At 43.2% G+C, this 56,311-nt stretch overlaps 4 protein-coding genes and 1 long non-coding RNA gene across 7 annotated transcripts; 3 read left to right on the top strand and 2 right to left on the bottom strand.

The window, feature by feature from the left end:
* Positions 1-32,956: 32,956 nt before the first annotated feature.
* Positions 32,957-36,629, top strand: LOC106603353 (NF-kappa-B inhibitor alpha). Its single transcript, XM_014196922.2, has 6 exons — positions 32,957-33,850; positions 33,940-34,057; positions 34,297-34,498; positions 34,640-34,728; positions 34,930-35,160; positions 35,351-36,629. The coding sequence occupies exons 1-6, from the start codon at positions 33,357-33,359 to the stop codon at positions 35,390-35,392; spliced, it is 1,176 nt and encodes a 391-aa protein (XP_014052397.2). The 5' UTR covers positions 32,957-33,356; the 3' UTR covers positions 35,393-36,629.
* Positions 36,630-37,531: 902 nt separating this feature from the next.
* On the bottom strand, positions 37,532-39,031 carry LOC106603356 (uncharacterized). Its single transcript, XR_001328400.2, has 2 exons — positions 38,742-39,031; positions 37,532-38,632 (listed from the first exon to the last, which is right to left on the bottom strand). It is a non-coding gene; the product is annotated as an uncharacterized lncRNA (long non-coding RNA).
* Positions 39,032-39,529: 498 nt separating this feature from the next.
* LOC106603354 (zinc finger and SCAN domain-containing protein 21) lies at positions 39,530-42,229 on the top strand. Of its 2 annotated transcripts, XM_014196923.2 has the most exons (4): positions 39,530-39,641; positions 39,858-39,899; positions 40,117-40,796; positions 40,975-42,229. In XM_014196923.2, the coding sequence occupies exons 3-4, from the start codon at positions 40,132-40,134 to the stop codon at positions 41,849-41,851; spliced, it is 1,542 nt and encodes a 513-aa protein (XP_014052398.1). In that variant the 5' UTR covers positions 39,530-39,641; positions 39,858-39,899; positions 40,117-40,131; the 3' UTR covers positions 41,852-42,229. The 2 variants fall into 2 exon arrangements, with proteins under 2 accessions (XP_014052398.1, XP_045573003.1); XM_045717047.1 differs by having other exon boundaries at positions 39,624-39,899; positions 41,074-42,229.
* A 3,624-nt stretch (positions 42,230-45,853) lies between these two features.
* LOC106603357 (tripartite motif-containing protein 16) lies at positions 45,854-49,091 on the bottom strand. Its single transcript, XM_014196925.2, has 7 exons — positions 48,413-49,091; positions 48,180-48,275; positions 47,650-47,883; positions 47,290-47,446; positions 47,142-47,198; positions 46,978-47,031; positions 45,854-46,891 (listed from the first exon to the last, which is right to left on the bottom strand). The coding sequence occupies exons 1-7, from the start codon at positions 48,971-48,973 to the stop codon at positions 46,341-46,343; spliced, it is 1,710 nt and encodes a 569-aa protein (XP_014052400.1). The 5' UTR covers positions 48,974-49,091; the 3' UTR covers positions 45,854-46,340.
* Positions 49,092-51,540: 2,449 nt separating this feature from the next.
* Positions 51,541-56,104, top strand: LOC106603358 (tubulin polymerization-promoting protein family member 3). 2 transcript variants are annotated; one of them, XM_014196931.2, is made up of 4 exons: positions 51,541-51,721; positions 53,891-54,087; positions 54,224-54,377; positions 54,560-56,104. In XM_014196931.2, exons 2-4 carry the CDS (start codon positions 53,897-53,899, stop codon positions 54,749-54,751), a joined length of 537 nt encoding a protein of 178 aa, XP_014052406.1. In that variant the 5' UTR covers positions 51,541-51,721; positions 53,891-53,896; the 3' UTR covers positions 54,752-56,104. The 2 variants fall into 2 exon arrangements, with proteins under 2 accessions (XP_014052406.1, XP_014052407.1); XM_014196932.2 differs by having other exon boundaries at positions 51,579-51,721; positions 53,896-54,087.
* Positions 56,105-56,311: the final 207 nt, after the last annotated feature.

The raw sequence follows: 56,311 nt of genomic DNA on the forward strand, positions 1-56,311 counted from the left end.
TCATGCATGTTAACATTAGAAGCCTCCTCCCTAAGTTTTTATTCACTGCATTAGCACACTCTGCCAACCCGGATGTCCTAGCCGTGTCTGAATCCTGGCCTAGGAAGTCCACCAAAAACTCTGAAATCTTCATCCCTAACTACAACATTTTCAGACAAGATAGAACGGCCAAAGGGGGTGGTGTTGCAATCTACTGCAGAGATAGCCTGCAGAGTTCTGTCCTACTATCCAGGTCTGTACCCAAACAATTTGAACTTATACTTTTAAAAATCCATCTCTCTAAAAACAAGTCTCTCACCGTTGCCGCCTGCTATAGACCACCCTCTGCCCCCAGCTGTGCTCTGGACAACATATGTGCACTGATTGCCCCCCATCTATCTTCAGAGCTTGTGCTGCTAGGTGACCTAAACTGGGACATGCTTAACACCCCAGCCATCCTACAATCTAAGCTTGATGCCCTCAATCTCACACAAATTATCGATGAACCTACCAGGTACAACCCCAAAGCCGTAAACACGGGCACCCTCATAGATATCATCCTAACCAACTTGCCCTCTAAATACACCTCTGCTGTTTTCAACCAAGATCTCAGCGATCACTGCCTCATTGCCTGCATCCGTAATGGGTCAGCGGTCAAACGACCTCCACTCATCACTGTCAAATGCTCCCTGAAACATTTCAGTGAGCAAGACATTCTAATCGACCTGGCCCGGGTGTCCTGGAAGGATATTGACCTCATCCCGTCAGTAGAGGATGCCTGGTTATTTTTTTTTAAAGTCTTCCTCACCATCTTAAATAAGCATGCCCCATTCAAGAAATTTAGAACTAGGAACAGATATAGCCGTTGGTTCTCCCCAGACCTGACTGCCCTTAACCAACACAAAAACATCCTGTGCCGTTCTGCATTAGCATCGAACAGCCCCCGTGATATGCAACTTTTCAGGGAAGTTAGAAACCAATATACACAGGCAGTTAGAAAAGCCAAGGCTAGCTTTTACAAGCAGAAATTTGCTTCCTGCAACACAAACTCAAAAAGGTTCTGGGACACTGTAAAGTCCATGGAGAATAAGAACACCTCCTCCCAGCTGCCCACTGCACTGAGGATAGGAAACTCTGTCACCTCTGATAAATCCACTATAATTGAGAATTTCAATAATCATTTTTCTATGGCTGGCCATGCTTTCCACCTGGCTACCCCTACCGCGGTCAATAGCACTGCACCCCCCACAGCTACTCGCCCAAGCTGATGTTCTGAAAGAGCTGCAAAATCTGGACCCCTACAAATCAGCCGGGCTAGACAATCTGGACCCTTTCTTTCTAAAATGATCTGCCGAAATTGTTGCAACCCCTATTACTAGCCTGTTCAACCTCTCTTTCGTGTCGTCTGAGATTCCAAAAGATTGGAAAGCAGCTGCTATCATCCCCCTCTTCAAAGAAGGGGACACTCTTGACCTAAAGTGCTACAGACCTATATCTATCCTACCCTGCCTTTCTAAGGTCTTTGAAAGCCAAGTCAACAAACAGATTACCGACCATTTTGAATCCCACCGCACCTTCTCCGCTATGTAATCTGGTTTCAGAGCTGGTCATGGGTGCACCTCAGCCACGCTCAAGGTCCCAAACGATATCGTAACCGCCATCGATAAGAAACAATACTGTGCTGCCGTATTCATTGACCTGGCCAAGGCTTTCGACTCTGTCAATCACCACATCCTCATTGGCAGACTCAATAGCCTTGGTTTCTCAAATGATTGCCTCGTCTGGTTCACCAACTACTTCTCTGATAGAGTTCAATGTGTCAAATCGGATGGCCTGTTGTCCGGGCCTCTTGCAGTCTCTATGGGGGTGCCACAGGGTTCAATTCTTGGGCCAACTCTTTTCTCTATATACATCAATGATGTCGCTCTTGCTGCTGGTGATTCTCTGATCCACCTCTAAGCAGACAACACCATTCTGTATACTTCTGGCCCTTCTTTGGACACTGTGTTAACAACCCTCCAGACGAGCTTCAATGCCATACAACTCTCCTTCCATGGCCTACAACTGCTCTTAAATACAAGTAAAACTAAATGCATGCTCTTCAACCGATCGCTGCCTGCACCTGCCCGCCCGTCCAGCATCACTACTCTGGATGGTTCTGACTTAGAATATGTGGACAACTACAAATACCTAGCCTTCCCTGTAGCTCAGTTGGTAGAGCATGGTGTGTGCAACGCCAGGGTTGTGGGTTCGATTCCCACGGGGGGCCAGCACAAAAAAAAAAGAAATGTATGCATTCACTACTGTAAGTCGCTCTGGATAAGAGCGTCTGCTAAATGACTAAAATGTAAATGTTCACCAAAGCCCCATATACTACCCACCACTGCGACCTGTACGCTCTCGTTGGCTGGCCCTCGCTTCATACTCGTCGCCAAACCCACTGGCTCCAGGTCACCTACAAGACCCTGCTAGGTAAAGTCCCCCCTTATCTCCGCTCACGGGTCACCATAGCAGCACCCACCCGTAGCATGCGCTCCAGCAGGTATATCTCTCTGGTCACCCCCAAAGCCAATTCCTCCTTTGGCCGTCTCTCCTTCCAGTTCTCTGCTGCCAATGACTGGAACGAACTACAAATATCTCTGAAACTGGAAACACTTATCTCCCTCACTAGCTTTAAGCACCAGCTGTCAGAGCAGGTCATAGATCACTGCACCTGTACATAGCCCATCTATAATTTAGCCCATACAACTACCTCTTCCCCTACTGTATTTATTTATTTATTTAGTTCCTTTGCACCCCATTATTTCTATTTCTACTTTGCACTTTCTTCCACTGCAAATCTTCCATTCCAGTGTTTTACTGGCCACCTTGGCCTTTTTTGCCTTTGCCTCCCTTATCTCACCTCATTTGCTCACATTGTATATAGACTTATTTTTCTACTGTATTATTGACTGTATGTTTGTTTTACTCCATGTGTAACTCTGTGTTGTTGTATGTGTCGAACTGCTTTGCTTTATCTTGGCCAGGTCGCAATTGTAAATGAGAACTTGTTCTCAACTTGCCTACCTGGTTAAATAAAGGTGAAATAAATAAAAATGTAGCCTACTTTTGGCCAGCTAGTAGCCTAACTACCAATCAAGTCACATTATGGCCAAACGTTCAAATCCTGTTGCTGCAGGATTATTTTGCTGTGACAATAAAGTCAATTTAAGATCCTATATCTGTAATAGAAGACGTAGTATGCATAGTCAGTATTTACAAACATAACGTTTGCAGTGTCTTGGTCACGCAGTAGAATGAATAATATATAACAGAGCAGCATTGACTGCGTGTGTGTGTGTCTGTATGGGTGTGTGTTTGTACTTGTTTGTGTGTAAGTTTGTGTGTAAGAGTTGGATGTGTGGATAGTCAGTACAAATAATCTCCAAGGTGCAGAAAGTCTCTAAGGTGCAGAAAGTCTCTAAAGTGTTGATAATCTCTAAAGTGCAGAAAGTCTCTAAAGTGTTGAAAGTCTCTTAGGTGTTGATAATCTCCAAGGTGTTGATCATCTCTAAAGTGTTGATAATCTCTAAAGTGTTGATAATCTCTAAAGTGTTGATAGTCTCTAAAGTGTTGATAATCTCTAAGGTGCAGATAGTCTCTAAGGTGCAGATAGTCTCTAAGGTGCAGATAGTCTCTAAGGTGCAGATAGTCCCTAAGGTGTTGATAGTCTATAAGGTGCAGATAGTCTCTAATGTAGTCTCTAAGGTGTTGATAGTCTCTAAGGTGGTCTCTAAGGTAGTCTCTAAGGTGTTGATAGTCTCTAAGGTGTTGATAGTTTCTCAGGTCGTCTCTAAGGTGTTGATCGTCTCTAAGGTGTTGATATTTCGAAGGTGTTGATATTCTCTAAGGTGCAGATAGTCTCTAAGGTGCAGATAGTCTCTAAGGTGTTGATAGTCTCTCAGGTCGTCTCTAAGGTGTTGATCGTCTCTAAGGTGTTGATATTTCGAAGGTGTTGATATTCTCTAATGTGCAGATAGTCTCTAAGGTGCAGATAGTCTCTAAGGTGCAGATAGTCTCTAAGGTGTTGATAGTCTCTAAGGTGTTGATAGTCTCTAAGGTGCAGATAGTCTCTAAGGTGCAGATAGTCTCTAAGGTGTTGATAGTCTATAAGGTGCAGATAGTCTCTAAGGTAGTCTCTAAGGTGTTGATAGTTTCTAAGGTACAGATAGTCTCTAAGGTGCAGATAGTCTCTAAGGTGCAGATAGTCTCTAAAATGTTGATAGTCTCTAAGGTGTTGATAGTCTCTAAGGTGCAGATAGTCTCTAAAGTGTTGATAGTCTCTAAGGTGCAGATAGTCTCTAAGGTGCAGATAGTCTCTAAAGTGTTGATAGTCTCTAAGGTGTTGATAGTCTCTAAGGTGCAGATAGTCTCTAAGGTGTTGATAGTCTCTAAGGTGCAGATAGTCTCTAAGGTGTTGATAGTCTCTAAGGTGGTCTCTAAGGTGTTGATAGTCTCTAAGGTGTTGATAGTCTCTAAGGTGTTGATAGTCTCTAAGGTGCAGATAGTCTCTAAGGTGCAGATAGTCCCTAAGGTGTTGATAGTCTATAAGGTGCAGATAGTCTCTAATGTAGTCTCTAAGGTGTTGATAGTCTCTAAGGTAGTCTCTAAGGTGTTGATAGTCTCTAAGGTGCAGATAGTCCCTAAGGTGTTGATAGTCTATAAGGTGCAGATAGTCTCTAATGTAGTCTCTAAGGTGTTGATAGTCTCTAAGGTAGTCTCTAAGGTGTTGATCGTCTCTAAGGTGTTGATATTTCGAAGGTGTTGATATTTTCTAAGGTGCAGATAGTCTCTAAGGTGTTGATAGTCTCTAAGGTGCAGATAGTCTCTAAGGTGTTGATAGTCTCTAAGGTGTTGATATTTCTACAGTGTTGATATTCTCTAAGGTGCAGATAGTCTCTAAGGTGCAGATAGTCTCTAAAGTGTTGATAGTCTCTAAGGTGTTGATAGTCTCTAAGGTGCAGATAGTCTCTAAGGTGTTGATAGTCTCTAAGGTGCAGATAGTCTCTAAGGTGTTGATAGTCTCTAAGGTGGTCTCTAAGGTGTTGATAGTCTCTAAGGTGTTGATAGTCTCTAAGGTGTTGATAGTCTCTAAGGTGCAGATAGTCTCTAAGGTGCAGATAGTCCCTAAGGTGTTGATAGTCTATAAGGTGCAGATAGTCTCTAATGTAGTCTCTAAGGTGTTGATAGTCTCTAAGGTAGTCTCTAAGGTGTTGATAGTCTCTAAGGTGCAGATAGTCCCTAAGGTGTTGATAGTCTATAAGGTGCAGATAGTCTCTAATGTAGTCTCTAAGGTGTTGATAGTCTCTAAGGTAGTCTCTAAGGTGTTGATCGTCTCTAAGGTGTTGATATTTCGAAGGTGTTGATATTTTCTAAGGTGCAGATAGTCTCTAAGGTGCAGATAGTCTCTAAGGTGTTGATAGTCTCTAAGGTGCAGATAGTCTCTAAGGTGTTGATAGTCTCTAAGGTGTTGATATTTCTACAGTGTTGATATTCTCTAAGGTGCAGATCGTCTCTAAGGTGTTGATAGTCTCTAAGGTAGTCTCTAAGGTGTTGATAGTCTCTAAGGTGTTGATAGTCTCTAAGGTGCAGATAGTCTCTAAGGTGTTGATAGTCTCTAAGGTGTTGATAGTCTCTAAGGTGTTGATAGTCTCTAAGGTGTTGATAGTCTCGCAGGTGTTGATAGTCTCTAAGGTGTTGATAGTCTCTAAGGTGTTGATAGTCTCTCAGGTAGTCTCTAAGGTGTTGATAGTCTCTAAGGTGTTGATATTCTCTAAGGTGTTGATAGTCTCTAAGGTGTTGATAGTCTCTCAGGTCGTCTCTAAGGTGTTGATAGTCTCTAAGGTGTTGATATTCTCTAAGGTGTTGATATTCTCTAAGGTGTTGATAGTCTCTAAGGTGTTGATAGTCTCTCAGGTCGTCTCTAAGGTGTTGATATTCTCTAAGGTGTTGATATTCTCTAAGGTGTTGATATGTCTCTAAGGTGTTGATAGTCTCTAAGGTGTTGATAGTCTCTCAGGTAGTCTCTAAGGTGTTGATAGTCTCTAAGGTGTTGATATTCTCTAAGGTGTTGATATTCTCTAAGGTGTTGATAGTCTCTAAGGTGCAGGTTATTGGAGGGAGACAGCTTGGGTTATCTGTCCAGCAGTCTGATGACCTTGTGAACATTGGTCATCACTGTTCCAGCATGTATGAACTGACTTTAACGCTACACTCTACTCTAGCACTGACTGGCAACAGTATCTCTCTGTAGCAGAGGCACCAACCTTTTCTTAGTCAAGATACCAACATGACAGTAACAATGACAAATAAATCAAATCAAAGTTTATTTGTCACTTGCGCCGAATAAAACAGGTGTAGACCTTACAGTGAAATGCTTACTTACAGGCTCTAACCAATAGTGCAAAAAAGGTATTAGGTGAAGAATAGGTAAGTAAAGAAATAAAACAACAGTAAAAAGACAGGCTATATACAGTAGCGAGGCTATAAATGTAGCGAGGCTACATACAGACACCGGTTAGTCAGGTTGATTGAGGTAGTATGTACATGTAGATATGGTTAAAGTGACTATGCATATATGATGAACAGAGAGTAGCAGTAGCATAAAAGAGGGGTTGGCGGGTGGTGGGTGGCGGGTGGCGGGTGGCGGGACACAATGCAGATAGCCCGGTTAGCCAATGTGCATGAGCACTGGTTGGTCGGCCCAATTGAGGTAGTATGTACATGAATGTATAGTTAAAGTGACTATGCATATATGATAAACAGAGAGTAGCAGCAGCGTAAAATGGGGGGTTGGGTGGGGGGGCACACAATGCAAATAGTCCGGGTAGCCATGATAAAGGAATTTATGTTTAAAGTAATGACTAAAGAATTCCACCCTGAAACGTATTTAACAGTGTGAAATGTATTAGAATTATAAGACTATAATCCAGTAATGTGTGTGTGAGACAAGTTAAGAGTGAGAAAGGTATAGTTGAGAAAACAAAGGACAATTGAACTACACATGACCTGGTTGTCTGAAAACTGACAACAGGAAAGAGGGCCCTTCCAAGGCCCCTCTAATCTAGGGAGGAGAGGAACGGATAGAAACTGCCAGGCTGGTAGGAAAGTGATAAACTAGGAATGTGAACTGTGGAAAAAGAAAAGAAAAGTGGAGTTTCTATTGATAAAAATTCAGTTGTGTGTGTGGTTGTTATAAAGACTGTGTTCTCAGTTTTGACTTCAGAGCTCTCTGAATAAAGAACAACGAACCTTTTGCAGTATCTGAGACTTTGTCTAATTCTTATTTTGAACCCGTGACTTACAACCTCGGGGAATTGGTCAAAGCTTAAATGATTGTTTAGTTATCATCATTGGGATTGAAAATTCTCGTGACAAGCCATTTGATTACCTTTTTGTCCTAGACTTGGCACTACTGTATCGCTTGCCATGCGGTAGTAGAGAGAACAGTCTATGACTGGGGTGGCTGGGGTCTTTGACAATTTTTAGGGCCTTCCTCTGACACCACCTGGTGTAGAGGTCCTGGATGGAAGGCAGCTTAGCCCCAGTGATGTACTGGGCCGTACGCACTAGCCTCTGTAGTGCCTTGCGGTCAGAGGCTGAGCTATTGCTGTACCAGGCAGTGATGCAACCAGTCAGGATGCTCTCGATGTTGCAGCTGTAGAACCTTTTGAGGATCTCAGGACCCATGCCAAATCTTTTTAGTTTCCTGAGGTGGAATAGGCTTTGTCGTGCCCTCTTCACGACTGTCTTGATGTGTTTGGACCATTCTAGTTTGTTGTTGATGTGGACACCAAGGAATTTGAAGCTCTCAACCTGCTCCACTACAGCCCCGTGGATGAGAATGGGGGCGTGCTCGGTCCTCCTTTTCCTGTAGTCCACAATCATCTCCTTAGTCTTGGTTACGTTGAGGGATAGGTTGTTATTCTGGCACCACCCGGCCAGGTCTCTGACAAATTGTAGTATATAAATACAAATAAAAAAGATAATTGAATTATTACACTATTACCCTATTGCTAACAAAAAACACACAAATAAAACAAAATTGCACAAATCCTATATCACACAAATACACAAATAGAATAACACACTTATAAAGAAGAGACCCTGATTATTACGCTATTGCACTTCAAACAAGAAACACACAAACTAAATTGCACAACTAATTGCATTAGTACTGTACAAAGTTAGTGGGCTATTTAATAGATTCCCCCGCTCCTCCTAACTGGGCTTCCAGTGGGGAGACCTGAGGTCAACCTACCCCCGCCCCCCTCCCCATCTCGTACTTCTGAGTGGGAGACCTTCCCAGGTAGTAGCCTGCCTAGCTCACAAACTAGAATCAGGGCGTCCACTCTGACAAGGTTAATTGACCCACAGTCCCACACGGTGACATGATATCATTGATGTGACGTGCAAATGAGCGATAGAAAACCGATCACGCAAATGTCACCATTCGGGAAATATATATATTTTTTGTGTGGGCGCCCCACATGGCAAGATGTTGCCCCGGCAAGATGCCGCCCTGGGTGGCTGCCAATGTCGCCTATGCCTAAATCCGCCACTGATCACTGCATATGCTTGGCCTGCCAATATTATTTTCAGACCATATTATATTTCAAAACTCGAGCTCTGAGCCTTTGATAACAAAGTAGATCAGTTGTTGTATTACATTTTTATAATTACCTTTTTATTTTACTGGACTGATGGTAGGCCTACCTGCAGCAGATGGTCCGCCTCTCATCGTCCCTACTCTCTCCTTTCCTCTGGTGAGACATTTCGTATTATTCTGTAAGTAAATTTGAGACACTCCATCTAGTATATGCCACGTTTCGTATGGTATGTATTCATTTGTGGATGTCCATGATCCATTTCGTATGATATGTTACGAATTACAATTCGTATGATATGTTATGGATTTCCAAAACATACAATAAGTTATGAATTTGCAAAATGTACAATATGTTACAAATTTGAAAAACGTATGATATGTTACGAATTCCAATTTGTTGTGGCTAACGTTAGCTAGGCTAGGGGTTAGGGTTAGAGGTTAGGATTAAGGTTAGGGTTAGGGGAAGGGTTAGCGTACATGCTAAGGAGTTGCAAAGTAGCTAAAAAGTAGTAAGAAGTTGAAAAGTTGCTAAAGTGAAGATGAGGTTTGAGCACGCAACCTTTGGGTTGCTAGACATTCACATTATATGCCCACCCATTCACCCTGATCAACCACCCTCCTTTCATGTTTGCCTTAAGTAACCTTCTGTCTTATGTAACCATACCAAACGTAACATATCATACTCATTTGCGTGTCCCGGATATACATTTACTATGTTACGTCTAGTCTAGGAGACCAGGCTGGTGAGACTGACCAGAGAGAGGGGACACAGTCTTCCACCTGATGGCAAAACTCAAGTCACACCACATTGCACAAATTCATGTTATTCCTATGACCAGATAAAGTGAAATATTCCTTGATATTAAAATAAACACGAGGAGCTGCTAATAATCAAAACGCAGGCCTATCGATGCACGGCTAACCCATACCTCTACTTCTAACTGATTGGTTTATGTAAGCGGAGTAGAAGTAGAAGCAAGTGGAAGTAGGGAGAAGCGCATTCATGTTTTGTAAAAGTGTTGACAAAAACAGTGTTGACAGTGCTGAATAAAAATGTAAACATGAACTCACTCATAAAAACAGCAGCTCTTTACTGTATTCTTTGACAGTCTCTCTTTGGTCATGGTTTTAAAAGTTATGAATCTCACCTAGGCTAGTGTTAATCTTTGCTGTGGGGTTGTGGAAGCTGTAGGCACAGTGAGTTGAGCTATCCAATTGGCCAGCGCAGTAGGAGCATTTGATTTTGCTCCCCTGGTCCGCCAGGTAGGCGGAGTTTGTCTCTTCAGACAAATGAAATGGTTCAAAATGGGATCCCTTTGCCTACCAGGCCTGAAGGGCTTCTGAATCAACTGCACCTACCGCCAACAGTGCAAGACAAATAGAAAAAAAAGACATTGGAGTGCAAGGGTTCATCCTTGGCTTTTCTACAGAAATGTTTGGTGATTGACTAGGAATGCCTTGAATATTGACCAGTGGATCTCGGTTGACCGGCTGGTGGCCGCTGCTCTATAGAGTGGAAAATGTCTACACTGCACTCCCTCTGCTCTGCAGTCTATCTCATGTAATACACAGTGACAACTTAACATTCCAGCTGTTTTTAGCTGCACAAAGATTCAAAACCTGCTTTACATCAATTATTAAAGAAATAAAAATGATACATCTCTCTCAGAGGCTATGTTACACTATTGTGTATAGTCTGAGTCTACTCATGAATCATTGATATTTCACCGGTTCAGTCTGGATATGAAAGTTAAGCTTCTGACCTGTATGGTCTGAGCATTTCACTGTTAGTCTACCCCTGTTGTTTACGAAGCATGTGACAATTAAAATGTTATATGATTTGATTCAGGATAAGAGACTGAAACATTATGCAGTCAGTTACTCTATAGGGTGTATTGTACTATATCACAACAGAGTGGGTTTAACCCAGACATGACTCCCCAGTCTCACACCCACTCCAGCTGACACACACACACACGCGCATCCACATGCACGCACACACATACTGAGTCCTAGTACACTTGCCTGGCCTCGACTCCTCAACATCATGATTATCATTCATTTGGGTAGGAGAGAGGAAGCAGACAGAAACTAATACAACTAATGAGAATTTCACCCAAAACACAAAGCCTCTTACTGTCAAAACAATATCAATATCTATGTATAATCTATGGAAATCTTAACCCTACCTCTGATATGACATAACGATGGGAAATCAGAGCAGCAGTGATCATAGATCTAATGACTTTGGTGTTAAGAGTGGTCCAGAGTTAGGGGGTGGGGTGTGGAACCTTTTAGTGAGATTAAACCTTCACGGCTTATTTATTCACATCAAGGCTGTGTTATGAACCCATTGACATGTGGCCAGGAGGAAATTAGGAGTGTGTGCACGTGTTGAAAACCAACATATCATTATCATGTCAACGACACCCGCTGACAAGCGAGCACAACCTCAGCACACACAAGTCACAGTGCATCCAACTCCTAATCAAAAGAGTCGGTTGTCACAGAAGAGTTGAGATTGATTTTGTTAGCAGGCTGGTTGCCAGGCCGGTTGCTGTGGTGATGGAGAGAGGACAGTAACGATGTTAAGCACCACAGAGATGACTGTATCAGTGTCTGTACTCAGAACGCAGCGCTGCCTCCTCTTCATAAAACTATAGACGACCATCAAATAAATCAATGTGTTGCACTTTAAAGGGAATTCAATCCACACTACTAGAGTTGGCCGATATTTGGGGAGACCTATTCCACAATAGGCTATTTCAAGTAACGCAGATATCCGATATTATCGTTTTGCACTGTTAATTCTCTAGAGTCTAAGACGATGGGAAACCAGGTTTGGAAGTGTCTGTCCTATATCTAGGATATATAAGAAATCTCAGGAAATATATACAGTACTAGTCAAAAGTTTGGACACACCTACTCATTCAAAGTTTTTTCTTTATTTAAAAAAAAAAAATTCTATGAAGGTCAATCAATATGGAAAATGTCAAGAACTTTCAAAGTTTCTTCAAGTCGCAAAAAACATCAAGCACTATGATGAAACTGGCAGTCATGAGGACCGCCACAGGAAAGGAAGACCCAGAGTTACCTCTGCTGCAGAGGATAAGTTCATTAGAGTTAACTGTACCTCAGATTGCAGCCCAAATAAATGCTTCACAGAGTTTAAGTAACAGACACATCTCAACATCAACTGTTCAGAGGAGACTGTGTGAATCAAGCCTTCATGGTCGAATTGCTGCAAAGAAACCACTACTGAAGGACACCAATAAGAAGAAGAGACTTGCTTGGGCCAAGAAAAACGAGCAATGGACATTAGGTCAGTGGAAATCTGTCCTTTGGTTTGATGAGTCCAAATTTGAGATTTTTGGTTCCAACCGCCGTGTCTGTGAGATGCAGAGTACGTGAACGGATGATCTCCGCATCTGTGGTTCCCACCGTGAAGCATGGAGGAGGAGGTATGATGGTGAGGGGGTGCTTTGCTGGTGACACTGATTTCATTAAAATTCATGGCATACAACCAGCATGGCTACCACTGCATTCTGCAGCGATACGCCATCCCATCTGGTTTGTGCTTAGTGGGACTATCATTTGTTTTTCAACAGGACAATGACCCAAAACACACCTCCAGGCTGTGTAAGGGCTATTTGACCAAGAAGGAGAGTGATGGAGTGAGCATCAGATGACCTGGCCTCCACAATCACCAGACCTCAACCCAATTGAGATGGTTTGGGATGAGTTGGACCGCAGAGTGAAGGAAAAGCACCCAACAAGTGCTCAGTATATTTGGGAACTCCTTCAAGACTGTTGGAAAAGCATTCCTCATGAAGCTGTTTGAGAGAATGCCAAGAGTGTGCAAAGCTTTCATCAAGGCATGGCTACTTTGAAAAATCTCAAATATATTTTGATTTGTTTGACACTTTTTTGGTTACTACATGGTTCCATATGTGTTATTTCATAGTTTTGATGTCTTCACTATTATTCTACGATGTAGAAATCAGTAAAAAAAAAAAGAAAACTCTTAGATTGAGTATGTGTGTCCAAACTTTCGACTGCTACTGTATATATATATTCATTGCACATATTTAACTTCTTCCCTTTTTTTGGGAAGGCACAAAACTACCTTCATACTTCCATTCCTTTTTTAAAACCGGTACCGGTTACCTTCAGATGAGTCCCGCAAGACTCCCACCTTTCCATAGAGCGGTCATAATAGTTTGTAGGTCAAACAGTTCGGATGCTACATACATTTTCCCGAGAAGACCGATTTTCGGTCTCATGGTCTGACAAACACCTTTCTAGCTCTGTCACCTTTCAGATGCGGAAGTGTGACACTGGTGATGTGGTGGATTGAGAAGCATTCAATGCACAAAAATAGATATCTCTAACTTAAACTGACTTGATGGGAATTTTTTTGTTATTTAACTTAGATTGATACACCGGTAATTATTTATAAATAATTCCACACTGTGCTGTTCTTTTTGCTTATTTATGACATTAAAGCATACTCCTATGGCAAAAAAAGAAGCCCCAGTTAATTCATTTAGACTTCATTTTGACATGTTGATACAGCCGAACAGATAAAACTGCACAGTTTTGATTTTTAAAGTTCAAATCAAGTATTGTCTTGCACATCACAATATCTTCCATATATCGCTGATTCTCGATATTACACTATATCGGCCCAACCCTAATTGCTACCACTCAAAACATGCCTCTAGCTTTCTCCCTATTTAGACACAATGCTGTCTCAGAGCTCTAAGGACATATCAGGGTTAGACACTGTACATACCAGGGTTAGACAGTGTACATACCAGGGTTAGACACTGTACATACCAGGGTTAGACACTGTACATACCAGGGTTAGACACTGTACATACCAGGGTTAGACACTGTACATACCAGGGTTAGACAGTGTACATACCAGGGTTAGACACTGTACATACCAGGGTTAGACAGTGGCTTCATAAATCTTCACCAAGTCTTCTCCACTAGTAACCAAGTGGACTGAATGAACAATTGGAACAGTTGGCTCCCATGTGTTCCCTTTTTGATCTAATTTATGAATATCTATATTGAACCAAGGTCTATGACATCCTCTCTGCCTGTCGCTGGTTTATATCACTAGCTAATTCCCTGAACCAGTGGAATACAGCTGTATGGTTCAGCTGTGGCTGAATGACTGCCTATGGTAAGGGATGAGCCTTCCACAATGTACAAATGCTAATTTCATTCAAAACAGTACAGTGCCAAAAAGCACACACACACACACACACACACACACACACACACACATAACAAACACATAACAGTGTACCTTAGACGTCCATATTACCACTACTTATTCATGCATTAAAGCATGTAAGCCAATTATTTCTCCCAGTGTGCAGCTAGTCACAGGAGCGAGCGGTTTGGGCTCTGTGTGTTTATGCAACTGAAATGAAGGGAGGTAAATCAAATGAGGGAAATGACAGGGAAGCCGCCTCAGCCAGGGAGATGAAAACTTTGATTAGAAAATGTTCATAAGGTAGCTCTTGACTTTCATCAATCAGAAGATCAATAAAGGGAGAGCAGATGACAAATATATAATCTATTTTCTGTGTCTGTAATCTAGGAATGCTTCACAGCCTATGGAATAACTAATTAAATCACTTTCACCCATTGTTATCCCTTCTTGGTAAGGGTGTTATCATCTTACAAAGAGACGGGCTTTGGGGTCTCGATTTTCCAGTTTAAGTTTAAGTGTCAGGATAATCTAATCATATTTTTACACATGAAATTACAGCACAAAAGTAACATGAGTGTCTGTGGTATTGGCCAGAAATGGGATACCTAGTCAGTTACACACCTGAATGCATTCAACCGAAATGTCTCCGAATCAGAGAGGTGCTGCCTTAATCCATGTCCATATCATCAGCACCCAGGGAGCAGGTGTTGTGAGGGTAAACTGCCTTGCTCAAAGGCAGAACAGCTGATTTTTTTCCCCTTGCCGGCTCTGTGATTCAAACAAGCAACCTTCGGTCCCAAGCCAACACTCTTGGCACTAGGGATGTTATGGGATCCCTTGAGGAGAGGAGCAGAAGTAAAGTAGGAGGAGGGGGCAAGAACAAACACATCAGAAGAGGAGAGAAACGGACAGAGTGCTGGAGGAGAGAAACGGACAGAGTGCTGGAGGAGGGAGAAACAAAGCAGCAGAGCAGACGGTCTGTTTTACTTGGCTGCTCATTTTGCCTCCACATGAGCAGCAGCAGCTCAGCCCAGAGAGAGTAGGCTATAGGTCAGTCTGTGTCTTACACTATATTACTATAGGTCAGTCTGTGTCTTACACTCATTACATTACTTGCTACAGGTCAGCCATAGAGTCTGTAATATTGCATACTATAGATCTACAATCAAATGGCATTTGGCATCATTGGAGGGTCCTCAGAGAAGGAAGGGGAGGAAAATCCTCCTCAGTGAATTTTATTTTATTTTTAAATAGTGAAACATAAAAAATGTATCCTTTTTGTGTGAAACTATACTAAATATATTCCCATGTCACCAAATAATTGATTAAAATACAGTATTTTGCAATTAAGGTTTACAATAGTGTGAAAAGCACTCTGTAGGATAACATCATGGTGTAGCCGGAGGACAGCTAGTTTCCGTTCTCCTCTGGGTACATTGACTTCAATACGAAACCTAGATGGCTCATAGTTCTCACCACAGTCCATAGACTTACAGAGTAATTATGACTTCCAGAGGACATCCTCCAACCTATCAGAGCTCTTGTAGCATGAACTGATATGTTGTCCACCCAATCAAAGGATCAGATAATTAATCTAGTACTGAAAGCATAAGCTACATCTAGCTAGAACTGTGGTGCATAAAGTATGGTGAGTAGTTTTGAACATATTCATTTCTTTAAAAATGAAGGATAAGCAAAAGAGAGAGAAAGAGAGAGAAAGAGAAAGAGAGAGCTAGCTAGTATATTTTTTTTTTTACTTTCACTTTCACTTAGCTAGTGAATGCAGCTACTCAAACACCCAGCTCAAATAGAGAGGGATGCTAGGCTAGCTAGCTGGCTATGGTATCCAACACTGGAATTCTTCAAAGTCAAGATAAGCTTTTATTTATTTTTATTTATTGCCACCGGGACCCGCTGGTGTAACTGCTAAACTGCTTGCTGACTTTACACTGTACTGCATGATTGTAGTGGGTTTGGTAACGCGTTAGTTCTAGTAGCTATGCTGACTATGACGTTAGCTATTATGGTGACAACGATGTAGGCTGGGTGTAGCCGTTAGCAGTTATGATATGAAGGTTTGTCTTGGAAATGTTTTTTTCTGGTCACAGACAGCTGATTTGTTGTGCACTGAAGTCCACAAGCGAAGGGAAAAGGTGAGAGGAGGAAAGCACGTAGTTGCGAGAAGGAATTATGTGATCATGCTGTTTGTACGTGGCTGCTATGAAAGTGAACTGTGTTTGCATGTGTACAGGACCTTGGGACTAAACACCTCCCTCTGCAACTCCATCTGCCACGCTGATCCTCAACATGGGGGTCACTCAGGGGTGCATGCTTAGTCCCCTCCTGTATTCCCTGTTCACCCACGACTGCGTGGCCAAGCACGACTCCAACAGCATCATTAAGTTTGCTGACGACACAACGGCGGTAGGCCTGATCACCGACAACAATGAGACAGCCTATAGGGATGAGGTCAGAGACCTGGCAGTGTAGTGCCAGGACAAGAACCTCTCCCTCAAAGTGAGCAAGACAAAGTAGCTGATCATGGACTACAGGAAAAGGAGGGCTGAACATGCCCCCATTAACATCCACGGGGTTGTAGTGGAGCGGATCGAGAGCTTCAAGTTCCTTGGTGTCCACATCACCAACAAACTATCATGCTCCAAACACACCAAGCAAGTCGTGAAGAGGGCACGACAATGCCTATTCCCCCTCAGGAGACTGAAAATATTTGGCATGGGTCCTGAGATCCTCAAAATGTTCTACAGCTGCACCATCGAGAGCATCCTGACTGGTTGCATCACCACCTGGTATGGCAACTGCTCAGCATCCGACCATAAGGCGCTACAGAGGGTAATGTGTACAGCCCAGTACATCACTAGAGCCAAGCTTCCTGCCATCGAGGACCTCTATACTAGGCAGTGTCAGAGGAAGGACCCAATTTTTTTTTTAAGACTTATGCCACCCAACTGTTCTTTCTGCTACCGCACGGCAACTGGTACCCGAGTACCAAGTCTAGGTCCAAAAGGTTCTTTAACAGCTTATACCGAAAGCCATAAGACTGCAAATAGTTAAATGGCTACCCCGACTATTTGCATTGACCCCCCCCTTTTTTTTACATTGCTGCTACTCGCTGTTTATTATCTACGCATAGTCACTTTACACTACCTACATGTACATATTGCCTCAATTACTTCGACTAACCTGTTCCCCCGCACATTGACTTTGTACCGGTACCCCCTGTATATAGCCTCGTTATTGTTATTTTATTTTGTTACTTTTATACTTTAGTTTATTTTGTAAATATTTTATTAACTCTTATTTTTCTTAAAACTGCATTGTTTGGTTAAGGGTTTGTAAGTAAGCATTTCACGGTAAGGTCTACTACACCTGTTGTATTCGGTGCATGTGATAAATAATATTAGATTTGATATTCATTCCTCCGATTCTGTTGAAAAAAATAATCTTAAACGGAAGCAAACTGTCACGACTTCCGCCGAAGTTGGTGCCTCTCCTTGTTCGGGCGGCGTTACCGGCTTTCTAGCTGCCACCGATCCACGTTTCTTTTTCCATTTGTTATGTCTTGATTGTTCACACCTGGTTCCCATTACGTTATGATTATTTCCCTATTTAACCCTCTGGTTCTCATTATGTTTTGTGCGTGATTGTTTCCTGGTTTTGTGTTAGTCTTTTGTGTTAGGTTTTTTTTGTCCCTGCGTGGATTGATTTGGCTGATTATTTTCCCGAGTAAAGTACGTTATTTTACTCAGTTCTGTGTCCTGCGCCTGACTCTGTCCTCATCTCTGCACAACTGATACCTGACACAAACGGAACCAAACGGGGATAAACATACCTGAATTTGTCCAAAAGAAACTCTTGTTTGCAACTGTTGGACTAATGATTAGACCCATTGGGCTCCTGAGTGGCGTAGCAGTCTAAGGCACTGCATCTCAGTGCTTGAGGTGTCACTACAGACACCCTGGTTCAAATCCAGGCTGTATCACAACTGGCTGTGATTGGGAGTCCCATAGGGCAGTGCACAATTGGCCCAGCGTTGTCCGGTGAATGCCTTCATTGTAAATAAAAATGTGTTCTTAACTGACTTGCCTAGTTAAATACAGGTTTCACTGTAACTTTTTTAAACAGCTAGATGCAGGAAAGAGTGTGCACGGCAGTATTGAATGTGTCACTGTCACCAAATTTTCTCTCGAACCTGGGAAGATTTGAGTATCATGTAGTAGCCTAAACCTATTGATGTTACATTGAGCTGGGTGAATGGAAAACGAATGAGAGTCATCCAATGTACTGTGATAGAAATAAGGCCATAATCATAAAAAAAATGATCATCCTCCCTCATAGGGCTGTGGCGGACACGTAATTTCTTCAGCCGGTGATTGTCAAGCAAATAACTGTCGGTCTTACGGTAATTTACCGTTAATTAACATAAACACATTTAGCACCTCCACATATAGCCTACAAGACACTGATGCAGACCTTTGGAACATCTACATTTTAAAAAGTCTAATAAATCCATGTAATATAGCCTACACCTTCACAATAAATCCACTATTTATTTTAGACAGGTCTGAAGAAGTATGATATGAAGAAAGTGTAGTCTAGTTCAGAAGAAACAGAACAGCATACTCTGCTACACTAGTTCATTTAACAGACAAGATTTGCTTAGAATTCTGTGACATTATTTTATAGTATGAAGAATACAATTGAACAAAGCTGAATAAAATAGAAAATATATTTTCTCTAAAAGACATGGCACATGGGGCTATTCTTTGTTGAGCGGTTAACAAAGAAATAGGTACTCCTATAGGCTTAATTTAGAGTTATTAATGTAACTTTAGTTGATCTACAAACATATGTTTGGATTTTTAATACATTGTAAGGCTGCATGATGCGGCTCTAATGATGATTTGAAAAAACAGCTTGAAAGGCATGAGCTCTGCTTTGGGTGTTTTTGCGCAGGCTGTACACACTACATCAGTCTCTCATTCACAATTTGACAAGCACTTGATATTGCCTTGAATTTCATGCCGGCATCCCCTTTGTGTGGCCGTAATGCACCCCAAAAAAATCCATGCCTTTTGTGGCCAGTGGCCATTGTGCCCTTTTCCCGGAGTGTTGCGCGCTCCGTAGCATGGACCATTATTATGCACTTATCTCAAAACAGGGTCAGGGGAAAAAATACATGTCATCTATGCCATCTAATCACTGGTAGAGTAAATAATAGTTCATATTAGTTGAGAAATAAATATAGTATGTCTGTTATTATCTATGCATAGCCACTTTAATAACCCTACCTGCATGTACATAATTACCAGTATATAGCCTCGCTATTGTTATTTACTGCTGCTCCTAAATTATTAGTTTTTCTTATCTCTTACTTTTTTAGGTATTTTCCTAAAACTGCTTTGTTGGTTAAGGGCTTGTAAGTAACTATTTCACTGTAAGGTGTTGTACTTGGCGCATGTGACAAATAAAATGTGATTTGATTTGATTGAATCTTTATTTTGACAAGGAGTCAATGCCATTCTATGGGTTATTCAGGAGGGATGTCTTATTAGGGGCGTGGATTTCACATTGTTATTTTTAATCACTGGTAGAGTAAATGCCTTTCCTGTACATCACGTTAAGTTGGTGCATTGCCATTTAAATTTTCATAAATAAATCAACACATTACATATTTTAATGTAACATTAATAACATAATTATTTACATATTGTAACAAAGTGGTAACTATCCCAACATTGGGATTTGCATAGGCTTTTAAGGAACTCTTACATATTTGTAAACTTCATTAAAGCTACTAAACTGTCAGTGTTCCACCTTAACATATGTTAACTGAAGCATCATATGATGCAAAATACATCATACCAGCTGTATTTCTGTATTCTGAAAGTTATATATCTTGAAAACTTGATTGCTGACAAACGAAACATTTTGGGACTATCAACAAATGGACTAATGAAACAAATAACAAAATATAGTTTTTGGATGGAGTTTTCCTTTAACAATATAACAGAACAGATTAACCAGAATGACATTTACTCTCATGGTTGGCCAAAAATAATAATCTGAAAGCCACACCCTTACTTAGCCACACTTCCAGTATTCTGTTCAAAACCGCTGGGTCATATCTCAATAACTCAGCATTAATAACCCAGCCTCAACAACCCAACCTTTCTCTTTTTAAAGAAAACAACCCAACTGCTGTAAGTGATCCAATGCCTGCAACCCAGCAGCTGGGTCATCAAAACAACTCAGCATTTTTTGGGGTGTATCCAGCTATAAGGATATTGGGAAGCCGTTTTCTGTGACTGTACATGGAATATGAAATCTGATTTACAGTGAACGGATTACATAAAACAAAAACACACACCATCTTGCCTTGCATCTAGCAAAGTCTCCATTATGAAACAGGCTGGCGCACGGCATGCTGTCTGATAGAATATGCATGGGCAGGCGATGAGAAATAAAACTGAGGAACCATATGTTGGCTTCAGCTCAGATGATTTCCACTGGGGTGGATTACTTAGTGGAGACCTTTATTAGCTCCAAGAGGCCATAGGAGGTCACACACCACCACCACCACCACCGTTGTCCACAATCAATGGAAATGAATACTGACTCACTGTTCACTGCTCCATACAGTATTTCCTGCTGCACTGATACAGATTACAATGTTTCAAAGTCTTCATTAGGTTTAGTGCTGACCGCAGATACCTGTGTACATGGAATACATACATGCAATGTAGCCCACATTTCATCAGTGTTGTTATAGTGGGTACATAAGCTTTGTACAAGAGTACAGTTGTGATGGCATTGACTGATTGCAGAATTCCATTTCTGTTAGGAAATTAAATGTATGCCATAACTTCTAAAAGAAAATAAGCATGGTATCTTTTCGAACAACATACCATGTACATCACACTATGACTTACCATTTTTTTATAGACAGTTTACGAGGACTAATAAGTCACAAATAACAGACAATACAATACTCAAAACCAAACATATCAAGACAAAACAACTAAAGATACTCAGACATATTCACAGGTTGTTTAATCACTAGGGTTGTGGTAAACACAAGACAGGACAGGAAGGAACGGGACAAGACAGGATAGAACTGGACAAGACAGGACAGCACCGGACAAAACAAGACTGGTGGATAAGCTGCTGGTTAGCATAGGGCTGTGAATTAGGTAGGAGGTGGCATACTTGATGTTGTCTGGGGTTTCTGAGGGCAATGTAGGATAGGAATGTTTCCCAGATTGGGTTAAAGTCCTTCAGTTTGTTAGCTGAAGGTAGATCTCTCCAGGGAGGCCAGGTTCAGACAGTAGGTTAAGCCAGTGTATGGTTGAAACATTCAATCTGCTTTTCCAGTTTAGCGTAATCACTTTTTTTACAGATTGGGAAATATAAGGCACGTCGTAAGTGGTTTTAGATAGGAAACTTCTACATCAATCTAGGAAGGTGAGTTTGCACTCGGATAATTGAGACATTTGGTTATGGTAGTAATTTCAAAGGTCAAATAATATTTTTGAAATCTGGTGCTCCTAATCAAACTTTGAGTTTACCGTGTTGCAATTTTGAAACTTTAATCCTGGCATTTCCTGTCTCCAATAAAATCTTGAGATAGAACGGTTAATGGTATCAAACCATTTCTGTGGTTCCAATGATAATTTAACCATGATCATCTTATCTAATCATCGGTTTTAGGGTGTGGTCCTAATAAAGTGATATTTTATAACATCCCCCACCCCCCACGGTGTCCGTATTCTATTATCCCATTTAGTGGACATCCTTATGTCAGAGAGAATGTAAAAAGAGTGATGGTCATGGTTGTCATTTATACTTTAGAGTAGACCATGAAGTGTTATTATTAGCCAAGATGTGTGACGTTTTAAATTAGTAACGTTTGATATCTGAAATGGTACTTCTTCACAAGAGGATCAGTCAGCTTTCGCTCAACTTGGAGGATAATTGGACTACAAAGTCAGCCGAAGATTGCATATGAAACATGTCATTAACATCTAGTGAGAGAATGAGAGGGAGATTGAGAGAAAAATAAAATGAAAGACAGAAAAGAAAAGAAAACTGTATTGTCAGGTTTAGAAGGAAGTAGGGTTGGATGGAGACAGCCAGGGCAAAGGAGAAGCTGGTGGAGACACAAGGCTGGTGTTTGAGGGGAAAGAGAGAGAGTGAGACAAGAAGGCAGGGGGAGGGAGAGAAAGAGGCAGAGAGAGAGGGAGAGAAGAAGGCAGGGGGGAGGGAGAGAAAGAGGCAGAGAGAGAGGGAGAGAAGAAGGCAGGGGGAGGGAGAGAAAGAGGCAGAGAGAGGGAGAGAAGAAGGCAGGGGGAGGGAGAGAAAGAGGCAGAGAGAGAGGGAGAGAAGAAGGCAGGGGGGAGGGAGAGAAAGAGGGAGTGTTACAGTGAATGGCAGAGAGTGCCAGGGGTGTGCTTTGACATTCATCACAGTGATGGTCTGGAGAAGGAGGGTTAATCTTTGTCACATTGCCCTGACATCTCTGACATCACTACATGGCTTCACGTCACAGGGAATCCAGGACAAACATGGAGGAGCTGCACATGCTAACTGCACATCTGTATACCTCCAGTCAGGAACAGCCATGTGCTCATTAGTGGCTTCAATGACACAAAACATCCAGTTAGACAGGTCAGTGCTCCTTAATACAGTCATTGTTGGTCAGCTCAGAAAATGAAGACATCCGGCTTTAAAAACGCATTGATTGCTTCAACCCCCCCTACACACACACACATACATACACACACATCATTCTCTTGCCTAATGATCAGCCATTCTAACACACAAACACTCATACATACTATACACCCCCCACACACACACACACACACACACACACACACACACACACACACACACACACACACACACTCCTTCTTCCTTAATGAGTCTAGTTTTAATGACTCTAGTTAATTAGGTGAACATAATCTTCTGGTGAAAGCCCAATACAGCCTTTACAGCGAATAAATAAATTGCCAGTGTATTTAATACTGACTGGCTATGTGCAGCCTACACAGAACAGTCTCCCTTATTACTTTGTGCTTAGAGATTGACTACTAGCTTGATGATCAGAGCAGTCATGGCTCGTTTCTGCTGATTCTTCGTTTTTCAAAACTGCTTGGGTGTGCATTCTATTATCGAATGATACACTGGTACCCTTATGTATTAAAGATGTGAACACCATTTTCCTGTCACCATATGCCAACAGCTATACAGAGCTTGGATTAACCGTTGAATCCCTGGACTGCCTCCTATTCCTATTATGACATGTGGAAGACATCTATCTCAGTGCCTCAACCATATAAATATTGTAGAGTCCATGGATTATATTTCTATGCCCTTGACCCAGGTCTACTCTCTGATCCGTGTGTCTAGCGGATGCAGAGAGCTGCACAGTGCACAACCCCCTCAGGCAGTCCATCTCCCAGGGCTATGATTTAGAGCCAGAGGAAAGAGCCATTGGCAGGTTTAAAACACTCTGTTACCAGGCCAGCTCCCCAAGTAAACAGATAACACAGCTTGGCAGCTATTCAATAAGACTCCTACCACACTACAGCTGTGATTCTCATATATACCCCCCCCCCCCCAAAACAAATGATGTTTTACAGGTACTGTCATGATTCCCTAAATAACCTGCTGTCTCCCTTTCTCCATGCTTGATTTAAGGAACATCTGGAGAGTTATTTATTTGCAGGTTCCGTTGTCACATTGGTATGAAGAGATTCGGGAGAAAGGTGCAGGAATGCGTAATATTTCTTTTTATTATACCCCAAATTACGGCGTGCCGTGTAAAGGCAAGGGGATGAAGACGAAAACACCATACAAAACACAGGATTGAAACCCAAACAAAAGAGCGAGGAGTACCTCGAATAAATATACACGCACACAATGATTAACACACAGGACGAGACCCGTAATCATCTGCGTAATCCACAATGGCTCGAAAGCCAAAACACACAGCACAGGTACTCACGCACCCATGGACATTGTAACAATAATCGACAGCACCATGGAAACCAAAGGGCACATATATATAAATACAATCAGTGGGAATAGGGGACAGGTGTGCGTGATGAAAGTTCCAGAGGGATCCGTGACAACTGTCATAATTCCCTAAATAACCTGCTGTCTCCCTTCCTCCATGCTGTCACGATCGTCAAAAGGAGTAGACCAAGGTGCAGCGTGGTAAGTGTTCATCCTTGTATTTATTTTAAATCAGAAAACTATACACAAAATAAGAAACAATGATAACGACCGTCACGTCTGGCAGGCTTAACAAGCAGTACAAAAATAAGATCCCACAACTACAGGTGGGGAAAGGCTGCCTAAGTATGATTCCTAATCAGAGACAACGATAGACAGCTGCCTCTGATTAGGAACCATACTCGGCTCAACACAAAGAAATAGACATCATTGAATGCCCACCCCACACCCTGACCTAACAACATAGAGAAACAAACCGTCTCTCTCAGGTCAGGGCGTGACACATGCTTGATTTAAGGAACATCTGGAGAGTTTTTTTCATGTCTGCTAGTGCCTAAATGAATCAAAACACAGAAGGTCTGAGCAGCGGAGAGTCAGTTACAGTAGGAGCACATACAGTACCAGTCAAAAGTTTGGACACACCTACTCATTCAAGGGTTTTTCTTTATTTTTACTATTTTCTACATTGTAAAATAATAGTGAAGACATCAAAACAATGAAACAACACATACGGAATCATGTAGTAACCAAAAAAGTTTTAAACAAATCAAAATATATTTTATATTTGAGATTCTTCAAAGTAGCCACCCTTTGCCTTGATGACAGCTTTGCACACTCTTGGCATTCTCTCAACCAGCTTCATGAATTAGTTACCTGGTATGCATTTCAATTAACAGGTGTGCCTTGTTAAAAGTTAATTTGTGAAATGACTTTCCTTCTTAATGCGTTTGAGCCAATCAGTTGTGTTGTGACAAGGTAGGGGTGGTATACAGAAGATATCCCTATTTGGTAAAAGACCAAGTCCATATTATGGCAAGAACAGCTCAAATAAGCAAAGAGAAACGAAAGTCCATCATTACTTTAAGACACGAAGGTCAGTCAATGCGGAAAATGTCAAGAACTTTGAAAGTGCAGTCACAAAAACCATCAAGCGCTATGATGAAACTGGCTCTCATGAGGACCGCCACAGGAAAGGAAGACCCAGAGTTCCTTCTGCTGCAGAGGATAAGTTCATTAGAGTTACCAGCCTCGGAAATTGCAGCCCAAATAAATGCTTCACAGAGTTCAAGTAAAAGACACATCTCAACATCAACTGTTCAGAAGAGACTGTGTGAATCAGGCCTTCATGGACTAATTGTTGCAAAGAAACCACCACTAAAGGACACCAATAATAAGAAGAGACTTCCTTGGGCCAAGAAACATGAGCATTGGATATTAGACGGGTGGAAATCTGTCCTTTGGTCTGATTTGTCCAAATTTCAGATTTTTGGTTCCAACCGCTGTGTCTTTGTGAGACGCAGCATAGGGGAACGGATGATCTCCGCATTGTGTGGTTCCCACCGTGACACATGGAGGAGGAGGTGTGATGTTTTGGGGGTGCTTTGCTGGTGACACTGTCTGTGATTTATTTAGAATTTAAGGCACACTTAACCAGCATGCCTACCACAGCATTCTGCAGCGATACGCCATCCCATCTGGTTTAAAATGTATTTATTTCACCTTTATTTAACCAGGAAGGCTAGTTGAGAACAATTTGCAACTGCGACCTGGCCAAGATAAAGCAAAGCAGTTCGACACATACAACAACACAGAGTTACACATGGAATAAACAAACATAAGAGAGATACTGGGGTGCAAAGGAGCAAGATAAATAAATAAATAAATAAATACAGTATGGGGATGAGGTAGATTGGAGGGGCTATTTACAGATGAGCTATGTACAGGTGCAGTGATCTGTGAGCTGCTCTGACAGTTTAGTGGGACTATCATTTGTTTTCAACAGGACAATGACCCAACACACCTCCAGGCTGTGTAAGGGCTATTTGACCAAGAAGGAGAGTGATGGAGTGCTGCATCAGTTGACCTGGCCTCCACAATCACCCGACCTTAACCTAAGTGAGATGGTTTGGGATGAGTTGGACCGCAGAGTGAAGGAAAAGCAGCCAGCAAGTGCTCAGCATATGTGGGAACTCCTTCAAGACTTCAAGACTTTCCAGGTGAAGCTGTTTGAGAAAATACCAAGAGTGTGCAAAGCTGTAATCAAGGCAAAGGGTGGCTACTTTGAAGAATCTCAAATATAAAATATATTTTAATTTGTGTGAAACTTTTTTGGTTACTACATGATTCCATATGTGTTATTTCATAGTTCATAGTTTTGTCTTCACTATTATTCTACAATGTAGAAAGAAAAACCCTTGAATGAGGTGTGTCCAAAATGTGTCACATTCCATTTCAGAGGAGAGGTCAAATAGAACCTCACAAGCACGCATGCGCACACACACACACACACACACACACACACACACACACACACACACACACACACACACACACACACACACACACACACACACACACACACACACACACACACACACACACACACACACACACACACACGCATGCAGGTCAAACCATGTGATGCCCAGTTGGAAGCTTCATATTAGGTTAGAGCAGATGAGGTAGAACTCTATACAGGATGTGAAGGACATACAGTCTGTTCGTACATCTGTTAAGATAGGCAGAGAGCTTACTTAACCTCACTATTTTTCCTATAAGATCATCCAATGACTGTATATGAGATCACCACTCTGATCTGGGAAAGGGAAATTGAGGTGGGATGGAGAAGGGGTGAATGGACGAGGGGATTCTTGTGCTGCTGCCAGCATTGAAAAATGTCCACAAAAGAGCGCAGGTCAGCACTTTTCAGAGAGCTGCTGCAGACCCGGCACCAGAATAAAGTGACTTGGGGGGGCAGTTGAAATTGATGAGGGGGCACAATTTTTTTTTGGGGGGGGTTCTTGCATTGGAATTATATTGAATTCTGCGTATATACCACAATAAACATAAAGTTCAAATGCTGAGACTCTGAGACCATTGAATGATTGCTTTTGAAGTGACAGATTGACACGAAATCTGTAGCCTATCTCCGCTGCGCTGTATCAGCACAATGGATAGCGTCCTACACACTAAAGCACATGGAAACCATGTGTTTGATGCAATTGATACCATTCCACTCATTCTGTTCCAGCCATTACCACAAGCCCGTCCTCCTCAATTAAGGTGACACCAACCTCCTGTGCAAACAGCCTATCTGAATGCAGCCATACACACAGCTGTCTTACCAAAATAATGCAAACTAAATGCTGAAAGTAGTAGCCTAGTTATTCATGCATGCAAACAAAAATACTGAACAACAGTTTGGCTTAGAATACCGACACAACTGCGAATGCGAACGAATGAATGAATGTGAACAGAACAAAACAGTGGCACCAAGTAGGCCTAGTAAACAAAATATCAGATGGATAAAGGCATGACACAATCTATATTTAGGCTAGTTACATTAACAGTAATCAAACACAAGCATATCCTACAACCTCCTACAGTGAGATGCAGCCTTGCACAGGCCTGCTTCAAACATGGAAAATCATGCCGCTCATGACTTCAGTAACTTCTGTGGATCAAATTTCACCCACGTAATCATTTAAGCAATGACAGCCTACCATGAACACGTTTCTAATAAGTACAGTTCCATTTACAGCAACGCAAACCAATAGGCTACTAAGAAAACCACAATAGAATGTATCTATTTCTATGATGAATCATACCCATATGTAGCTTTACCCAGCGGCGTCATTTGAATTCTTACATTGTAATTATATTGAATTCTACTTATATCATGCTATACCACAATAAACATAAACGTTTAAATGCAGAGACCATTGAGTGCTTTTGACCAAGAAGTGACAGGTTGGTTTGAAATCTCCGCTGCACTCTATCAGCACCATGGACAGTGCCTTACACACTACGCTTCCACCAAATCTGTTTTGCTTATATCCAGCAGTGGTTTCACCTTTTTAACATCTAGAAAGTTATGGCTCTCTGGGTCAAGGGCACACAGGGCCTCCACCAGTTAGCTGTTGTGTTCTCTGAATCGTTCTGACATTTCACCAATGACAGCATCCAAGAACAGTCTTTTACACTCAGTTTCTTCTCCTCTGTCCTCCTGGCCTACTGTACTGTCCACCACGTAATATAACTTCACAATGCTGTCACAACTTTTAACATCCACTGACACAGTAACCAGGTGTCCCCTTCTCCTTTGGCTTTGTTTCGGTACTTTGGTGAAGCCAATTTCTGATATCCATTGTTAGGTCCGAGCTAGCTAAATAGGCTATAAAGCTAATGCTTTTTACAGCTAGCTAAATAGGCTATAAAGCGAATGCTTTTTACAGCTAGCTAAATAGGCTATAAAGCTAATGCTTTTTACAGCTAGCTAAGACACTAACTAAACACTGTAGTGGTGGGGCGTGACGCATGTTGAGTGAAACTGCTACAACGGTAAATTTGACTCCACCCTTGTAAATCCAAATCAAATATTAAAGGCAGAGGCGTATCACGTTATTAATTTAGCCTACCACAGATGATCATTTTTTTGTAAAGAATTTACCTAAGCTTTCCATAGCCCCCCTACACACACCGGGCACACTCTGTCCATTGTGCTGACACAGTGGAGATACAGATTTTGTGCCAACCTGTCACTCTGCTTTTTTGATATAGGGACATAAAACTAGAGGGGACACAAGTTTCCTTTTGCCACCTTGTGGATCCGGGCCCGAGCTGCTGTAGTGTAGAGTGGTGATCTCTCCACCTCCTCTACCTCTTCCCACCCTCTTCCTCCCCCATCAGCCCAAAATCCTGGGCCTCCCCTGGGAGCGCCTCCTCTCCCCTCCTCACATACTGTACAGAGCAGGACGCCCAGACTGAGCTCAGCTCCCATGCTAATCATCCATATGTTCATCTGCAGCAGCACATCTTTGGCCCAGCCACATGCTACTGTGCTATGATGAACTAAACCCCACCATCTCCATCATCCCTACACAGTACATACATTTCCATGGGCCACTAGCTTGCTGAATGAACTTAGCCAAGTGTTTTATTAACCCCTTCCCTCCCATCTCTAACTCCATACCACCACACAAGCACATCCACCTTCCAAATCATTACATGGATGGAGGCTGACCATGTTTTCTCTCTCTCTCTCTGTCTCACTTCCGTTGGATGGTGATACTGGAGGAGAGAGTGCGTCAAGGTATTATAATTAAGTGCCTCTCTCTCACACACGCATGCAAGCACGTGCACACACACACACGCACACACACACACACACACACACACACACACACACACACACACACACACACACACACACACACACACACACACACACACACACACACACACACACACACACACACACACACACACACACACACACACACACACACACACACACACACACACACACACACACACACACACACACACCTCACCTTCAAACAACCCTCTTAATTCTCTGACTCTTAGTTATTCCTGTTCAGTTTCTTTGAATATCCTTTTCACACAAAACCACGACATGTCATGTAGCCTCTTTCATCGCATTTCATTTAGACTTTTTTTCAGAAATGTATTTTATTCCTCTGAAATGTTGTAGCCTATCTTTGGAACGCCTCATACCATTATTTCATGCAGCGAATTAGTTGCTAATGAATCCTATAAAATAGAGCTTAGTTTGTCCCTGATAACCTTTGTTAATGATCATTTTGCTTACAGATGACAAAGAGGAAAACAAAACATGTTTTTTGTATAGGTCTCTGGCGCCACCCCGTGTATCCTCATAAAATTAATATTTGACTTCAAGTGCTATTTTCTACTGCAAATGATCTTTGTTCATTCAGTGATTATTACAGTTAATGTCATCAAATTAATTGATGGTGGTATCAAGGATCAATACCATTTTGATTATTGTGCTCTTCAAAAGACAGACAGACACCTATGCAACATAAAGCAGGCTTTCCGAGAAAACCCAGCAATCGTTATGTAAAGTAAGTCATGTATTGATTGAGATGAATGATGCCCAAATTTGTATTAACAATGTATTATCTACAGTGGAGAGGGTCAAAAGCTTTAAGTTCCTCTGCGTGCACATCACTGAGGATATGAAATGGTCCCTTCACACTGACAGCACATTGAAGAAGGCACAACAGAGCCTCTTCAACCTCAGGAGGCTGAAGAAATGTGTCTTGACCCCTCACAAACATCTACAGATGCACCACCAAGAGCATCCTGTCAGGTTGTATTACCGCATGTTACAGCAATTGCACCACCCGCAACCGCAGGGCTTTCCAGAGAGTAGTGCGGTCAGCCCAACGCATCATCGGGGGCACACTGCCTGCCCTCCAGGACATCTACAGCACCCGGTGTCACAGGAAGGCCAAGAAGATCATCAAGGACCTCAGCCACCAGAGCCACAGCCTGTTCACCCTGCTACCATCTAGAAGGTGGAGACAGTACAGGTGCATCAAAGCTGGGACCGAGAGACTGATAAACAACTTCAATCTCCAGGCCATCAGTAGCGGTGCGTGGGTCAAATCCCTGGGGAAGCCAAGCCCTTTCATTCATGGGCAATGTTAGCTAGTTAACATTAGCCTTCTACCTCTAGCTACATATTGAACTTCTATCCTCTCAGGCCAGGGGCACAACAATGTATGAATTAATGATTGGATCAGAATCGCCGTTATAATCATTGGTCAGTACAGGGAATTAAGTAAACCAGAAGTCCAAATCCCTATCTTCATCCATGGCTAATTTAGGAAAGGCCCAACACAACGAGATGCAACAATTCAAGATTTTCTGTCAATGACAATGGGATTTGATAGGAGTGACGCCAAATTCGAACTGTCTTCCCTTGATAATTTTTTGGGGATGCGCCAGAACCATTCACAGTTGAGCTCACTCGGTTTAGCTCAACGCTGATTGGCACATTTGTTATACTTTTTTTGTCAAGGGAGTCCAGATCGCTTCAGATAGATGGCATACACGTAGAGAGACAGAGGGGCGCTGTTTCTCTCTGTCAGATGCTTTCTCCTGTGAGATACATTCAGCTTCTTGCGAATTGAAGGAAAATTATGAAACACAGAGACCAAAGATATATTATTTTATGTTTTTTAATTGGGACATTTTTGGAGGAAGTCTGGCTTCTCTTGGAATGAAGGAGAATATAACACAATATATCTGGTAAAAGATAATACAAAGAAAAATGTTTTGTACCATCATCTTTGAAATGCAAGAGAAAGGCAATAATGTATTATTCCAGCCCAGGTGCAATATACATTTTGGCCACTAGATGGCAGCAGTGTATGTGCAAAGTTTTAGAGTGATCCTATAAACCATTGCATTTCTGTTCATTTTTTTTTAATCAAGACTGCTCAAATAAGCCTAATTTCTTTATTAATAACTTTTTATGTTCAAAATTGTGCACTCTCCTCAAACAATAGCATGGTATTCTTTCACTGTAATTTCTACTGTAAATTGGACAGTGCAGTTAGATCAACAAGAATTTAAGCTTTCTGCCAATATCAGACATGTGTATGTCCTGGGAAATGTTCTTGTTACTTACAACCTCATGCTAATCGCATTAGCCTACGTTATCTCAACTATCCCATGGAAGGGACACCGATCCCGAATAAATTTTAAATAGTACCCGCAAAACACCTGTCTCAACGTCAACAGTGAAGAGACGACTCCGGGATTCTGGCCTTCTAGGCAGAGTTCCTCTGTCCAGTGTCTGTGTTCTTTTGCCCATCTTAATCTTTTATTTTTATTGGCCAGTCTGAGATATGGCTTTTTCTTTGCAACTCTGCCTAGAAGGCCAGCATCCCGGAGTCGCCTATTCACTGTTGACGTGGAGACTGTTTTTTTGAGGGTACTATTTAATGACGCTGCCAGTTGAGGACTTGTGAGGCGTCTGTTTCTCAAACTAGTCACTCTAATGTACTTGTCCTCTTGCTCAGTTGTGCACTGGGGCCTCCCATTCCTCGTTCTATTCTAGTTAGAGCCAGTTTGCACTGTTCTGTGAAGAGAGTAGTACACAGCGTTGCACGAGATCTTTAGTTTCTTGGCAATTGCTCACATGGAATAGCCTTCATTTCTCAGAACAAGAATAGACTGATGAGTTTCAGAAGAAAGTTCTTTGTTTCTGGCTATTTTGATCCTGTAATCGAACCCACAAATGCTGATGCTCCAGATACTCAACTAGTCTGAAGAAGGCCAGTTTTATTGCTTCTTTAATCAGAACAACGGTTTTCAGCTGTGCTAACATAATTGCAAAAGGTTTTTTCTAATGATCAATTAGCCTTTTCAAAATGATAAACTTGGATTAGATAACACAACATGCCATTGGAACACAGGAGTGATGGTTGCTGATAATGGGCCTCTGTACGCCTATGTAGATATTCCATAAAAAATCTGCCGTTTCCAGCTACAATAGTCATTGACAACATTAACAATGTCTACACTGTATTTCTGATCAATTTGATGTTATTTTAATGGACAAAAAAAATGCTTTTCTTTCAAAAACAAGGACATTTCTAAGTGACCCCAAACTTTTGAACTATAGTGGATATTTATATTCCGGCCTCTGGTCCAGAAGCAAAGTTCCTTCAATTATATTAATTTTGCCGTGGGGTTTTGTACCATGTACTTATTTACTGGATTCTTGACATAGCTCACTAATATATCTACTGCTGTACATATCATTCTTAGTGTGTGTTGTGTTTTTTACATTTGTATTATTATTTGTGTACTTGTTTGACATTTTACTGTAATGTTAGGAGCTAGTTACATAAGCATTTCGCTGCACCCGCTGTAACATCTGCTAAACTGTGTAAATAAATAAACATTGATTTAATCTCACTATAAGAGTAATACAGTCAAATCTTTTTTCTCATTGTTCTATCAGTAATAAAGGACCTATCGGATATGCAATGTCACGCATGCGCACAGGACCTACTCCTTCTCACAGACTTGGTTGGAGAGGCTTGGGAATTCCCCAGGACATCTCCTTTCGCGAGACGACTTGACCTGTAAACAATTTAGCACGGTAACGTTCATATTTATTTTACTTCGTGAAAAAGCTTATCAGGTGAAGATGAACTTTGATGATATCAGTTAGAGCTTAGATGCAGCGCCCTGTGCTGTTTTCGTAGACTTGGTCCTCTTGCACCTTTAGCGTGCTAGCTAGCTAACTAACTGCTAGGACATCAGTTACCAGCTTGAAAGCACAGCTAGCCTGCTACATTGCTTTCGCAAACTGTCTGGTTAGTAAAAGCAATCGATTTTAACCAGCTGTTGCAAAGGAGTCTATTATAAAAAACGAATAGCTAGCTAGCAGCAGTATTCGTAATGGCTGGTATTCAGCCCAGGTGCGATTTTGGAAAGCAGCATGCACGGCCTATACTTGGCTTCGGGCTTGACAAACACGAAACTCTGGGTACTTCTGCACCGGATGATTGGTGCGACAGTGGGCTAGAATGTCTGAGTGGAACAGCGCTGAGCCTGGATGACTCCTTCAGCAATGAGACATCCAAAACCTGGGGGCCCAGGTCCCCTCCTCACACGGCCTCCTACCCCTCACTGGATGACACTGACAAGCACCCTATGGACTTTAGTTCACTGGGTGGTGGAGAGAGGTTGGACTCAGCTATAGGGGACTCAATTACAGATGAGACGGTGGGGAGTATATCACAGGGGCTGGGGACCATGCACCTGAATGAACCAGTTATCAGTTACACAGTCGATGACCGTGGGAGGCAAGCAGCACCGAGCCCGGAGGAGGAAAGACAGAGGAGAGACGAGATGCTCAACACACTTAACTTTGTGTCTGAGGATGGAGACACGTGAGTAGGCTCTCGTTACTATTCACATGATGAACAGCAGTTTGTTGGCTATTTGTCATTGTTATCTCAAACATCTCCTTTGCCCATAGGGCTCTTCACTTGGCTCTTATCCACGAGCACTGGGCCTTCGTACAATACTTACTGGGGGTGATAGCTCTGGACAGGAGCTGGGTGCCTTACCTGGACATCCAGAACCACTTGGGACAGGTAAGCACAGGGACACACTGCTCTTCTGAGCTGAGATCAGCCACACCAACATAGGGAGGTTTCCCAATGGGGGGGCTATTAACATGTAATTAACATGTCCACTTCCATTTTCTTGGTCTCCTCACTCTTCATTTGGCCCTCTCAAATCTCCTACTTTGGGGGACTTTTTGTCTCTATTGTGTTTTCCTCTATTTTCAATGTCCACTTCTTTTCTTCCTCCTCCTTACTTCCTCTGTCAGACTGCCCTCCACCTGGCTGTCATAGTGGACCAGTCCCAGTGTGTGCGGGGGCTGCTGTGGGGTGGTGCGAGTGCTGAGCTCCAGGAGAGAGGAGGGAACACACCGCTGCACTTAGCTGTCAGGGAGCTGAGGCAGGACTGTGTACGAGAGATCACCTCCAACTGCCAGAGCACCGACTATCTACACCTCACCAACTACTCAGGTACACAGATCGCCCAGACGACATGTAGCCTGTCGTTGTACCGTTAGAAACTTTGCATACCGTAACTTTATCATCCCTGTTTTACCTTTTTAGGTTTCTCTATTTGTAATGGCACCCTCCTCCTTTCTTTCCCTCTTTCAGGGGTGAGTGCACTGCATTTGGCAGTACAGAGGGGCAAGGAGGACATCATCAGAATGCTGATTGAGGCAGGAGCTGATGTTAACCAGAGGGTGAGTAGCCCACAGTAGTTACTATATCAGACTGATATAGACAGGGTGGGTCCTCCATGCCTGCTGGGTTCCAACATGCCTGAGCACTTCATTCATTAAAGTCATTAAAGGTCCCCTCACCTGCTGAGCAAGATAATTACACTTAAAGGTTATGATGATCCACTCACTGCCTCTCTCTCCCTTTCTGCCCCCCCCCCCCAGGATCCAGGCTCAGGCCGTTCCCCTCTCCACTGGGCTGTGGAGTCCCAGAGCCCCAGGGTGGTACAGCTGCTGCTGCAAAGGGGAGCCAATGTAGACCAGCCCTCCTATGCAGGCCACACAGCCCTCTACTGCTCCCTGCACAGGCCCAACAAGGAGGTACAGGCCCTGCTCAAGGCTGGAGGGGCCTCTGACGCACAGGCCCAGGACGAAGAGGAGAGGGAGAGTGAAGAGGTGAGGGTGGTCTGGGGGAGTTAGTTGGCACTGCAGATATGAACTTCTTTATTTGTCTGTCATAGATGTATTGACATTTCAGAAGTCACACAGTGTCCATCATGGCTGTGAGTGTTATTATTGGGTTTATATGACTCCATGACACTGGAGTCATATTAACTCTGCTGTTCTCTGCGTTTGCCTCCTGTAGGAGTTTGATGACGTTGTTATCAATGGACAACGAGTGCACTAACCATGAACATGGAACCTGAGCCACATGAAGTCATGGCGCTGCTGTTGGGCTAAGCGATTGATGTGCATCATGTGCATTTGTGTGTGTGGTTCATGTATGTATGTATGTGTGCCTGTAAATTGTATATAGCAAGGCTGCTGAGTAGGTCCAGTTCTCAACCCAGTCAGTTGTTCCTGTCAATTTAGTTCCTTTACATTGTGCAGGGGGTAAGCTAATGTTAGTTGGGTCACATGGTTTTAGTGTTTGTCTGGAGCTAAGCTTGCCAAGACTAGTGTTGCCTACCTTACGCATGGGAGATGATCCAAACAAAAGCTGTGTTCTGTCAAACTAGTTGCCAGTTTCACCACTACAGATTCCAACTTTAAAGCTGGAGTCCTTCATGGTGAAACTGCCACGCCCGTTTGCGATATTACAACAACAAAGAAGTTACTGCAAACAATGAACTGTGTTTTTCTCTCGGACATGATTGGACGCGAGATAGGACAGCAGTGTGTATATAGTGCATTTATTTTTACCATGAGACCCAACGCTCCCCAGCTCTGCTTCGTCAACAAAACAAAAACAGCCGTGGCGCAGTTTCCCCTACTGCGCATTCTATCTTTAAGGCTATAGATGTGGGTTTGGGACTAAAGCAGTTGGAAGGATCTGAGATATTAGCATTATTAACCAGGCAGGGTTAGGGGAAGATGTGAATGTACATAAGGTAGAGGTTTATGCATGCTAAGGTAAGTAGTTAATTAACAAGGGATGGGAGGAGAAAGGAGAGGGGCAAACTCAACACATTGCTAAATCATCTTTGCTTCAAGTTGAAATAAATGATCGTTTAACGGCATTTGGGAACCTCTGCAAGTCTATATGAGTTGAGATTTTTTTGACCTATCACATGGGTAGAGGGTAATGTGATGTGACAATTTCAGTAATGAATCAGTCCCTGACTGAGCGCTCTAACCAGGGCCTGACGACTATCCCTGGAGTGATGTCATTCAGTTCATTTGATGTACAGTTCACAAATTAAAGACGGAGCTACAAAAAGCAGACACCGAGACCCTCCAGAATAAGGGTTTAATCTGGTGTATATTCGCTTTCTGTATTTGTGACTTATTTTTGTATTCTTTTGAAAAAGGATTGACTGGTGATTTGACAGGCTAGGGTGCCTCTGTATTTGCTCGTCAGCAGGAGCATGATGTCTACATGATTATTGTAATAAAACTGTAAAATGTATAGAGTATTAAGAGGATATGCAGTATCTGCTCTTTATTTTCCCTGAACACTCATCAGTATGGATTCTGTATCAAAGTTGTAGCCAAGCTTTACTTCCATGCACAGCTTCGATACAGATTGCACAGTTACAGCATCCGGGAGCCGAGGCTACATAATTATACTGAACAAAAATATGAATGCAAAATGTAACAATTTCAAAGATTTTACTGAGTTACAGTTCATATGAGGAAATAAGTCAATTTAAATAAGTCTTATGGTAGAGAAATTAACATAAAATGATCTTGACAACAGCTCTGGTGGACATTCCTACAGTCAGCATGCCAATTGCAGGCTCCCTCAACTTGAGACTTGTGGCATTGTGTTGTGGGACAAAACTGCACATTTTAGAGTGGCCTTTTATTGTCCCCAGCACAAGGGGTACCTGTGTAATGATCATGCTGTTTAATATGCCACACCTGTCAGGTGGATGGATTATCCTGGCAAATGAGAAATGCTCATTAACAGGGACGTAAACCAATTTGTGCATAGAATTTGACCGTTTCTCAAGCTATTGTACAATCCATTCAGCTGCTTCTGACCAATCTTTAGGGAAAGATACCTAGTCAGTTATACAACTGAAGTGTGTTAACTCGTGGGGGACTGCCTTAATCAACATCCACAGCACCCGGGGAACAGAATAGCTCAGGGATTTGATCCAGCAACCTTTGGGTTACTGGCCCAACTCCCTAACCACTAGGCTACCTGCTGCCCGTTACAATCATACAGTACCTGCACTCATTCGTCACACTTGTCAGGGACAGTCTGTAGATCCAAAATAGTCTTTGTGCTTCTTAAAATGTTCATCATGGGGAAACTGGTGTATTAACTTAAATGTTGCTATATTAATGTGGATAATAAATAATATCCACTAAAGTAGGCTGATGTTAAATGTTTATTGTTGAACATATGGAGTAATTTAGTTAGCTGGTTTGGGACTAAAGCAGTTGGAAGGATCTGAGATGTAAGCATTATTAACAAGGCAGGGTTAGGGGAAGATGCCCTTCCTCTGTACCACATCCAAGGGAACATGCTTTCATCGTGCACTGTCCTCAGATGCCTCAGCATCTTGTCATTGAGTTTATAGTTCTTTCCACAGCGGGTACAGAGGAAGGGCTTCGCCTGGGAGTGAGGAAGCTTGTGTTTTGTCAGGTTGCGGCTGTGATGGAAGCCCTCCCACACACACTGCAGCGGAATGGCCTTTCTCCTGTGTGGATGTTGCTGTTTCTCCTGCAGCTTTTTCACACGAAAACAGACGTCCCCGCAGTCTGTACAAGTATAAGGGGTCTCACCTGTGTGGGTTCTCGTAACATTTCTGATTATACTTGTCCCTGAACTTCTTTCCACACTCAGGGCAGCCCACAACCGTATAATTGATTCTGCGGTGGTGGGTCAGGCATGTCTGAGAAGTAAAGGTTTGGTCACAGTCAGGACAGTGGAATTTAGGGAAGGCACTGCAACTGTGTTTACTGACAAAGTCAGCCTGTTTGTAGTTCTTACCACAGTCAGGACAGCAGTGGCTTGGTCTATAGGAGGGATCTTTTGTTTTTACGTTTCAGGTAGGAGAGGGTCTCCCTCAGCGGTATTCGGGCTTTACGGGGAGATGATGGGCAGATACACATCTCTTGGCCCTCCCAGAGACAGGCATCTGATTTGCTATGTTTCTTAGCTGACCCCTCTCAACCTTCTCAGTATTTCTAGCCATGTCAACAGACTGTCCTATCTCAGAGGCTGACCCGATCTCAACCTTCACCTCAGACTGGCTATTGTATTTTATCTCCTCTTTAACCCAGTCCTCATGTTCAGCAAAATCATCTTCCCCATCAAGTCTCCTATCCTCACTGTAAATGTCATCCAGATGTCTGGCATTTATATTGAAACTACTGTACTGGCAGACTTTGGACACATTTATCCTCTTCCGAAACAACCCTGGCCATGGTCCTGTGACCAATCTTCTCACAGTTAACGTTAGGTTCTGCATGTCTGAAAATAAATTGAAATAGACATATCAACAAATGCATTCCAATAAACCCACAATATTTGTAGGCAACATATGAGTGTAAGAAACACTCAAATCATGATCTGTCCGTACCCTGCTTCTTCTTCTCTCTGTTGGTCTACAGAGTACCCCTCTCCATCAGAGTGGTTGTCCATCTCACTGCTCTACTCCCCAAGTGTGTTGTTCAGGTACTCCTTAGCCATGCAGATAGTTTCCTCCATCTCCTGGGGGCACTGTTTCAGCACTCAGTCTCCAACATCTTTGGGCAGGAGGGATACAAAACTCTGCAGGGCCACACACCTCACCACATCCACAGCCGTCCTCCTCGGAGCCAGTAATGGGCAGCACTCTCCAGCCCTTGCGCCAGCTCCCTGGGTCCTCTCTCTGGGTCGTACCTCATAGAGCTGAAGCCCTGCTGCTGTCGCCTCTGTTCTGCCTTAACTGGGCTCAGGCTTGATCCTCCACTTCCTCCAGCTTCACATTGGGCTCCATTCTCCTGAGCTCCTCCTTCTCCAGTAACTGTGCCACAGAGTCTGGATCTCTCCCTGTACAGTCAGGTGCTGTAGCTGCTGTCGGTGCACTGCTTGTAGGTTTGTTAATAACCGCACCACTTCCATGGTTCCACTCTTGGAGTCTCTATGTTTATAAACATTTGGTAATAATTGTGCCACTGGGCAATGAAGATAACTTGGGTGTAACTTTATAATACATTCTGTGAAAATAAAATAAAATGAATGTATATGGCTGAGTATAAAATGTATTATACTCAGCCTTAATTGGCTATGTTTCTAACACGTGATCCAAGAGGTTATGAATGTTTAAAAGGCTGTACATTTAGCTAGCTCATTTAAATGTATCTCTGGATGAAGGATTACGTTAGCTAACTAGCTAACGTTAGTGCAAGTTTAGTAGGCTAGCTAGCTAAGTTAACGTTAGCTGACAAGACAGGCTATAGGCAACTTTCACCGACTATCAAGCTGACCAAAACCACAGGTAGAAAAATATAGTTACTGACCGTGAGGCTAAGGCTTCTTTTGGTATTTTACTTGTATTGTATTTCGTGCAAGTTAGTCTACAGTTAGCTAGCTAACGTTACGTAGAAAGTTTTCTATTGTTTCCGGGGGGGTACCATTTGATTGTGACGACGCCTGTGTGGTGTAACATTGTAAACATTCCTCTCGTCCATTGTTGTCAAAATATTATTTGTAGCTAGCTACTGAAACGTCCACGGCGAGTAATTAACAATCACAGGTAACTTCTATTACTTTGAGTTATGTTCTATTCTGTGTAATACCTTTGCAGATAATCATTCTGCTATCATTAAAAAAAAACGTTTAAATCACCCACTTAACGTTGTCCACCTGGCTAACTAGTTAAGTTGCAGTGATGCTACTGGAAATTTGACTCTTTGGGGTAATATATGCCTTTGTGATCCAGTAGTCCATTTATTTTACTGCTCTCACCATAGGCACCTGCAAGCAATATGAATGTGGTTGAGTTCCTGGTGTCCCTGCTGGATGTGCATAAACAACAGCTGAAAGCTCTGACCAGACAGGGGGAGATCCAGGCCAAGGTCCTCAGCCAGCTGGTCAAGGATGGTTTAACCAAAACCCTTGACCGGTCTTCACCGCAGGATGAAGAGGAACAGAGAAGGTCTGGAATGACAACAGGGAGCGATAAAGACCCGGAGGACTGGGTTGCTAGGCTGCCTGGGCTGCTGCAAGAGGAGTCACAGAAGAAGAGTCAACCGATCAGACCCCAGGGGTTGACTAATGCCTCCCAGACCAGGGTACAGAGACAGATGTGGACTGTGGAGGACAAGAGCAGGCAGGACTTCCTGTCCCTGAGGTACGACACCCAGAAGGGAGCCAGAGAGCTGGGGCAGAGGCTTGACTCAGCTGCTAAGCACTGGCTTAGGCCTGACATAAGGACTGCTGCACAAGTAGAGCAGTGTGTTGCCATGGAGCAGTTTCTGTCCCTATTGCCAAAGGAGGCTGGTGCCTGGGTGCAGAAGCAGCAGCCCAGGGATATGGAGGAAGCAATCAGCATGGCTGAGCAGCGGCTTGGGTCTGGGGTCTTCACCGTCTCCTCGCCTGCCCCTACACAGACAGACACAGCACAGAGCTCAACAGAGGCACAAGAACAAGGGTAGGTCAATGTGTGGCTGCTATTGAGCGTATCTTCTCTTCAGTTATTCTATCATCCTCAGTGTCTTAAGATTTTAATTGTTTAGTCACATTCAGATCATAACGATTCACTATGATTAACCTTCATCTCTTGAAATGTAAGTGCCCTTGATTGTAATTTCATTTTTTTGAATTTAAAGGAGTGTCAAGATGCAGAGCACCAGTGATCAGCCAGATGCTTTGACCAAGTCATTTCTCAACCAGCTGGAGACAGTTAAACTGGAGTCTGTCCATTTCAGCCTGGAGATTCCTGACGTGGGGATGACCAGCTATCAGGAGGAGCAGGACGAGCATAAGAGGGTCCCAGAGGAAGGGTCCATCTTTGTGTGTAAGCAGGAAGTGGAGGATCCTGACTGGCATCAGGAGAGTGCTCCTCCAGAGCCCATCCAGATGTCTGTGAGAACAACAGAACATGAAAGCATGTCTGTGGACACACCTTACATCTTCCTTCCCAGAAACAACTCTCTTTCCTCCACCATGTACACGCATCCAACACCCACAGTGTCCAGTCAGATCCCACCCCCACCCCTAGCTCCTGACGCCTATCATCCACATGTCCAGGACAGACCAGTGATAGACGGACTGCGGAGTAATGCTTCTAGTGACGAGACTGAGCTTACTGCCAGGTACACAAGGCTAATCTCTGAAGATGGACAGTTGACCTGGGGGACCCTCTCGGGTGTTCCTTCACCCTCCTTCCACACTCGCCCGCCATCACCCTCGCCCTCCCATCAGTGCCCAGACTGTGGCTGCTGCTTCGCCCAGCAGAGGAACCTGGAGGAGCACAGGAACATTCACACGGGAGCGAGGCCCTTCGTCTGTGGGGTGTGTGGGAAGGCCTTCTGCCACCGCCGCACCCTCAACAAACACACACGCATCCACTCCTGGGAGAGACCCTTTCAATGTACTGACTGTGGACAGACCTTCAAACTAAAAGACACCATGAAGAGGCACCAGGTTTCCCATAGTAAGCCAGGGACAGGGCCAGGGGCCCGTCACATCGCTCACTCACGCTGATACTCTTAACTATCAGCACTTCACCTGGCTGGGAGGAGGCCTTGTGAGAATTGACACACAACAAGGACTTGAAGTAGGACTGGTCAGGTGGCTTTCTCTGTAAATGTCCTACGTAGGCAGATTTATTAGTGAGAAAACTACCAGTGTTTTCTGTTGGCGTGTTCCATAAGAGGACACTGCTTTGGGTTTCACAGGTGAACTGGTTTCCATGTAAACAAGCTCAAATGACTTGTTCTTTATTTATTCTTTTTTGTAGATGTCCTTGATCCAAGATAGGTATTTCATGCATTTTGATATTGTCATAGTTAATCTTTAATTATTTATTAGTTTGTGATCATGGTAGTACTTCAGAACAGAGATCAGAAAAAAATTGCGTAACAGTGTACTGTATTTATTTTTAGAATCAATGTTTTATGCATTATGTACCAGTCAAAAGCTTGGACACCTTCATTCAAGGGTTTTTCTTTATTTGACTATTTTTCTACATTGTAGAATAATAGTGAAGACATAAAATCTATGAATTAACACATGGAATCATGTAGTAACCAAAAGTGTTAAGCAAATCAAAATATATTTTAGATTTTTCAAAGTAGCCACCCTTTGCCTTGATGACAGCTTTGCACACGCTTGATATTCTCTCAACCAGCTTCACCTGGAATGCTTTTCCAGCAGTCTTGAAGGAGTTCCCACATATGCTGAGCACTTGTTGGCTGCTTTTCCTTTACTCTGCGGTCCAACTCATCCCAAACCATCTCAATTGGGTTGAAGTCGGGTGATTGTGGAGGCCAGGTCATCTGATGCAGCACTCCTGCACTCTCCTCCTTGGTCAAATAGCCCTTACACAGCCTGGAGGTGTGTTGGGTCATTGTCCTGTTGAAAACAAATGATAGTCCCACTAAGCGCAAACCAGATGGGATGGCGTAACGCTACAGAATGCTGTGGTAGCCATGCTGGTTAAGTGTGCCTTGAATTCTAAATAAATCACAGACAGTGTCACCAACAAAGCACCATCACACCTCCTCCATGCTTCATGGTGGGAACCACAGATGCAGAGATCATTTGTTCACCTACTCTGCGTCTCACAAAGACAGATAAAAAAATAAATCTCACATTTGGACTCGTCAGACCAAAGGAGAGATTTCCACCCGTCTAATGTCCATTGTCGTGTTTCTCGGCCCAAGCGAGTCTCTTCTTCTTATTGGTGTCCTTTAGTAGTGGTAGCAATTCGACCATGAAGGCCTGATTTTCATGGTTTCCTCTGAAAAGTTGATATTGATGTGTCTGTTACTTGAACTCTGAAGCATTTATTTGGGTTGCAATTTCTGAGGTTGGTAACTCTAATGAACTTATCCTCTGCAGCAGAGGAAACTCTGGGTCTTCCTTTCCTGTGGCGGTTCTCATGAGAGAGTTTCATCATAGCGCTTGATGGTTTTTGCGACTGCACTTGAAGAAACGTTCAAAGTTCTTGAAATTTTCCGTATTGATTGACCTTCATGTCTTAAAGTAATGTTTGACTGTAGTTTCTCTTTGCTTATTTGATCTGTTCTTGCCATAATATGGAATTGGTCTTTTACCAAATAGGGCTATATTCTGTATACCACCCCTACCTTGTAACAACACAACTGATTGGCTCAAACACATTAAGAAGGAAAGAAATTCCACTAATTAACTTTAAACAAGGCACACCTGGTAACAAATGCATTCCAGGTGACTACCTAATGAAGCTGGTTAAGAGAATGCCAAGAGTGTGCAAAGTTGTCATCAAGGCAAAGGGTGGCAACTTTGAAGAATCTCAAATATAAAATATTTTTTGGTTACTACATGATTCCATGTGTTATTTCATAGTTTTGATGTCTTCACTATTATTCTACAGAGTAGAACATTTTAAAAATAAAGAAAAACCCTTGAATGAGTAGGTGTGACCAAACCTTTGACTGGTTACTGTAAGTATTCAGACCCTTTACTCAGTACTTTGTTGAAGCACCTTTAGCAGCGATTGCAGCCTTGAGTCTTCCACGGTATGACTCTATAAGCTTGGCACACCTGTATTTGGGGAGTTTCTTCCATTCTTCTCTGCAGATCCTCTCAAGCTCTTTCAGAGACTTGTTCCTGAAGCCACTCCTGCGTTGTCTTGGCTGTGTGCTTAGGGTTGTTGTCCTGTTGGAAGGTGAACCTTCGCCCCAGTCTGAGGTCCTGAGTGCTCTGGAGCAGGTTTTCATCAAGGATCTCTCTCTACTTTGCTCTGTTCATCTTTTCCTTGATCTTGACTAGTCTCCCAATCCCTGCCACTGAAAACCATCCCCACAGCATGATGCTGCTAATCAAATCAAATGTATTTATATAGCCCTTCTTACATCAGCTGATATCTCAAAGTGCTGTACAGAAACCCAGCCTAAAACCCCAAACAGCAAGCAATGCAGGTGTAGAAGCACGGTGGCTAGGAAAAACTCCCTAGAAAGGCCAAAACCTAGGAAGAAACCTAGAGAGGAACCAGGCTATGAGGGGTGGCCAGTCCTCTTCTGGCTGTGCCGGGTGGAGATTATAACAGCACATGGCCTAGATGTTCAAATGTTCATAAATGACCAGCATTGTCAAATAATAATAATCATAGTAGTTGTCGAGGGTGCAACAATTCAGTAACACAAGAGTAAGTGTCAGTTGGCTTTTTCATAGCCGATCTTTGAGAGTATCTCTACCGCTCCTGCTGTCTCTAGAGAGTTGAAAACAGCAGGTCTGGGACAGGTAGCACGTCCGGTGAATAGGTCAGGGTTCCAGCAGGTCTGGGACAACAGGTCTGGGACAGGTAGCACGTCCGGTGAACAGGTCAGGGTTCCATAGCTGCAGGCAGAACAGTTGGAACTGGAGCAGCAGCACGGCCAGGTGAACTGGGGACAGCAAGGAGTCATCAAGCCAGGTAGTCCTGAGGCATGGTCCTAGGGCTCAGGTCCTCCGAGAGAGAGAGAATTAGAGAGAGCATATTTAAATTCACACAGGACACCGGAAAAGACAAGAGAAATACTCCAGATGTGACAGACTGACCCTAGCCCCCTGACACAAACTACTGCAGCATAAATACTGGAGGCTGAGACAGGAGGGGTCAGGAGACACTGTGGCCCCATCCGATGAAACCCCCGGACAGGGCCAAACAGGTAGGATATAACCCCACACACTTTGCCAAAGCACAGCCTCCACACCACTGGAGGGATATCTCCAACCACCAACATACCATCCCGGGACAAGGCTGAGTATAGCCCACAAAGATCTCCGCCACGGCACAGCCCAAGGGGGTTGCTACCACAATGCTTCACCGTAGGGATGGTGCCAGGTTTCCTCCATACGTGACACTTGGCATTCAGGCCAAAGACTTCAATCTTGGTTTCATCAGACAAGAGAATCTTGTTTCTCATGGTCTGAGAGTCCTTTAGGTGCCTTTTGGCAAACTCCAGGCGGGCTGTCATATGCCTTTTACGAAGGAAGGAGTGGCTTCCGTCTGGCCACTACCATAAAGGCCTGATTGTTGGAATGCTGCAGAGATGGTTGTCTTTCTAGAATGTTCTCCCATATCCACATAGGAACTCTGGAGCTCTGTCAGTGACCATCAGGTTCTTGGTCACCTCCCTGACCAAGGCCCTTCTCCCCCGATTGCTCAGTTTGGCCAGCCAGTCAGCTCTAGGAAGAGTCTTGGTGATTCCAAACTTCTTTCATTTAAAAATGATGGAGGCCACTGTGTTCTTGGGGACCTTCAATGCTGCAGTAATTTTTTGGTACTCTTGTCCAGACAGTTACCTTCGACACAATCCTGTCTCGGAGCTCTACGGACAATTCCTTCGACCTCATGGCTTGGTTTTTACTCTGACATGCACTGTCAACTGTGGGACCTTAAATAGACAGGTGTGTGCCTTTCCAAATCATGTTCAATCAATTGAATTTAACACAGGTGGACTCCAATCAAGTTGTAGAAACATCTCAAGAATGATAAATGGAAACACGATGCATCTGAGCTCAATTTCAGTTTTTTTTATTTGTAATAAATTTGCAAAAATGTCAACCTGTTTTCACTTTGTCATTATGGGGTATTGTGTGTAGAATGATGATTATTTTTTAAATCCATTTTAGAATAAGGCTATATTGTAACAAGATGTGGAAAAAGGGAATACTTTCCAAATGCACTTTATACACATTTGTATCAGATACTATAGCTGGAGGATGTTCATATTTATTTACTTGCACAGTTTGTAAAGAGAACCATTGATATATTTCCAACTTAGGAATTTTCTTTGACTAAGATTACATGTCACAGTAATAAAGTCAATGGAATGATATGATTATAGTTTCTGTTTTTATCATTTGCAATATACTTAACTCTTCACTCATACGGTTTTATATTTTATTGAAATGTGTTAAATTTAAATGTTTCATGTGTGCAACATTAGCAATGTGTAGTTTACATAGTCCTATTTTCACTGAGTAGATACCCCTCAGTCTGTTATCACTGTGCTCGGTAAGGTTGGAGGTTCTGCTTTAGTTGGCAGAGGGACACGGAAGAACCCACTCCAAAGCCTGCATACAGGGGCTCAGAGAACTGGGACTTGAATTTGTGGATCAGCTCCATGGCCTCTGACACAGAATAGAAGGCCACCGTGTTGGCAGTGTAGTCCAAGTACACTCCAACCCGTGTGGCCCGCGGGGCCTCTGGCAGGTCTTTGTCCATCTTGTTGTGCCATGCGGAGTAGCCCGAGTCAGAGCAGAGCAGACTCCAGGACTTGTCGTTGTAGCCCAGCAGACTGTGAGAGTTCTTACTCTTGCGGCTGATGCTCTTGTAGGCCACTCCGATTGAGAACTCCCCACTCCACTCTGCTTCCCAGTAGTACCTGAACCCACCCAGTGACTCCCTGCATAGAACCTGGGAGAAGCCATCGAATCGCTCGGGGTGGTCCGGGTAAAACTGGACTGTCTTCTTCCGCATCACTTTGTGGTTCCCCTCAAACAGAACCAGTTCTTTGTAGGCTGTGTTGGGGTCAAAGGTGAGCGGACAGGAATCTGAGGGAAAAGTAATATTTATTGGCGTTATCAGAAAATGATATGATTGAGTTGGTATGAAGAACAGACAAGAACAGACCACTCACATCTCAAGAAGTCTGCTCTAGTTTTGGGTTCCTGAAAATCTGCCCTGGAGGGTGCTGTATTAGTGCCGGAACAAAATATGGATTATATCATCAGAGATATTCAGATTGAAAAATGATATTTTTTCCACAGATAATAAACCAATGTAAACTTCATAAATATATACCTTTGAATTGTTTGTCTCCACCTCTTGGTGAAAGTATGTACACAGGGGTATCACTTACTGTAAATGTAAAATTACAGTTGGTTATCACAATGTAATGCTATACTCTTTCTGTACAAAGGCTGTGTTGTAGTCGCATTAATATACTAACCTAGCTTGGAGATTTTGCTCAACTCCTTCTTACAGATGTCATCTAGATGCTCCTTCATGTCGGTGGCAGTCTTCGTGATCTCTCCGAAGGAGAACTGGGGGTTGATTAGTACTTTGGGCACCATGGGCTCAGGAGGAACACACAGCGTGGGGAAATTCTACATAGTGCCGAAGTAAGATATGAAATACTGTTTCAGTGAGTAATTTTTAATTAAATAGACACAAGGAGAATAACATATTTGAATTGAATAGGCTTGCTTTTCATTGTAATGCCAATGCTAGATTCCTAATATTTTGTTGAATATTGTACTGATCCTTGTTCCGACAGCTCAGTGTCCCCCCCCTTCCTCTAGTCCACTACCTGTAGGAAGTGGATGTTGTCCTCTGTGTCCAGGATCTGGCGCAGCTCAACATCTTTGCGCTGCAGCTCCAGGATCTCCTGCTCCAGCCGCTCCACGTATCCCTCAGCCTGTGACATGGCCACCTGCATGTTGGCCTTGGTCAGCTGGCTCACCTCAGCGTGCCATCGCTCCACTGCCTGCAACATCTCACTGAAGATCTTATCACTGTCCGACATCACCCGCTGGGCATTGCTCTGACGTTAGGGGAGGGAGATACTGCATATTACACAAATATCATTGTGTTGTTTATATATATATATATATATATATATATATATATATATATATATAGACATAAAATTAAAAACAAAACATTGCAAACATTGCAACATTGCAAACTCACATTGTTTTAATTCATATACTATATCATAGTAATGATTTTGTGCTTCTAAGACAAAAGTTTATGATCAAACAAATATACCATTAATGAAGGGATGTAGTCTCATAAAAAGTACCATAAATTGACCTAGGAAATGGAAATGGACCTAACCTTGAGAACGTCAACATTGTGTCGCAACTCCTGCAGTTCCTTCATCCGCTCCTGAATGATGTGCTGGACCTCAGACTGGGTCACTGCCAGGTTTTTCTGTTGAAGAAGAAGAGGAACCATAAGACCTTTTTGTCTTTAGAAGTTTCAAATGAATTTCAACCATAGCATTGCAGTTGTCATGTACTGGTAGAGCGGTGAGGGTAGATTGTTCCAGTGTGTAAGAGCAGTCTTGCCTGTTTCTCAGCGCGCTCCTCCTCAGCAGAGATGATGTTGTGGCTGCGGTGCTCCCTGACGGTACACAGCACACAGATACACATCTGGTCCGAGCGACAGAACAGCTCCAGGCCCTTCTGGTGCTGCGGACAGATCTTCCTGTCCAGGTGACCTGTCTCATCCACCAGCTTGTGCCTCTTGAAGGTGGCCGACTCGTAGTGAGGCTTGACGTGTGTCTCGCAGTAGTAGGCCAGGCACATCAGGCAGGACTTGACAGCCTTGCTGCGGCGGCCTACACAGAAGTCACACAGTGAATCCCTCTGGAGGTAGGGGAAGGGCTGCAGCTCGAGCTCCTGGGTCACGTTGGGCACACTGCGCCTCAGCACGGGGCGAGGGCTGAAAGTGGCCCGGCACTGGGGGCAGCTGTACACCCCCAGGTGGTCGTACTGGTCCCAGTAGATCTTGATGCACTCCAGACAGTAGGTGTCTCCACAGGAGATGGTGACGGGGTCTCGCAGCATGTCTGCACACAGAAGACATGTGTAGCCATCTGGAGACAGGGGGAAGTTAGACTCAGCCATGGACCTGCTGGGTCAGACTGTCTGAGACAGGGAAATAACCTGTTTGGAGAAAAGTACTGACTGATCACAGAATGATTCTCCACTGACCTGTGTTTAAAGAGAGTAAAGCCAGAGCCCAGGCCCCTTCCACGGGTATTTAAAGGTGAGGCTTTGTTTTAGTGTAAACAGAGAATACATGAAAAGACACGTCGATTTTTTGTTGACACAACAGCAGTGAGAGTTTTATGGTGGCTGACAACGTCCACGGTCAAAACAGTCTGTCCTGCTTGTTCTCTGTAAAATAAATCTAGGACAGTGGTTCTCAAACCTCTCCTCTGGGACAATTTGAATCAGGTGTTTCCCAATTTTGTTGTAGCCCTGAACTAACTCACCTGATTCACCTAGTCAAGGGCTTGATGATTCGTTGACAATTTGAGTCAGGTGTGCTAGCTGTGGAATAGTTAAAATACATGGAACGTCTGGGAGTCCCCGAGGAGAGGTTTGAGAACCACAAATCTAGGACACAGCACCATCATGTTTATACGCACACAACACAGTTACAGTAAACATAGCCTAAAGGACAAGGTCAAATCTCTGCCTGTCCCATCTGGGTAAACATGCCCTCTGAATCACACAGCTGAATAATCTACAGTTGAAGTCGGAAGTTTACATACACCTTAGCCAAATACATTTAAACTCATTTTTTCACAATTCCTGACATTTAATCCTAGTAAAAATTCCCTGTCTTAGGTCAGTTAGGATCACCACTTTATTTTAAGAATGTGAAATGTTAGAACAATAGTAGAGAGAATTATTTATTTCAGCTTTTATTTCTTTCATCACATTCCCAGTGGGTCAGAAGTTTACATACACTCAATTAGCATTTGGTAGCATTGCCTTTAAATTGTTTAACTTGGGTCAAACGTTTTGGGTAGCCTTCCACAAGCTTCCCACAATAAGATGGGTGAATTTTGTCCCATTCCTCCTGACAGAACTGGTGTAACTGAGTCAAGTTTGTAGGCCTCCTTGCTCGCACACGCTTTTTCAGTTCTGCCCACACATTTTCTATAGGATTGAGGTCAGGGCTTTGTGATGACCACTCCAATACCTTGACTTTGTTGTCCTTAAGCAGTTGCCGAAGTATGCTTCGGGTCATTGTCCATTTGGAAGACCCATTTGCAACCAAGCTTTAACTTCCTGACTGATATCTTGAGATGTTGCTTCAATATATCCACATAATTTTCTTTCCTCATGATGCCATCTATTTTGTGAAGTGCACCAGTCCCTCCTGCAGCAAAGCACCACCACAACATGATGCTGCCACCCCCGTGCTTCACGGTTGGGATGGTGTTCTTCGGCTTGCAAGGCTCCCCCTTTTTCCTCCAAACATAGCAATGGTCATTATGGCCAAACAGTACTATTTTTGTTTCATCAGACCATAGAATATTTCTCCAAAAAGTATGAAATTTGTCCCCATGTGCAGTTGCAAACCGTAGTCTGGCTTTTTTATGCCGGTTTTGGAGCAGTGGCTTCTTCCTTGCTGAGCGGCTTTTCAGGTTATGTCGATATAGGACTCGTTTTACTTTGGATATAGGTACTTTTGTACCTGTTTCCTCCAGCATCTTCACAAGGTCCTTTGCTGTTGTTATGGGATTGATTTGCACTTTTCGCACCAAAGTTTGTCAACAAGAAATTTGTGGAGTGGTTGAAAAACGAGTTTTAATGACTCCAACCTAAGTGTATGTAAACTTCCGACTTCAACTGTATGTGTATCTTGTAAACAGAACATTATTCTAGATTATTCCCACTCTCTAGAACGGAACAGAACATTATCCACGTGATATTCGTGGTGCCAGTACCAGATTAGCCACTAAAGGGTGGGGTTTCATCCAACATCCTTTCTCATTAAACGAATGGGTTTCACTGTTCAATTGTAATGGCCATTTGTTAAAGATGTGTCAAACATGGGGTGAGGGTTATGATTGAGTCAGTGTTAAAAAAACATAATATGCTTCATATAATGGGCATAGACAGAGCGAATGGCAGTGAATAGAAACAAATAAACATAATTGCTGCGTATGGATTTGTGTATCATGTTAGTTTAAATAAGCTCCTGACTGGCGCAGCGGTCAAAGACACTGTATCTCAGTGCAAGAGGCATCACTGCAGTACCTGGTTTGAATCCAGGCTGCCTCACATCCGGCCGTGATTGGGAGTCCCATAGGGTGGCGCACAATTAATTAGTCCAGTGTCGTCCGGGGTAGTCGTTGTAAATAAGAATTTGTTCTCAACTGACTTGCCTAGTTGAATGAAGGTTAAATAAATAAATACAAGTATTAGATGTTTACTGTTCGTATACAATATAGTGCTGTCCTCATTTTATAGGCTGTTCTTCATGTTTGTCAAAACAAAGGCCCTCTTTGTTGCTCTGGACAGACAGACAGAGGACAGGGCGTGGTTGCACCAGTTGTGAGCCAAATCATATAGGACAGAGAGGGGAGGGGGAGAAAGGGAGGGGGTAAGGTTGAGAGAAAGAGGGAGTGAACGAGCGAACGCATGCGCCCAAGAGTGACAGGCAGCATATGATGTCATGGCTTGTGCTGGTCTGTGCTCTCTCTCTCCCCACCCTCTGTTCTTCATCTCCCTCCCCTCTCTCTCCACCTCTCTCATCATTGTGAAGGTGGTGTGAACGGTAGGGCTAGGAGGAGGACACACAGCATTAGCACGGGCATCCCCAGCATCATCACTCAGCATCCCTTCACCTCAAAGGTAAACATGTCTCTATTTATAGTTATCCTGTACCTTAGTCTATGGGCCAGAAATGAAGAGGTTCAAACACAATGCATGACAGAAAATCATAGAAATGAGAAGCCATTTGTTTGACATCATTTAATGTGCTCACTGTCCTCTTTTTGGTTTACTTTTCTTTTGTGCTTACTTTCAGGCATCTTTACTAGACTACATTGTCATACTTTATTTGAAATGTACATACGTGTAGACATATATACACTGAGTGTACAAAACATTAGGAACACCTGGTGGATCCAGGCGAAAGCTATGATCCCTTATTGATGTCCCTTGTTAAATCCACTTTAAATCAGTGTAGATGAAGGGGAGGAGACAGGTTAAAGAAGGATTTTTAATCCTAGAGACAGTTAAGACGTGGATTGTGTGTGTGCCATTCAGAGGGTGAATCAGCAAGACAAAAGATTTAAGTGCCTTTGAACGGGGTATGGCAGTAGGTGCCAGGTGCACTGGTTTGAGTGTGTCAAGAACTGCAACGCTGCTGGGTTTTTCACACTCAACAGTTTCCTGTGTTTATCAAGAATGGTCCACCACCCAAAGGACATCCAGCCAATTTGACACAATTGTGGGAAGTATTGGACTCAACATGGGCCAGCATCCCGTTGGAACGCTTTCGACACCTTGTAGAATCCATGCCCTGATGAATTCAGGGCTGTTCTGAGGGCAAAATAATGTGTTCTTAATGTTTTATACACTCAGTGTATATTATATGTCATGGGGCTATATTGCATAATGTTTGTGTTTAACTTGTGGAATGTTCCTGTACTGTAAAAAATGACTTCAAGATATAATAATATTTCTTTACATTTTGAATATCAAATGCTCCATGGCCCAGTTTTGGATAAAATACATTAACTTGTTAGCCATCATGAATGGACAAGACACATTATAAAAACAGAGAAAGTGAGCAGTCTGGTGGTCTCATTTAGTGAAAATAATTGAGATATTTTCCCCAACAACAGGCTGCTCTCCAGGAATCATACATCATGGAACGTTATTTAATTAAGTAGCTGCCAGAGAGTAGCTGAAACAACAGTAACAGTTCAAGATGTGTGTGTGTGGATATGGGTGTGTGTGTGTGTTTTGGATATGGGTGTGTGTGTGTGTGTGTGTGTGTGTTTGGATATGGGTGTGTGTGTGTGTGGATATGGGTGTGTGGATATGGGCGTGTGTGTGTGTGTTTGGATATGGGTGTGTGTGTGTGTGTGTGTGTGTGTGATATGGGTGTGTGTGTGTGTGTGTGTGTGTGTGTGTGTGTGTGTGTGTGTGTGTGTGTGTGTGTGTGTGTGTGTGTGTGTGTGTTCACCATAAGTCAGCGGCCACAGCAGCCATTTCTTGGCGGGGCAGGGAATCAATCCAGCTAATGGATTCATTACAAACAAGTGAGTATGTGAGTAATGCCCAGAAGACATGGTGTGCTGAATGTCTTGGCTTAACGACCAAATCTCTCCCAATACTTAATACCTAATTTCCTGTTCGTGGACACACAGCGTCCTCCCAATGTTATTTCAATATTATGGCAGTGCACCTGGTCTTTGTGTGAGAAACAACAACCATCTCAACTGTATGCCTTTCTCATACATCCCATCCTTAATGTTGTACCGCTCCCTCTCATCACCCCCTCTCTCTCTCACCCCCTCTCCCTCTCGTCATCTCTCTCCCTCTCTCTCTCTCATCCTCCCTCTCTCTCTCTCTCATCACCCCCCTCTCTCATCACCCCCCTCTCTCTCATCATCCCCCCTCTCTCTCATCATCCCCCTCTCTCATCATCCCCCCTCTCTCATCATCCCCCTCTCTCATCATCCCCCCTCTCTCATCATCCCCCTCTCTCATCATCCCCTCTCTCTCTCATCATCCCTCTCTCTCATCATCCCCCTCTCTCATCATCCCCCTCTCTCATCATCCCCCTCTCTCATCATCCCCCCTCTCTCATCATCCCCCCCTCTATCATCATCCCCCCTCTCTCTCTCTCTCTCCTACCCCCCCCCTCTCTCTCTCATCCCTCTCGCTCTCTCTCTCATCCCTTTCTCATCCCTCTCTCATCATCCCCCTCTCTCATCCCCCCCTCTCTCTCTCTCATCCCTTTCTCATCTCTCTCTCATCATCCCCCTGTCTCCCTCCCTCTCTGTATAGGACAGAATGGCAGAGGGCTCAGTATCAGAAGCAGAGGTGGAGACGGCCTTCAAGAAGTTTGCCATTCATGGGGACACCAAGGCTACTGGGAAGGAGATGAATGGCAAGAACTTTGCCAAACTCTGCAAGGACTGCCGGGTCATCGACGGCAAGAACGTCACCGCCACCGACGTGGACATCGTCTTCACTAAAGTCAAGTGAGAGACTCCGTCCAGTTTCAAATCTCCACACTGAAAGATCCAGTCATCTTTCTAGTGAGAGGGAAAACAGCCAGAGGACCTCAGAATACCTTATCAGGAATTACATACAAAATTTTGTGTCTGTGTATTTTAGGGCGAAGACAGCTCGTGTGATCACCTTTGAGCAATTCAGCCAGGCCCTGTCAGAGTTGGCCCCGAAACGTTTTAAAGGGAAGGGCCAGGAGGAGACGCTGCAGCAGCTCTACGGCCTCATAGCAGGGAAGGAGCCCTCCAACGCGGGCGTCACCGTGAGTGTCTACCTGTCAGCAGCACACTGCCTGATAATATTACAGTCTCAGAGAGAGAAAGAGTGTGTGTGTGTGTCCGTGTGTGTGCTGTGTGTTTGCATATGTGTAAGGGGTGGGTAAGTTCTTGCTTTGTATGCTCATCTCTCATTCTCTCTTTCCTTCTCTCTTTTTCCTGCTCATAGAAAGTGGCCAAGGCAGCGGCGGTGGACAGACTGACAGACACCACCAAATTCACGGGGGCACACAAGGAGCGTTTTGACGAGACTGGCAAAGGGAAGGGCAAGGCTGGGCGAGAGGAGATCCCAGATGCCAGTGGCTATGTCGGGGCCTACAAGGGCAAGGGCACCTATGAGGATAAGGTCAAGGAAGCATAGGCAGGATAGAGGAAACAGAGAGAGAGCTACTTAGACCCTACCATTTACCCCTAAGACCCCCTAAATACTGGACTTTCAATTAGAACTGAGAACTGCACAGGTACAGGTGGATGAACTGTTCAGTCACTAGATGCCATAGTATCAGGGGAGGCCATCATTGTAAATAATCATTTCTTCTTAACTGACTTGCCTAGTTAAATAAAGGTTACATTTAAAAATGTAAAAATATATCCTCAGAGTTACAGGGTGGGGTTGGGGTGGTAGGATGGAGAGGGGAGGTGTAACGGTTCCAGTGGGGAGTAAACCTGAATATGAAACATTACCTTTATTAATTGATAAAGAATAATGATTTCTTAGGGAGAAAATGTACTTAAATAATCTATATACTCCCCCTTCCTAAATGCTCCAGCCCAACCCCTGACCCCATCCCTCCCAGCTTTACTAAACACCTCAGTCAGCACACTTATTACTACAGGAAGTAACTCAGCTCCCTACTACTACAGGAAGTAACTCAGCTCCCTACTACTACAGGAAGTAGTCAGCTCCCTACTACTACAGGAAATAACTCAGCTCCCTACTACTACAGGAAGTAACTCAGCTCCCTACTACTACAGGAAGTAACTCAGCTCCCTACTACTACAGGAAGTAACTCAGCTCCCTACTACTACAGGAAGTAACTCAGCTCCCTACTACTACAGGAAGTAACTCAGCTCCCTACTACTACAGGAAGTAACTCAGCTCCCTACTACTACAGGAAGTAACTCATCTCCCTACTACTACAGGAAGTAACTCATCTCCCTACTACTACAGGAAGTAACTCATCTCCCTACTACTACAGGAAGTAACTCAGCTCCCTACTACTACAGGAAATAACTCAGCTTCCTACTACTACACACATTGTGCCTTATCATTGAGGTTGCTTCTAACACTAATGCCCTGGTATTATGCACTTCTTTCACTCACATCCTTCTCAACTGATGTACATAGCTTCATCTGCTCTGCTATAATAACTGTATATTGGAAATATAAATGGATGAATTAATAAATACATTATTAGATGATGTAATAGATTAATGAATGGTGAATACATTCAAAGGTATATAGACTGTATCTGGACATTATAGTCCTTTGCTTGTGCTGTAGATTGGACACATGGAATAAGAGACAGATGAGTCCTCTCCTCCTCTGAGAAGATGAGAACTCTGTCTGTTGGAGGAATGGGAGCCTCCTGACTGCACTGCATTGTTGTTCTGTCCTTCCTGATCACTGTACAGTCTAGCTGTGTCTCCCTCTGTTCTGAAGAGCTGGAAAATACTATGTAAACGCTAAAATAAATCACTGAGCAGCAAATCAGATCATGTGAAAGAGTTATTTTTTCTCTCTGTCTCTCTCACACACACACACACACACACACACACACACACACACACACACACACACACACACACACACACACACACACACACACACACACACACACACACACACTTAATCAATTCATATCAAAGTTACAGGGATTAGTACTATTCCATTGGGTACTACACACCCAAAAACAAAGTA

Source organism: Salmo salar, chromosome ssa04, assembly GCF_905237065.1.
Source record: "Salmo salar chromosome ssa04, Ssal_v3.1, whole genome shotgun sequence".
In the NCBI taxonomy this organism is placed as follows: Eukaryota; Metazoa; Chordata; class Actinopteri; order Salmoniformes; family Salmonidae; genus Salmo; species Salmo salar.

Bases quoted from the DNA above. Each gene is read 5' to 3' on its own strand.
- LOC106603353 (XM_014196922.2), top strand. From the start codon at position 33,357: ATGGCTGGTATTCAGCCCAGGTGCGATTTTGGAAAGCAGCATGCACGG. The intron at 33,851-33,939 runs GTGAGTAGGCTC...CTTTGCCCATAG, and splicing joins GTGTCTGAGGATGGAGACAC to GGCTCTTCACTTGGCTCTTA. The intron at 34,729-34,929 runs GTGAGTAGCCCA...CCCCCCCCCCAG, and splicing joins GAGCTGATGTTAACCAGAGG to GATCCAGGCTCAGGCCGTTC.
- LOC106603358 (XM_014196931.2), top strand. From the start codon at position 53,897: ATGGCAGAGGGCTCAGTATCAGAAGCAGAGGTGGAGACGGCCTTCAAG. The intron at 54,088-54,223 runs GTGAGAGACTCC...TGTGTATTTTAG, and splicing joins ATCGTCTTCACTAAAGTCAA to GGCGAAGACAGCTCGTGTGA. The intron at 54,378-54,559 runs GTGAGTGTCTAC...TCCTGCTCATAG, and splicing joins CCTCCAACGCGGGCGTCACC to AAAGTGGCCAAGGCAGCGGC.
- LOC106603357 (XM_014196925.2), bottom strand. From the start codon at position 48,973: ATGGCTGAGTCTAACTTCCCCCTGTCTCCAGATGGCTACACATGTCTT. The intron at 47,884-48,179 runs GTTAGGTCCATT...CCCTAACGTCAG, and splicing joins ACAATGTTGACGTTCTCAAG to AGCAATGCCCAGCGGGTGAT. The intron at 46,892-46,977 runs GTGAGTGGTCTG...CTTTTCCCTCAG, and splicing joins TAGAGCAGACTTCTTGAGAT to ATTCCTGTCCGCTCACCTTT.
- LOC106603354 (XM_014196923.2), top strand. From the start codon at position 40,132: ATGAATGTGGTTGAGTTCCTGGTGTCCCTGCTGGATGTGCATAAACAA. The intron at 40,797-40,974 runs GTAGGTCAATGT...TTGAATTTAAAG, and splicing joins ACAGAGGCACAAGAACAAGG to GAGTGTCAAGATGCAGAGCA.